At 37.8% G+C, this 72,089-nt stretch overlaps 2 protein-coding genes across 2 annotated transcripts; both read left to right on the top strand.

Annotated features, from left to right (window-relative positions):
- The first annotated feature begins 17,314 nt into the window (after positions 1-17,314).
- ALB (albumin) lies at positions 17,315-35,106 on the top strand. The gene is made up of 15 exons (XM_006094389.3): positions 17,315-17,413; positions 18,039-18,096; positions 18,952-19,084; positions 19,575-19,786; positions 20,537-20,669; positions 22,038-22,135; positions 24,327-24,456; positions 25,921-26,135; positions 27,264-27,396; positions 28,504-28,601; positions 30,283-30,421; positions 31,249-31,472; positions 32,877-33,009; positions 33,641-33,708; positions 34,943-35,106. Exons 1-14 carry the CDS (start codon positions 17,335-17,337, stop codon positions 33,680-33,682), a joined length of 1,827 nt encoding a protein of 608 aa, XP_006094451.1. The 5' UTR covers positions 17,315-17,334; the 3' UTR covers positions 33,683-33,708; positions 34,943-35,106.
- Positions 35,107-43,409: 8,303 nt separating this feature from the next.
- AFP (alpha fetoprotein) lies at positions 43,410-64,385 on the top strand. Its single transcript, XM_014460604.2, has 15 exons — positions 43,410-43,538; positions 44,354-44,405; positions 45,565-45,697; positions 47,469-47,680; positions 48,761-48,893; positions 49,994-50,091; positions 53,273-53,402; positions 55,623-55,837; positions 57,453-57,585; positions 58,133-58,230; positions 58,799-58,937; positions 61,209-61,432; positions 62,529-62,661; positions 63,833-63,887; positions 64,233-64,385. The coding sequence occupies exons 1-14, from the start codon at positions 43,454-43,456 to the stop codon at positions 63,875-63,877; spliced, it is 1,830 nt and encodes a 609-aa protein (XP_014316090.1). The 5' UTR covers positions 43,410-43,453; the 3' UTR covers positions 63,878-63,887; positions 64,233-64,385.
- The last annotated feature ends 7,704 nt before the right edge of the window (positions 64,386-72,089 follow it).

Genomic DNA, 72,089 nt, shown 5'->3' with positions numbered 1-72,089 from the left:
TCGGCAGGCAGAGGTGGTTAGGGGTGATCAGGCTGGCAGGGAGGGCAGTTAGGGATGACCAGGCCGGCAGGGAGGGGCAGTTATGGGCCATCAGGCTGGCAGGCAGAGGTGGTTAGGAGTGATCAGGCAGGCAGGCAGATGAGCGGTTAGGAGCCAGTCATCCAGGATTGTGAGAGGGATGTCCAAGGGGTCCTGAATTGGAGATGGTGCAGGCTGGGCTGAGGGGACCCCTCCTGTGCACGAATTTTGTGCAGTGGGCCTCTAGTGTACTGACAAACATTAAATTTGCTACAATTTATTTGAAAAACTCCTTAAATTTAGACCAGAACATCAAATATTACAATGATCTATGAATTTGATGCATATTCAGAATCAATAGGGTGTATGAGAAGGTATGTATAGTCTCTTGGGTAATAAAATAAGCTGATCTATTCTGATAGCAATTGTTAGCTTCAAATAGATTTTTTATTTGAAGCAGTGTAGCTTCCAGTGTTGCTAGATTTTTCTCTGACAAAAGGTGTCTATTGATTTTCAAGGAACAGGACCATTAAGATTTATGTTCTCTACATTCAATGTAATAGCACAAATGATCCTGCTGAATGGAAATGAAATACAAGCTTCAAAATATGGCCTTTAAAATACCATGCTTTCCTACTCTAAGATGAACATTTGTTTCATCACTGGAGCATTTCCAAAATTAGGAAGCGCTTTGCAATTGATATGTGTTTTTTAATGGTGTCTTTCTTTTTTCCTTCTTTTCTCCCTTCCCAAAGTTATAATTAAATTATTATTCAATAATTAAATTACTATATATAAAACTGAAAGCATATTAAAATGGAAGGATAATGTAAATCAAATGGAATATGAGATTATAAATTTTTGTTTCATTTAAATTTTATGGAAGACAAGGAATAAAAAAGAAACAAATCAAGCAGCTATGCCTATGGAGTTTTCAAATTAATGAAATTTCATTAGCATTTTTAATTTCCCAAGATTTTTGCAGATGACAGAATTCTAGTAGTATAATCACATGTCACTATAATCTCTACTCACACATTGGATTTTCTGAGAACATGTTAAAAAATACATGTTGAAAATATTTACTGTTTACTTATTCAACAATGGTGTATTGGAAAAGGAGATTTTACTTACACCTTTAGCATAATTCCTGGCACCCCACAGACACTCAGTAAACATTTGTGGGAGGATTGAATAAAACAATGATTGCTTCAAAGAGCATAATATATGTCAAGATGTTCTTAATATTTCTTTACATTTGCTAGCATATACAAGTAATTAAATTCTATGAATAAAGCAGTGAAATAAAAAGAGAGACATGGTTTAATCAGAAATAGTTTTCATTGTTTAAAGACAATCACTAGTAAAGTTATTGATAAAATGGTGATGGAAAAAATAAAATAAAAACAAAATAGAAATAAAATAAATGAAAGTTATTTATAAATTTCATATGTATTCATTAAATATGAGCACATATATAATATGTGGCTAGAAATTGAACAAATGTTCATTGTGAGATACTGAAATGAAATCAAAATGAGTGAACTTTGAAAATAGCACTTAGACCTTGTTTCTTCTGAAAACATTTAAATATGCATTATTCTCATAAAATTGCATAATCCTATCTAATAAAAAGGGAATATGCTAATTGACCTTCATGCCGTTGCAAAGATGGTGGAACCCACAGCCAATAAGGAGGGAATATGCTAATTGACTGCTCTTCTCTCAAAGATGGTGGTGCCCACAGCCACAAGATGGCGGCGCCCAGTCCCCTCAGCCCTGCTGGGGTGACAGGCACACAGTGCCTGCCTCTGGAGACCCCCAGGCCCCTCAGCCCCCCAGCCACCCAGGGCCGGCCAAGGCGTAGGCAAGTCTCAAATGGCAGCTGCCCAGCCTCCTAGGGCCAGCCCAAGGTGCAGGCAAGCCTCGGATGGCAGCTGCCCAGCCTCCCAGGGCCAGCCCAAGGTGCAGGCAAGCCTCGGATGGTGGCTGCCCAGCCTCCCAGGGCCAGCCCAAGGTGCAGGCAAGCCTCGGATGGTGGCTGCCCAGTCTCCCAGGGCTGCCCGAGGTTCAGGTAACCAGGGCCAGCCAAGGTTTGTGCTGCCGGCAGTGGCAGCAGCAGAGGTGTGATGGGGAATCACCATCCCCTGATCGCCAGGTTGCCTCCTGCTCCTGATGGCTCCTGGACTGTGAGAGGGGGCAGGCAGGGCTGAGGGACACCCCCTCCAGTGCATGAATTTTCATGTACTGGGCCTCTAGTTTATATATAATAGAGAAAATGAGCCTGAATAATTTATTTAAATTATTATTTTTTCATTTTCATATATGTGTTATTTTGGGTCCTGATATATATTAAGCATTTATGAAACCCTTGGGTTTGCCAAAAATTTGGTGGAATGTAGATAAATTTTCAAAGCAAAATTAGTTTTAATATACTTACATGTAGGTGTGTGTGTATCTGTATGTTTTGTAAATAAAGCAGTTATGTAACTGTCCTTAAATTTTGTAAATCAAATTCAGTTCAATTTTGAACCTGCTGAAGAGAAAGAATTTTCATCTTCATCAATTTGGGGTCTCCTTGCTCTCTCTGAGTTGGCTAAGACATGACATGGGTTGCCAACCCATGGGGTGAAGGGTCCATTGGCCTCTTAGTTTACACAGTTATCTGCCAAGATGTGAGTTACTGCCCAGCTGGCCCTCCGTTCTTTCTTCATGCAGCTTGCCTATGGGGTGCCTCTTCATCTTATTGGCAACCCTTTAGTCTGTTCAAGTTCCCTGTTTCTCCTATACCAATCTTGGGGATATTGGAATCGTGTGATTGCTTCTCCCTACCTCTGTAAACCTGCCCAGGTTGGAGCTGCTTAAGACATGCCACACAGTCATTTCTTTCCTGGGATCTCGTCCCCTCCCACAGCCCTTCCTAGACTAGAACATGAGGCCCACCCCTCTCTTAAGATAATTTTTTTCTTTACCTTTTCTATGCTATTCAAGAGAAAGAGAGTCTGTCAGACAAGCCTTTCTCTCTGACCTCCAGGAACCATATATTATTACTCTCCTCCACGTCCATCTCCTCTCAGACTCAGGGATTACTTCTAGTCTCTTCTCATGTCCTCTGCTCTCCCCCAAGTATTTCTCCCAAAAATTTTGTCTGCCTTAGGAATACTGTCAGCTCCTCTAAGAGCTTAAGTTTTAGAAGCCAACATCAAAAGGAGCCCTTTGCTCATGCTTTTCTTCATTTTGCATTTCTCCTCCAAAGCAGTTAGCACAGAACAGCCTAATTACTTGATGCAACATTTTCTGAAGAAAGAAAGATAATTTACTAGATCAAGAACTGTTATCCCACTACAAAGATACTGGTATTTTAGTTTGTGGGGACAGGTCATCTTCAGTTCATGAATATTTGGTAAATATCCAGCGACTGTACTGTCAATTCCAAAAAAATTTGGGAATCCTCATATAAAGAAGGAGGTCCTAAGGCATTCTTTATTGTTGAATTAAGATGGAAGGTAAGGATCTTTAGAGAAATTGTCTTTCCTGTGATGTTTTGGAAAGTGATAAAATGGGACCATTTAACTGTGAGCCTTAATTCATTTTTTTAAAATTTAAATAGTGCTTAACACCAGAGGAAACTTATGAATAATACATGGTGACTATTATTTCTTGCACTAGGAGCTATAAAACTGAGACAGAGATGGAATTCAACCCGAGGTCAGAGCACGTTAACAGCAGAATTCAGAACTGACTCCACCTCCTGTTAATAGTTATATCAGGATTCTGCTAGGTGCTCGCTACTATTCTAGGTGCTTAATGTGCAGGTATAAAATAAAATTAAAACTTCTAGAGTTTTTTGACATTTTTCCCCTTTAGGGATTCCAGATTAATTTTGGCGTCTTTTCACTGTATCATCAAAAGACTTTGAAACAGGGGAAATGTAAAGGTTCTTCACACAGAGTGTACAGGTTAGCCTTGCAAATACTTTTTAGAGTTACCAGTGCACATATCATGAAGAACTAGATATAAGTAAGTGGGCATGTGTATTCTCTCTTTACCTAAATATGTTCTGTTTTTAAAATTTCTTGGATGCTTCATTTTCATTTGTTTGCTTGTTGTTGTATTTTTAAAACATTTATATTTATTGTTGAAAGTATTACAGATGCTCCTGTTTTTTCCCCCCCATGACCCCCTCCCAGGACTTCACCAAACTATTATCCATGAGTTATGCATATTTGCATATAAGTTCTCTGGTTAATCTCTCCTCACCCACTCTCACCCCCACCTTCCACCATAATTGCCACATATACATTTACTTGTATTCTTACAATGTATAATAACAATAATAATAGATATAATAACCAACATTTATTTGATACTTGCTACGTGCCTGGTACTATCCAGTCATATGTATGAAATCACTGACTCCTTTAAAACAAACTCATGTTCCCAATTTATAATTGAGGAAATTGAGCCATACAGAAGTTAACTAACTTGTTCAATGGCAAAATCTGGCAAGTGGCAGGAGGTAAACCTGCGTGGAAGGAGGATCACATGCAGGCAGACTGTGAGCTTAGTGGCTTCTCTATCTGAATAGGAAAGTGGGCCTTATTTGTTGAATTTCTGCCCATGAGGTCTCCCAGACTGATAACGCAATTGCTGGATTCAGCATTTCTCTTTCTCCCCACATCTAGGGAGGTCATTTTGTGTGTGGACTTTCTGTAATTCATTTGCCCAAAGTATACTTTTCCATGGACATAGTTCACTCTTTGTTGATTAGAGTTGTAAAGTATTTGCTGTCTTCCTGGGTTTTGCAAAGTATCTGTGGTAAAGGATTAAAGTGTAAAACATTGAGTCAGTGGCCTTTCATGTAGTGGATGGTCTGATATTATAGTTTAAACATTTTTAGTGAATTCATTCTTTAATATGTTGAAGGATTTCTGTAAGATGCTTTTCTGTATGGAGAAAGAATTAACTATGGTTACATTTGGTTATAAAGTTTAAGAGGTTGGCTATCTCTACATATTAAAATTTAGAAGTACTATGAATGCATAAAAGTGCATATTGCTTGCACCTGTATTTAGCAAGTCATGGCCTAATGTCTTGTATTATAGATTTTTTTGGCCTGTCTTGGCTTTTTAATTTGTAAAATCATTGGGAGAAATTACTGTGCATATTCACAATTTTGTGCATTTGTAAAGGTCCAATAAATTTTAATTTTTTTCTGATACAAGAAAGATTTTGAATTAACTATTTGTCCAAATTAAACACAACTATAAATCTAGCTCATTCTTTGACAAGATTATTTAAATCTTAGGATCAAGATATATAGGTGTGGTCGACAGGATAGGTATTGAGTCACAAATTCAGAGCGTGTGATGTGACTAAGCAATTATTGCTCATGAGGATAGCCAAGTGACATCACACAGAAATATCCAGTTGCATGTCAGTGGGACCACAGATAAGTAAAAATAGAAATTTATTACCTTTCCTATCAAGGTAAACTTGATTTTCATGTGTCACATACATGTATAACTTATCAGCAATAATTACATAGTGAGTTCTGTCCATATACTTGCCCTATATTTAGCTCTACTAAGTACTGATGGCTATACAGAAATAAAATAACTAGAAACTTAAGGCCTCTGCTGTGTTTAAGACACATATACAGTTAGCAGTCCTACCTGCCACTAACCAGCAACATAGCTTTGTATTACTTCTTTTGTAGACTTCTACAACACAGACACTCCTGGTTGTCCTCTTGCTTCACAGCTTCTCCTTGCCAATAGGTTTCTGTGGCTCTTCCTCCACCCTCAAGACCCTCCCTACATGTTGCAGTTCTGTCCTTGGCACCCATTTCCTCTCTGTCTACAATCTCTTCCTAGGTGATCAGATGACCTTATTTAAATCTAGGGCTTTACACACACCAGTGTTTAAATACATCTACGTGATCTAGTTTTTCAATTTTTTATCCACAGCTAGAACCACTACCCTGAGTTCTAGATTCATGTATTGAGCAGCATGACATTTCTACCAGCTGTCTGACATATTTCAAACATAACAAGGCCAAACAGAACTACTAATTAATTATCTTCCTTAAATCTGGCATATCATCCCTTACCTTCCTCTCCTGTACCCCTACCCATAAATGGCTCCAGCATAGTCCAAAACCCGAGTCACTATTGCATCCTTTTTCCTCTCATACATCACATTTAATTTATCAGTAAGAGCTGACAACACTACTCCCAAAATATATTCAGAATCTGACCATTGGTCACTATTTCTTTTGTGATAAACTTAGTTTAAACTACCATCATCTCTTGCCAGGGCTGCTGCCACTGCCACAGTCTACTGGATTTCTTACCTCCACTCTTGCCTACTGTGGTCTGTGACATCAGACAGTGATCTTTCTAAAGTTTGAATCAGATCTTGTCATGCTGCTACTTAAGAATAAATTTCAATCTCCTTCCTGAGGTCCCAAGAGCTCAGTTTATGCCTCCCTCTGGATCTCATCTTTTTCTACTCTCCCCTGTTCACTGCACTATTGCCACCCTGGCCTTCTTCTCATCCCTTCTTAGAGCCCTTTGACTTATTTTTACTTTAATTGACTTTTCCCTCTGCCCCAATCTCACCATGCCTGTCTCCTTGTCATCATTCAGATCTCAACTGAAATGCCACTTTCTCAGACAGGCCTTCTTTGACACCCTTTTAGAAAGCTATAGCCCTTCACTAGTCGCATTCTCTCACAGTATCTGATTTTATTATCTTCAACTTATCAGTACATGAAATTAGGTATTTATTTACATTCACTTATTTATTTGTTGTCTTTTTCACTGGAATATCAGCTTCATAAGGTCAAGGGTTAGGTATATTTTGCTCAATGCTGAATCTTTGGTACCTACAGAATAGAGGCACATAGTAGGTTATCAAAAAAAAAATATGTGCTTATGGGCTGGCTAATTGGCCTTTATATTCTTGTCTCTAAACAAAGGGCATGGAACCAATTATCTCTAATAACTTTTCCAGTCCTAAAATTTAGTTCTAGTTTATTAACATTGAATTGGTCTGAATAATGAGGATAGCAGAATGTCCATGTCATACTGATATTCTAAGATACTGATTAAGTCGCACCTGTGACCACCCTGCCCAACAGAGATCTCTCTAGCCCTTCCTACGTGGACAACTTTAGAGTCTCTACAGGCCAGTCTGCAGTTAGCCATCTGCTATTTTGCCTTTTTGGTTCAGTGCTCTTGCATCTGTGCCTATTGGTGTAATTTCATTTGAACATTTTTGAGGTAAGAGCCTGTGCTGGTCCCAGCCTGCTTTTTCTCATGGTAATAATGATAATGCCAGCTAAAATTCATTAAGTGTCAGTATATGCCATCACTGTTCATATTTGACATGCATGAACTAATTTAATCCTCAGAGTGACCCCATGAAATAGCATTATTTCTAATATGGAGGAGAGAAAACCAAGGGACAAAGAATTGAAGTAACTTGTCCAATTCTATATAGCTGGTAGTGGGGCTGGTGTTTAAACTTGGGAAGTCTGTTCCTGAATCAGTGCTCTTAATGGATGATAATGCCTCATATGGTATCTACTATGGACACTATAAACATGAAAGACACTAAATATTCATTCAAAAAATGGAATGAATGAATAAAAAAGAAAAATATGCAGCAGCAGTTCTAAGGAGTGGCTGCATATCTCATCCAGAAAATTATTACGGAAAGGGTGCTCAGAACCATGAGTACCTTGTTTTTTCTGGTTGCTACCTTCACAAGGTTTGCATTTGTGTGTATCATTATAGTCCAGCTGCCTCTGCTTAACACAGCAGTTTTGTATCTGAGTGCCCATCTGTCTTCAAACAAATTCCATGGATATCTCTTCTAACTTACTTAGCTCAAAAGGGCAATTATCAGTACAACTAAACTGAAAACAAACTAAACCACATCTTCCGAGGAACAGCAGGTCTTTGTGTGCCTTAGAAGGACTTTGCTTTTAGAGTTATGAAAGAGTATGCTTGCTACATGTCTTCTAGATGTGACAAAGTAACCATTGAAAAGAATACTTTAAAGTTAAGATACTTTAAAACTTTGACTCTTTTAAATAGTAGAATAAAATAATGTAAATGAGTGGATTCTAATTTCACTTACTGTCAGATTATGTGAAATTTGAAATATTCATGGATGTTTTAGTGTCTTATTCCTAACTTGGCTGCCAGTGTTATTTTCCTCTTCAGCTTGCACTGCCACCTCTCCTGCTGCTGTAGACTCTGGATTGGTACAGGAAAGGGAAAAAGCAAGATCTCTATGACACTTGGAGATATTATTTCAGGAGAACAAAGAATACAGCATAAGACAAAGAGGGATCATCCTCATGTCATTAGGTGTTGTTTCTGTAGGAAATAGAGTAACACTTGGCTTTGCCTACAACTTAAGAAATAACAGTTCTGGCACAGGGTGTGCAGAGAGGAGGCACATAGAATTAAAACAGGGCCCTCGTGGTGGGCTTGGGACACATGAGAGAAGAATAGTGCTAGAGTGAGTCTAAGACATGTGTTGGAGGTATGCAGAGGGCAGTGGGATGAGAGGGATTACAACGAGCCCCAGTGAAAGGCTGGAGAGGAAGGTGAGTGCCACAGTTTTCTGACTTTTTAGTTCAGCCCATGGCAATGTCTCTGCTCAGTGCATGCCCTCACTTTTTAAATAAATATTTAATTTTTTTCCAGTTTCCTCAAATATTCAACTCCAAGCTCTTCATTCTTAGTATTCCCCCATATACTTTACTGAGAACATAGACGCCACCATTTGTGGAACCCTTCATATTCCTTCTAACTGCACAGAAGTAACAGTTTTCATTGATTCTAAACTCCCTTCAGCTGCCCCATTCTCATCCAAATTTCTTGGAAGAGATAATATTCCATTCTTTGGCTTTACCTCTGACCTCTAGATTGTATATCCATAACTATCTATATGACATTTCTTCTTAGATGTTTCAAAGGTATCAAAGATGCTTACAAGCAAACATGTCTAAATCATACTAATAATCTTCCTACAAAGCTCTGGTTTTTGTCATATCACAACCATTGATTTGTACAAGGCGGAAGGCTAGAAATCATCATCACATCTCTATCTTAGCACCCAGTTTTTATTCCATCAAGTACTGTTAATTTTATTTCCTGGGGAGATCCAGCCCTCCACCCCTGGCCCATCTCTTCTCTCTGTTTACCATGGGCTCCATCATGTACTATGAAAGGGCCTCATTTGGGTGGATGTGGAAACTACCTCTCCTGTCCTGGCTCCTCCAAACAGTTGCCTCTTGGTCTCTTCTCAGGCCTAGGGGTACATACATCAGTGACATGGCCTGCCCATGTAAAGGTGTACTTTTATGTAAGGGGCCTTCTCAGGCCCTAGGAGAGATTCAGGGCTATTTGAACAGGGACTTCCAGGGTCATGGTGCCTGAATCATGGTCTAGAAAAGGAGGAAGACAAGTTTTGGTGGGCATAGACCCTTGGTTTTGTAGACTTCTTGCCCTCTGGGTAGAGCACAGCTGGAAGATACCAGAAAGGGCCTTCTAAAGCATGATGTTAGAGAAGAAGCTCTCTTGTTTGGGTCTATGTGTAGTACCATTCCTAGTATCTCTCCAATCTGTCCATTTCTCTCCATTTCTATACCATCGATGTAGCTCAAGATTTCACCATCCCTTGCTAGGACTATTGCATTAGTCCTCTGACTAATCTTCCTATGTATACTCTTGCCTTCTAAAATCTCTTCACCACACTGGAGCCAGATAACTTTCTGAACCCCAAATCAGTTCAGAAAGTTATCTGAGCTAATAAAAGTCATTGAACTTCTCATTGTTTTTAGAATATAGACCAAAATATTTAATATAGCTAAGATGACATGCAATGCCATTTATTCTCATGTTTCATGTCATGCTCTGCTTCCCTTCATCTCTTTGTCTAGTATTTTTTATGCTCTTTCTTACTTTAAGCATTTGTACATGTTGTCCCCATGTGACTGGAAGGCTATTCTCTTCCCTCATTACTCATGCCCATCTAAAAAATTCTCAGTTTAAAAGTCATGTACCCAGGAAGCCCTCTCAGACTACTAGGACCATGGTATTATAAAGAAATGCAGCCTAAATTAGGAATATTGTTTCATCACTTATTACTCGGGTGGTCTACCAGCTTGGTCAATCATCTTAGATAAGCCCCATGGAAATTTCGTAGTTTTCTACAAGGGCAACTATCTTTCTTGGGGGCTTGTAATATTAAAATGACAATCCCCATTCTTAGCTTTGCCTGAAAATATAAATAACTGAAAATTCTGCTTTTCTTTTCTGCTTGCCAGCTTGTCTTTATTTCTTACTCCTACAGGAAGTTCCATTGTCTTTTAAATGAGGCCTCTTTACTTTCTGTTTTTGGTCTTTTATCAAATATTTAGAAATTACACATGTTCATATGTGTACTTCCCTCAGTCCTCTACCTATTCATACCACTTATCCAGGCAGCGCTCCTTCACAAGCAAAAATGAAACAAAGAATGCAAATTTGAAGTTTTATTTTTATTTTTTTAAAAAATATATTTTATTGATTTTTTACAGAGAAGAAGGGAAGGGGATAGAGAGTTAAAAACATTGATGAGAGAGATTGATCAGCTGCCTCCTGCACGCCCCCCACTGGGGATGTGCCCGCAACCAGGGTACATGCCCTTGACCGGAATCGAACCCGGGACCCTTGAGTCTGCAGGCTGACGCTCTATCCACTGAGCCAAACCGGTTCGGCAGCAAATTTGAAGTTTTACCATCTGTTGAATTGCATTGGTAGCTAGAGTTTAGAGTCCACACATCTTATTTATGCATTAGATTGCCCTTGGATTTATAGCTTCTCCACTGTTACTTCTTTACCACTCCAGGAAACCTTGCATTTTACATGCACGGTAATTTATGTTGTTGCATTGTAATTATCATTCTATATGTCCATTTCCCCTAATAGATTGTTGGCTCACTGAAGTCAGAGACTGTGTCTCATTAAACTTTTGTGCTCCTCATAGCCTAGCAAATGGTTAGCATTTAGTGGGAACTCAATAAACTTTGAGCATGAATGAAAACTACGTGGTGCTACTTAAAATAAATAGAAAACACTGGTTTCTGGATTGTGCCCTGTCAGCAAGAACACTGGTGTTCTTAAATAAATAGTGAGTTTGTTGATGCCAAGGCAATGTTTGCTTTTGGATATCATCATTCTTGATGTGTATTTTTGGCCATTTTCCCATGTAACAACCTAGAGACATTTGGACTCGTCAATAACCATTATTTACTTTTAAGTCATTAAATAGTGAAGGGAAATTTATATAATTTTAATAAATGAATAGCTGTCTAATGTAAATATTAAAATTGAAGTGAAATAACAATTGTGCATATTTAATCTAGTCATTTAAATTATTGGTGTTAAATACGCTGAATATCTCACAATTGTGAAGCATTTGGAAAGAGAGTGCCATTGTTAACATCATGTCATTGAAATTACTTCTTTATGTTGTTTGAATTCATTTTTTTTTAGCAACACATTATTAAATGAGCTATTTTTGCCAGCAAAACCTTCAAAGCTATAAATATTACTCAAATAGAATTTTGTTTATATATCCTATCTAATAATAGACAAACATGGTAATTGACCATACCTTCGCTATGCCTCCCATTGGCTAATCAGCACGATATGCAAATTAACCGCCAACAAAGATGGTGGCTAATTTGCATACTGCAGGCAGGGCGGGACAGCACCATCCCGCCTGCCCTGCTGCCATCCAGGCCCGCTATTTGCGACCTGGGGCAGTGGGGCGGGAAAGCGCCATCCCACCTGCCCTGCCACCATCCCGGCCTGCTATCTGTGACCTGGGGTGGCGGGCATCCGTGTGCGACCCGGCCAGGGTGGACGGGTGGTGCAGCAGCAATCGGCCAGCCCGCCCGGCCTCCATCCGGGCATACTGTGTTCAACCCAACCCGGGGCGGTTGGGCAGGGCAGCAGTGATCGGCCGGCCAGCCCAGGCATCCCATGTGCAACCTGTCCTGGGTGTCCTGCGTGTGACCTGACCCCGGGTGGCGCCCCAACCCCCAGATATGCCCTGCCGTGTGCGTGACCCAGGGAGGCGGGGCAGGCACCAAGGGATCGGGCCTGCCATCTGCCACCCGGGGAGCGGGCCTAAGCCAGCAGGTGGTTATCTCCTGAGGGGTCCCAGATTGTGAGAGGGCACAAGTGGGGCTGAGGGACACCCCCCCATTATCCCTCCCCTGCCAGTGCACAAATTTTTGTGCACCGGGCCTCTAGTATATATATAAAAGGCTAATATGCAAAATGTCTCCACGGGAGTTCTATTGCTCGCTATGATGTGTACTGACCACCAGAGGCGTGGAGTGAAGGACAGCCCCGGCTGGTAGCCGGTAGGCCCCGTTTGGCCCCGATTGTCCCTGATCGCTGGCCAGGCCTAGGGACCCTATCCATGCATGAATTTCATGCACTGGACCTCTAGTGTCTTTATAATGAAAAACTAATATAAAAAACCTCAATGCTCATCTATGAAGTATTAATATTTAAAAATTATTTTGAAAACATTTACATTATATAGTTCATCATAATTTTGCTAGAGATGAATTTTAAAAACAGAAAACAAGTTAATTATTTATTTGATATATTTCTTGATAATTTATTTCTTGATGTTAGCCCCTACATAGGTGCTTGAAAAACTGACAAGAATTTTAAGAACTACATTCCAAGGCTCAGCTGGGTGTCAGGACAGAGAATTTCCAGCTGACGACTGGCACTGGAAGATTACAAAATATCAAGTAAATTCTAATTTAGAAGACATCAGGAGAAAAAAAATTATCTTCTAATGAAAACTTTCTAAACTTGTTCTACTGAAGTTTGACAGGAATATTTTAGCCGCACAACTTTTATTGTTTTAAAATATATTTTTATTGATTTCAGAGAGGAAGGGAGAGGGAGAGAGAGATAGAAATATCAATGATGAGAGAGAATCATTTATTGGCTGCCTCCTGCATGTCTCCCAGACTGGGAATTAAACCGTGACCATAGGTCAATGCTCAACCACTGAGCCACACCGGCAGGCAACTTTTGTTGTTTGACAAGAGGTTTTTAAAAGTTGAATTTTGTAACTTTAAATTAAACTCATTTTAGGTAATAAGTCTCTTTAATTACATTTGGAAAAAAATATAGAATAAGAATAGACTAAGAACTATTAAACTCTCAGCAGTATATTTATCTTTGTTTGATCTGTAGTTATTATTATGGAAAGGAGTTACTAGAATTAATTTCAACTTATATGTTTATAGAAGATGCTGTTTTTTGTTAACTTATATGAAGAATGGGTAAGCATGGATTCTGGGCATTAGTCATATTTTTTTTTGGAAAAACAATGAAAGGATGTGGGAAAGTGTCATTTTATTTATGTAGTTTATACAAGTTTAAGTTACCTTTTTTATTAAAAAAAAATGCTAACCTGAACTAGGTAGAGAATAATGCCTAAGGATCCACTGGACAGCTCAGCAATGAACACATTCTCAAATTTGGTTACCAATTCCCTAACTTGATACAGGTTTCTCCTTGCTATTCAAATGTAGATCATGCCTATGAAATCTTTTGTAAGCCAAATGCTGTAAAGCAAAGAAGCAGTTACCATAATTTATATGGAAGAAATTTTTGGGTGATCCCAGACCCAAAATTCAACACATGCAGTCTTTACTTCGCTCACCAGGATTGAAATGCTTAATTACACTCAGTTTTACGCTAAACAAAACATCCCTGCCAGCTCTCTTAGGCTTTTCCGATACCTTAGGACACATCTTGCTAACAGATGCACAGAATAAATCTAGATAAAGCACAGATGCTCACAGACACAGTTCAAAGCTGTGGAGCTTGATGCTGAGGTGATGAGTATAGTTCCTGGGGAAGGAGCTGAAGGGCCCCTCTCTTTGCTGGGGGTATGTGTTACCTGTATAAGGGCTCTTTCAAAACAAATGCTGACCGCTGTTCTCAGTTTTAATCATTTTTGTCATAAAAGCAAAAATCCTATAAAGATTTCTTTTTTGTTATAAAAATCAGATACTGCCCTGCTCGGGTTGCTCAGTTGGTTGGAGCATCTTCCCATAAAGGTTGTGGGTTCAATTCCTGATTAAGGCACATACCTAAGTTGTGGTTCCATCCCTGATCAGGCGCATATAGGAGGCAACTGATTGTTTTCTCTCTCTCTTTTTCCCTCCCTCTCTTTCTAAAATCGGGTGAGAATTAAAAAATAATAATAATGGGGAACAAACAAACAAACCCAAACCAGGTACTAATGTAGTTTTTTTTGTTTTGTTTTTTTGTTTTTTATAAAAGCCAAGTGGGGAAATGCAAACTATTGAAAAGCAGGGGATACCTGTATAGTCATTCTATCAGTCAGGTCCTCTTCTCATTCTAAAAGACTGTAATATGGGAAATATGGAATCATAGGATGTTCAAGGTAGAAAGTCCTTACAAAAAATTAATTCAGTCCTAGCTGGTTAGGCTCAGTGGATAGAGTGTCGGTCTGCAGACTGAAGGGTCCCAGGTTTGATTCAAGTCAAGGGCACATGCCCAGGTTGCAGGATTGATCCCCAGTAGTGGGGCGTGCAGGAGGTAGCCGATCAATGATTCTCTTTCATCATTGATGTTTATATCTCTCTCTCCCCCTCCCTTCATCTCTGAAATAAATAAAAATATATTAAAAAATAATTTAATCCAGCATGACTCACATGGCGTGGAGGTATATACAGATCTGCATGTTTGAGTTTGGAGCTAGAAATTGACATGGAGTTGCATTAAACTGCAGAGTAAGGAGCTGAGAGAAATTTGGAGTAAATGGTTAGTGTATTTGAGAGGAGTTCAATGTCAATCCCAGAGGCCCAGTGAACACAAGGAAAGGCAGAAAATGGGACCTTCCTGCCAGGGGCAGTTTGGAATCTTCAGCAAATTCTATATTTCTTCCTAATGCAAGAAATATTGGGAGGCGGGATGATTTATGGAGGGAGATGAGAGAAAAATTGATATTTAGATTACATTATAATTTTTAATTTGCATTAAAAATGCCTATGCACATTCCATAGATTTTGAACAATTCATTTTTAAACTTTTTTTAAATGAGAAATGTATTTTCACAAGTAAATAAATTGAATCTCTTGCCATGTTCAATTGGTTAGTCTGATGCTTAATAGTCTCGTTTTTCTGCCTTCTATATTTTTTTGAAAACAGCCCAGGCCCTTCATGGATAGGTAAGATCTGCATATGTCCATAGTACAGTAGGGAGAATGTAAAGGAAAGATTTTCCTGTTTTTATTTTTCTCTCCAAATGAAATCAAATTTCCCCTATTTTCTAAAGACTTTGGGTTAAGTGGTTGTCTGTTAAAATACCGTAGCTATTACTAGATATTGTTGTCACATATTTATGCATATGTTTCACTTCATTTCGAAGAGGAGGCGACTCAGAAGTAGCAGTCTATCATAGAAGGGGACCCCATAAAGGCTGGACCAAGAAGATGGCTAGATGGAGAGGAACCTGGTTTGAATGACTTGGTGAGAAGCTTCAGGAATCCCCAGGGTAGTAAAAGAATGCAGGTTTAAGGTTATGATTCAGAATACAAAGAAGTGGGGGATTGGTCCAAAGAGATATTTCACCTGCTTCAATACTATGCCATTTCTATCCCGTCAAAATGAATGGAAAAACAAAGGGCAAAGGGTTAAAAACTCAGGTTTAATTCCCAATTATATTTATATTTCAATTAGGCATTTTTTTCTCTTCTAAATGATCAGTGAACTACTATTCTTTCCATAAGAAGCAATTTTCTTAACTTCTCTCCTGTAAAATGGAAAACATTTAAACATCACTGGAGCTCATTTCTTACTTAAAAACTAGATTCTGTAAGCCATGTTTATAACTCTTGGTTTAAATGTATGCATTTATTATCATGCCAGAGTCCTTTGATAACATAAAAATTTAAAAGCTTGAAGAACAGAGTATCTAGAAATAACTAACATTTATGTGGTTTATTCTTCTCAGTATAGAATACATTTGCATAGTAGAAAAAATGTTGGAATTCTTTGGGAATCCACAAAATGCAAATGCTAAAGCATTGCTTATCAATTGAGATAGATTTTAAGCATGAAGATAGTATTAAGAATAAAATATTTTAACTTTATAACCATTTATTAATCTTTAATAAGGATATGCACAAGGAATACACCTTATTGGTACTGTGGGGAAAGATTCAAGAGTTTTCATTTTTATATTTGAGAACTATGGGATCTTCATGGAATATAGGAAAATGTGTGATCAGCTTCTAAAATCATGATGAATGACTTTTTTTGTTTTCCCTCTTTACTATTGTATTACAATATGATATTTAAGTGCAAAGTAGATGGAGAAACAAATATTATTCTTTTTATTTATTAAATGAAAAATATGCACAAAGTATAGGTGTGCATGATGAAGGCTAATTTTGAGAATTAGTAATAAAATTATATTGAATTATAAGGATTTCCTGTTTGATCAAGTCTTTCCTGGAAACTCATTAAAAAAAGGCTAGGGCTAGTCACCAACTTCAAATAAAAGGTACCTACTCTTTCTCAGAAGCTAAAGAAAGGCTGGCATAATTTATCCAAAGGGAATTATTTTCTATATTTAGAAAATTAGAATGGTTTTCTGTTTTCTATTTTAATTTAAGATTTCAGGTTTTAAAAATAGTTTTCTTCAATGGAAATAATTCCATAAGCAGACATTCTTTTATTTCTATTCATCTGTGACCTAAAGGACAAGTCTGGTTCCAATATTCATTATAAAATCATACTTGAATTAGTAATATATATGGTTCAGAGCTTAGCTCTTTTAGTATGTCTTGTTCCCATACTGAGTCATTGGTTTAACTAAATTTTTGCAAATATTAAAAACTAAAATGTTCAAATGGTAAATCACAGACAAAGAACATGGTAATGAATGTTAGGAACAGATTGTTTAAACTCTTAGATAAAATTTGGTAAGATGTTTTACATAACTTGAATGAACTGACAAGGTCTTGTGGAGAAAACAGGTGCAGATGGCAAACATACGCAAGGGAATTAGTCAAACAATTTTTTGGCAAGAACATTATGAATTTTGTAATCAGTTGAGAGCCAATGAAATACAAAGATGAGTCTAGTTAATAATCTACAATGATTGGTTAAAGAAGTATATTAGAGCTAATTTCTCCCCATTCATCCTACCTTCCCTTCAAACCCACAAGCCTTTGGCAAGATGAAGTGGGTAACCTTTACTTGTGTTCTCTTTCTTTTCAGCTCTGCTTACTCCAGGGGTGTGTTTCGTCGAGATGCACGTAAGAATTCTATTTTTCTATTGTTCAAATTTATTTCATTTTACCAGTAAAAGAAAGTTTCAGTAAACCCCGCATCTTTAAAGAAGTAAGTTTTCCTTTAGCATTGATGTCTACACTGTGACGATATTTTGTATTTGTGAACCTTTAGGAAGTTATAACTCTAACATCCTAAGTGAAAAAGAAGGTGGGGCTTGTTTAGTGACTATCATTTCCCTTTGCATATGATGGGACATAGAGTGACTTAAACTTCACAGAATTAGTTGAAGATAGAATTCATAACTTGAAATTGCCAAAGCCCTATCCACTGCACCTTGGTGCATTAAAACAACACAACTGTGTTGTTAGTCTTATAAATAAAATTTGTATTAATATTTTTCCTTCGTACTGTCCTCTCAGTAGCATTATATCTTATCCAAGTTTGAATCTAAAGCTATAAATATTTAATGATTTTTCAAATAGTATCGTTGGTGATGGAACATCTCTTGTTTAAAAGCAGAAGAAATAGTTCATTGTCATCCTGATATTTTTGAGCAAATGAATACTAAGTCAAATGGAGAGAAACATAAAAAGTACTATCATAGCCAGTTGCTTTCTTCAGTATTTAAACAAATCTTTTCCCCCACAGACAAGAGTGAGATCGCTCATCGGTTTAAGGATTTAGGAGAAGAATACTTCAGAGGCCTGTAAGTTAAAATATTGGAGAGTCAAATGTAATGTTCCTAACAGCATTGGTTATTATTCTGAAGTTCTTACATTCCCCTGTCATCAGAGTCCAGACTCTAGAACAGTATTTTCCAGTAGAATTTTCTGCATTCGTGAAAATATTCCATATCAGTGTTAACCAATGTGCTAGCCACTGGCCACACATGGTTGTTGAGTACTTTGAACTTGGCAAATGCAACTGAGAATCAAAAGTTTAAATTGTATTTAATTTTAATTAATTTAACTACATAGTCACACGTGGCTGATGGCTACTGTATGGGGAAGTGTAGTAGCTCTGGAACTCTTACATAAGGGGAAAGACTTTAAAGTATGGTTCCTTTCCCAGCACACTCTCAGATTCCTTTACCTGGCAAATAGATCTGTCATTTCTATTGAGCATTTTAATCTGTTTTTAATTTAGAAAAGAATGAGAAAATAGTTTATTTTTTAAAGGTCAATTTCATTCTATAGCCTGATTAAAGGAGATGTATGTATGATTTTTGTTCTTTGTTTTAAATAGTACAAGGGCCTATGTAAGCCCCTCATCTTAACAATTATATCTATTTAGAATGTATGTTGCTTGCTTCCTTGGTATGTGTTCATCTACTCACATATGTATTTGATTATGGTGGAAACACATATCCTCTTTGCTTAAAAAGCCACACATACCTGTTTAGGCATCAGATGATTGCTGATGTGAATAGTCTTTCAGGATAATAGTAAGATGCAAAAATACTATAGGACCTATACTGATAACACAATTTGTTCTCTAGCATAGCAACCTATTTTGTATTCAAGTTTTATTATACCAAATCTGTTCATGTCCTGTGTTTCAGGGTGCTGGTTACCTTTGCCCAGTTTCTCCAGCAATGCCCATTTGAAGACCAAGTGAAGTTAGCCAAAGAAGTAACTGAATTCGCAAAAACATGTGCTGCTGACGAGTCAGCTGAAAATTGTGACAAGTCACTTGTAAGTACATTGTGATTTTGAATGTTATTTCTTCTTATTTTAAGTAACCCTGAGCACTACACAGGGCAAACACCCCATTTTGGCTTTCTCTGTTATCACTAAAGGACCATATTTGTAAGCAACACTCACAAATTGGCAGTGTTTCTATCGTTTCTTCTATGATAGAGGCATTGCAGCTATGCCTACAGTTCTAAAGCTTTTCTTTATTGAGACCACACACAATGGCCATAGTGTATTTAAATACACCTTCTTCTCTAATGTGCCCTTCTATTGTATCCACTGTAACTAACAGTGTGGTAGTTACTTCTTAAAAAATTACACATAGATTATCAAGTCAGGGGGAACTCTCTAAACCAGAGAAAAAAGTGGGTTGCTATATCATTTCCTCGCCAAGATTTACCAGTATGTAACACTTTTAATACTGTTCTTTGGGTGTAAAAAAAAAAATAAAACACTGCCTAGCAATTTGAAGCCTCTGTCTTCCATTTAGCACACCCTTTTCGGAGATAAATTGTGTGCGGTCGCATCTCTTCGTGACACCTATGGTGACATGGCTGACTGCTGTACAAAAAAGGAACCCGAGAGACACGAATGCTTCCTGAAACACAAAGATGATAACCCAAACCTGCCTGCATTGGTGAGACCAGAGCCCGAAGCATTGTGCACTGCCTTTAAAGAAAGTGACCAGAAGTTGTTGGGAACGTAAGTAAATCAGATTTTTTTAATCCTCACCAGAGGATATATTTTTATTGATTATATATAGAGAGAGAAAGGGAGAGAAAAAGAGAGAGACATTGATTGGTTGCCCGCAGAACCAAGGCCCCCCCTCCCCAACTTTGGTGTAGGAGAGGATACTCCAACCAACTGAGCCACCCTCCCAGGGCAGGAATCAGATATCTGTACTTCAACATTAAAAATTATAAAATAGGTCAAGACTCATTATAACAACTACCATAAAAATATTTTCAACATTAAGACTTAGAAGCTTTTGTTCTGATGACAAATTCAAAGAAATACTATTTAATGCTATAAAATTTTACACAATAAAAAATTTGATCAGTCATCTGTTGGAATTCATTGAAATAAGATATGATCTGTATGGAAAATATTAACAGTTCCCTTTTCCCTGGCAATACCCGCATGCTAGTTGTTCACTACTTAGGACGTCCACATTAAAATATTATGAATTAACTTCATTTGGTTATTGCCAGAATTAACTTTGGTTATTGTCAGAATTAACTTCATTTTACTGTATATATGTACATATAAGTTTAACCTTTTTATTGACTTAAAAATGACAAAGGCAAGGTCATCATGTGCAAATTGGTTTAATTGGTAAGTTAGATGTCTTTGAGTTTTGGAGTTTCTAGGGAAATTGTTGATAATAATTGTCCCTGTAATCTTGTCTGCTACAGAAAAAATGACTGCCTGTTCTTCTTTTTAAAATTTTAGATACTTATATGAAGTTGCCAGGAGACATCCTTTCTTTTATGGCCCAGAGCTTCTGTACTTTGCTCAAGAATATAAAGGAGTTTTGACAGAATGCTGCGAAGCTGCTGACAAAGCCGCCTGCCTGGGCCCGAAGGTATGCCCAGCAGAACAGAAGAGCCAGTTCAGACTCAAACCTCAGATTTGGGGCATCTTATGCAGAGCACCTAAGTCTCTGATATAAACTTCTTTACCTTCAAAAAAGCCTTCCTTACTCTTACCCACCCCAAAGATTCTTCACCCTCTTTGAAGGCCTGTGACATCCTCATTCCTCCTTCTAAGTTTTACCCCCGTGAATCTCATAGAGAACCACTGTGTATGTGTCTAAATACCCTCTTCTTTTTATAGTGAAACTAGAGGCCCAGTGCACAAAATTCCTGCACTCAGGGGGGGTGGGGTCCTTGAGACTGGCCTGTGCCCTCTCACAGTACAGGAGCCTTTGGGGGATGTCCAACTTCCAGCTTACATCCTGTCAGTCAAACATCCTTACCGCTGCTGCAGAGGCAGGAGAGGCTCCCGCCACCACCACTGCTCTCACCAGCTGTGAGCCCAGCTTCTGGCTGAGCAGTGCTTCCCCTGTGGGAGCGCACTGATCACCATGGGACAGCTCTTGAATTGAGCATCTGTCCCCTGGTGGTCAGTGTGGGTGATAGCGACTGGTTGTTCTGCTGTTCAGTCAATTTGCATATTAGCCTTTTATTATATAGGATAAAGAAACTAATTTGTAAAATTGTACAGCGAAGAGCCACAGTTTTTGTTTATCTTTTTTTTTATATTTTATTGATTTTTTTACAGAGAGGAAGGGAGAGGGATAGAGAGTTAGAAACATCGATGAGAGAGAAACATCGATCAGTTGCCTCCTGCACACCCCGCACTGGGGATGTGCCCACAACCAAGGTACATGCCCTTGACCGGGATCAAACCTGGGACCTTTCAGTCCGCAGGCCAACGCTCTATTCACTGAGCCAATTTTTGTTTATCTTTTCATGAATCTTTCCTATGGTGGAGGAATTCAAAATGGAGAATTTCACTGCTTCTAGAAGCCTGGGTTTTTTCATTCATTCCATAAATATTTATTATGTACTCATCATCTTTTCTAGGGAGTTTATTAATGTGAGAGTTGGTGAAGGAGAGATTGAAATGAATTTATGCAAAATTAAGAAATCAGTAAAATTATATTCCCTGGATGTTAGTGTACTCTGTTCTTCTACCTTTCCTGTCGGTTCCCTTTTCCCTGGCAATGCCCCCACGCTGGGTGTTCACCACCTAGGGGCATCCACTATGACCAGACCGATTTTCCCTCTCACTACATAGAAAATTAATTATTTGCCAATGGTGAATACTTGGGGATTTAGGTGTATAATATGTCTTTAAAATTTAATTTATCATAGTCTTATCTGAACTTACGAAGGGGTGTTTCATATAGAGCTTTAAAATATATTTTCAAAATTATTTATTTTTGCAGCTGGATGCCTTGAAGGAAAAAGTATTGGTTTCAGGTGCCAGACAGAGACTGAAGTGTTCCAGTCTCCAGAAATTCGGAGAAAGAGCTTTCAAAGCATGGTATTTAAAATTTAGTCTTGTGTGTCATAATGATGTAAACGATGATGGTTCAGTTGATGAAATTGTACTTTCATATGAGTTATTTTCCTTAATCTTCACATGAGGATATGTTTTTATTGATTTTTTTTAGCAAGAGATGGAGAGAAAGAGAGAGGGAGAGAGAGGGAGAGAGAGAGGGAGAGAGGGAGGGAGGGAGAGAGAGAGGGAGAGAGGGAGGGAGGGAGAGAGAGAGACATCGATGTGAGAGAGAAACATGGATCAGTGCTTTCCCAGTCAGGGCAGAAACCAACCTGCTACCTAGGAGTATGACCTGATCAGGAATCAAGCTGAAACCCTTTGGGGCACGGGATGATGCTCCAACTAACTGAGCCATCCAGCCAGGGAACATTAATATGAGTTTTTACACAGTGCTTTCATGTATATCCTTCTTGTTATCTAAAAGGCAGAAATTTAACAGAAGTGAAAAATCAGAGCATAATTGACAATTCATCATTATTTTTATTATGTTTTCAAAGTAGTAAAAAAATTAGAGGATATATTTTTTTTGGTAATTCTATGACAGTTATTTAATCTCCCATTTATTTATAAAGACTAGAGATCTTATTCTTTTTTAAAAATAATTTTTATTTTTCAATTATAGTTCACATATTGGTTTCATATGTACTCCAGTGATTAGACATTATAACTTACTAAGTGATCATCCCGATAAACCTTGTACCCATCTTTAGTTATTAGAATATTGTTGACTATATTCCCTAGGCCAGTGGTCGGCAAACTGCAGCTCGCGAGCCACATGCGTCTCTTTGGCCCCTTGAGTGTGGCTCAGTGCGATTGAAACTGTGGCCCATGTGCAGAAGTCGGTATTTTGTGGAAGAGCCACACTCAGGGGGGCAAAGAGCCACATGTGGCTCGTGAGCCGCAGTTTGCCGACCACTGCCCTAGGCTGTGCTTTATGTCCCCATGATTATTCTGTTACTACCATTTTGTACTTAATCCCTTCACCTTTTTAATAGGGATTTTATTCTAATGGTCCATGATTTTTATACTGTTGTAGTCAGGGTCTGTTATTTAATTTTGTCTCCCCCAGCCCCCTGCAATTATCTGAAACAATCTGCTTGTTTCTAAAGTTGTGATAATTAAATTCAGCTATCAAGATCACGTCTCATTTTCTCATAGTTCCAGCTCTGTTCTTAATTTATTGTTTTTGCCTGGACTTCTATTTTTATATTACTTAGCTGGTTCTAGGAATATCCTTCAACAGCTGAGCCAAGAACCCACTTCCTACCCTCATTCCAATTTCTCATTTGCTAGTCAACAGTTAATGAACATGAACAGAAGATAGAATAACAGACATTTTGCAAGGTTACTAGAAACCATTATTTGTACTATCTTTGCCTGTCATGTCTATCATCTACACATTAAAATCTAATGAATAATTAAATAAAATCATCCAATGTGAAACAATGCACAATTCAACAGGCTGTGACTGGTTTTGGCGAAGAAGTATCTTTTATCAGATTTAGGCAAGTCTGAAATGATTTGTGAAAGCTCCTTTCACATCTTTTCATCAGGCTTAGAGACCGTGCTGGATCAATTTCTTGGTAAAAATATGTTAGACTCTATAATCTTGAAAATATATGAAATTTATTTTCTCAGTGTGCTTTGGAACTCCGGAAGAAGATAACGAGTTTGTGTGGCCCTTTCCAGTTTATAAAGTGCTTTCCTATGCATCATCTAATTTAATTCTCACCACAATCCTTTGATGCAGCATGCTGTGTGTCTCTCCAGGGCGAAAAGTCAGAGATTCTAAGTAACTATCCTAGGACCACACTGATAATAAACAATAAAGTCAGATCTGCAAGTCAGATATGGGCTCCAAACTGGGTGCTTCTCAGATGTCACCTCTTTCAGCATGCCTCTTTGATTTCTGATTTAATGAATTGCTGACTTTTTTTCTACCCCCCCCCCCACACACACACTTAGAATAGAGAATTCTGCCCTAAAGAAACATTTTGCCTTAAGATAACAATTTCATTTAGAAATAGCACTAAAATAAGAATGAATGAATTTTACAAATTATTTCTATATTTCATTTTGTCCTGAATTTTCTTGTTAAAAGTAGTATTTTTCTAGTGCTTTCACATAAAATATTGGATGTTAATAAATTGTGATGGGTGAATTTTCTTTTTAGGTCCATTGCTCGTTTGAGTCAGAAATTTCCCGCTGCTGAGTTTATAGAGGTTTCCAAGCTGGTGACAGATCTTACCAAAGTCCACAAGGAATGCTGCTCAGGTGACATGCTTGAATGTGCAGATGACAGGGTAAGGAATCCTCAGTATTCTCTTTGGTGACTTTGCTTTGATAACATGCGCAGTGGGTACAATGAAGTTGCTTAGTGTAATTGGTGACAGCTGACAGTGGATTGAAATTGTCTTCTATGTCTAATATGCTCAATTCTTTCCCTGCCTTATGGCATGCTAGCTAGTTATTTATTTATTTATTTATTTATTTATTTATTTATTTATTTTTGTAAACCCGGCTATCCCACTCACAAAATGATCTGATAAACACATCCACTAATTTCTAATTCCTTTCAGTCGTATTCTGAGAACAAAAGCTTAAACTGAAGTAGGACAGCAGCAAAGGTAGTTTACTAAGAAAAATTTTTGGGACTTGGGTAGAATTGGAGAAGTGCTTGTACCTGAAGAGACCTTTGCATATCATGTAACTTTTCTCTACATATCCTCTCTTAATATACAAATATTTAGCACAATATCTATGTCCCCAAAATGTAAATACATGACCAAATATCAGAATCCTAATCTCTCAGAACACTTTCTGGAAAATTTAAGGCAGATTACACAAAATTTACATGTGTAAGTAGGGCCTGTGGCTATGCTTTTGACTAATATTCCAAAAATCCTTCACACTTTATTTAGTTATTTGCTTTCAAAATGCCTGCATTTAATGTTTGGGAATATTAATACTGGGAGATATATATATATATATATATATATATATATATATATATATATATATATAATTTATTATTCACATTTAGAATTATTATGTATTAGTTTCAGATGTACAGCACAGTGGTTAGAAAATCATATACTTTATAGTACAGACGAGCCCCCGCCCCCCCCCGATGTTCCACACATAGTCATTAGGATACTATTGACCATATTCCCTGTGCTGTAATGTACATCTCTGTGACTATTCTATAACTATAAATTTGTATTTATTAATCCCCACATCTTTTTCATCTAGCCCTCTACTATTGTTTTTTTTAAAACATATTTTATTGATTTTTTACAGAGAGGAAGGGAGAGGGATAGAGAGTTAGAAACATCGATGAGAGAGAAACATCGATCAGCTACCTCCTGCACAGCCCCTACTGGGGATGTGCCCGCAACCAAGGTACATGCCCTTGACCTGAATCGAACCTGGGACCCTTCAGTCTGCAGGCCAACACTCCATCCACTGAGCCAAACCGGCAGGGCATCTACTATTGGGTTTTAATTTTGAAACTTAAGTGTCTTAACAATAGAAATATAAATTTAATAAATAACTGTTACTGACTAGGTTTTAAGCAAGTGGAAATATTTTAGTAGTTCTGAGTCTCCAGATTTCTGAGCATAGACTGAAAATGTTCATAGAAGGCAGGTTGGTATGTACATGGTCTTAGAATACAGTGGACATGTTCTGCCAACATAATAAAAGTCTGGAGAAAACGTATAGGGATGTCAGTTTACTTTGAACTATTTTCATCAACTTGCTTTCAGGCGGATCTTGCCAAGTATATTTGTGATAATCAAGAAACAATCTCCAGCAAATTGAAGGAATGTTGTGCTAAACCTCTGTTGGAGAAATCCCAGTGCCTTACTGAGGTGGAAAATGATGATTTGCCTAGTGACTTGTCCCCAATAAATGCTGATTATGTTGATGATAAGGATGTTTGCAAAAACTATAAGGAGGCAAAAGATGTCTTCCTGGGCACGTAAGTGGATAAAGAATGATCCTTTCATAAATTTCAATGGCTCTGTGGATTTAGAAAACAGTTCTAGGCTTTCCTTTGGAGTTGTTACAATTGTTGCCTGCAGTGCTACTTTATCCTTCCCTTTCTGAGCCTTTAAAATTTTTTTTGGAAAAAATCAATTAGTTTTTAAAATAGTCATAAAATAATATCTTCTCATAGCAAAATTTCCATCAATAGAGGAGTACAAAGTAGTTAAGTAGAATTTTCTATCATTCCTCCCCCTTATTCTTTGCTCCTTAGGAATATTTCTGGAAATACCTCTAGAAACATTTTGTATATATATAAATTATATACATATTATTAGCTTATTTATTTAAAGAGTATTTCTTGAACTTACCATGACATACACGGATGAATATAAGCCATGCATCTTTATATCTCTGTATTTATCTGACAGCAGAATAGATGTATAAAGAGAAGTATGGAGTCTGCTACCAGGTACTTTAATTTGTTTGTAAAGACCAGATGTTCGGTAGCATGACAAGGCAGCATACAATTAAATGATAAAATAAATGATTATATGTAATCAGTAAGTGGTGATAAACTTTTGAATTTTATTATTGGATTATAATAGTATTCTGTGCACTAAATAATATTTTACAAAATTATGTACCCTTCAAGATTTCACTCATACAGAGAGGAAACTAAAAACTTAAGAATATCTATCTATCTATCTATCTATCTATCTATCTATCTATCATCTATCTATCTATCCCTTTCTGAGATGTAGTCCAAATTAAACAAAATAAACATAATAACAGGTGTCATTGATCAAACATTTTATATATGCCAGTGTGTGCTATGCACGCATTATGACATGTATTTCTCACAATTCACCTTCTAAAAAAGGAGGGAACTAAGGTTCTGATAGTTTTAATCAGTTGCCTAAGGTGATATAGTAAAGTAAGTATTAGAGCAAGAATTTGAATGAAGGTAGCTTTACTCTGAACCCTAGCCCTTAGCCACCAAGGTTTATTGCATGTGTTTGGTCAAATCGAACCTTTGGGTATGAGTCATGCTTGTGGTTAGTTAGGTGATTTTTCTTGCTTCTTTGTTCAACTAAGTCTATTTTATTTTCATCTTGATTAGGTTTTTGTATGAGTACTCAAGAAGGCATCCTGACTACGCTGTCTCATTGCTCCTGAGACTTGCCAAGGGATATGAAGCTACACTGGAGAAGTGCTGTGCCTCCGATGATGCTCATGCATGTGTTTCCAAAGTGGTAGGTTTCTCAAAGTTCTTTGACTGGTGATTCCAATAATAAGAGGAGAAAAATAATGCCAGAAAGCAATATGTTATATAATGCAATTGAGATATTCTCTTGAGATAATTTCAATTTTGTGCTCTTAAACATTTTAGGGAAAATGGCCTCAATAGACTAGTTAATAAAAACTAGAGTAGTCTATTAAAAAAAAGGCTCAGGAAAGAGCAAGCTCTAATTTCAAAAATATTGACCACATCTTTCCTCTTTTTCACAGTCCTGAGAACAAAATAAGATAAAGTAAATGTAAATTTAAAGTGATATAACTCAGATATGAAGAAAATTAACCTGATTTCAAGATTTATCTAGTATCAAAAATTAGTATCGTAAGGAAGGTTGTGAAATCTATTCATTTAGAATATTTTAAAATCTTTTTGAGAAGGTTTAAGAATGGTTTTATAAGAAATTTAGTAAGTTGAGAAAATCAGTTCTGGAGGATTTTTAATACATTTTGCTATGCTAAAATGGGATTATTTTTTTTAAGCAGGTTTAGGATATTTAACACTTTCAATATTTGGAGTGGTTTCCAATTTTTTTTTCTTTATCAAGAACCTGCTATATGCCAGGCACTATGCTGGATCCTATGCCCAAAATATAATAATCTCTTATTTCAGAGAGCTTAGGATCCAACTGGAGAGATGGATAAAAAATAATAGTGCTTATAGCCATAGCTATAATTTATTGAGCTTTTACTGTGTTCCAAGAACTGTTGTAAGTCATTAGCTCAGGTGGTTTTCACAGAGCATTCTCTGGGATGGTACCATTTTCATCCCCACTTTAGAGGTGAGGTTTCTAAAACTTGGTGATCAGAAGTAAAGTTCCACAACTAGGAAAGGAGTCGGATGACCTCGCTTAAAAACCAGCAGTCACACTCCAGAGCTTGAATATTCTTAATCACTTATACTATGCAGTGTGGATGTATTGTAACAGGTTTGGCATCAAAGGTTTATTTACATGACTTTGGGCAGAAGGGTTGAAGAAGGCTCTCATTCTGCCTATAGGGGCAAAAAACATCCTGCATCTGGTCCCTGGGTGGAACCCTGTAAACACAATCCTTTTATTTTTCAGTTTGATGAACTTAAGCCTCTTGTGGACGAGCCACAGGCATTAGTCACAAAAAATTGTGAAACCTTTGACAAACTTGGAGAGTATGGCTTCCAAAATGCGTACGTATTTTTGTTTTTGACTAATGTCATTCTTAATCAATTTGTAGGTTTTTTAAATTTTATTTTTATTTATTTTATAAAAATTTATCTTTATTGTTGAGTCTTACAGTTGTCCCCTCTTTCTCCCCCATTTTACCCATTCTACCCACTCCCCTCTCCCAAGGCCTTCACCACACTGTTTTCTTTGTTTATGAGTTATGCATATATGAGTATATGTTTGGTTAATCACCAAACATATACTCATATATGCCTCAGAGGGCAGGTTAATCCCCTGCCCTCTGAGATTCGTCAGTCTATTCCATGTTTCCATGTCTCTGGATCTTTTTTAGTTATCAGCTTATTTTGTTTACTAGATTCTATATATAAGTGAGATCAATTATACACACACACACACACACATACACTAGGGGCCCAATGTATGGAATTCATGCAAAAGGCTCGGCCCCCGCATGCCACAGTGGCCACCTCAGCCCTCACAGCCCCAGCTACATCTGGAAGGATGTCCAGTCGATATATATATATATATATATATATATATATATATATATCTCCTTGATTATAACTTTTGATTATCACCTGTCATAGAACTTTTAATCATAAAAATATAGTATATATTTCTAATCCCTCTCCATCAAGAAAGACTGGAGAATGAGAAATAAAATAGTTGATGGGTTAAAGAGACCTATATTTGAGTTCAGTTTTAAAAATTAGCCTCTTGAGACTGGGAAGGAAAATACTAAATATTTTGCTATCAGAACTGAAGATGCCCTCTGAAGGTTAAGTAATAGTTTATGGACAAAAAAAAAAGAGACAGCAATGCTTTCCAGAATAGCAAATAGTTGGACTTGAATAGCAGTGACTCAAGAAGTAATGTAATATATGAGTTGATGAATAATATCCTGATCTAATAGAGCCTTACCTGTGTAGGTAAAGACAATAGGGACACATCATTAGGTAGATATTTACTGATCAATGTCAACACTCTTGTAACTGTGGGTGCTAGAGATAGCAATAATTAACAAGTCTCTTCCCTTGAGTAGATTACAGCCATACATTGCCTTTCAATGGTGGTTGGAATTCCTAATAAAGGATTGTTACATGCTAAATCTCATGCCAGGTTGATGGCATACTTTTTCTTTTAATCCCTGAACCATTCCTATTGAGTCAGGTACATATCCTCTCATTTTATAGATGAAAAAACTCATCCATATCTTTCTAATTTAGCACAGTGCTACTAAACAGAGGTGGGCAAGATTAGCATTACAGTTGTAAATAAGCTAAACACAGAGTTAATAAAGCTGTAGTAATAATCCTAACCTGCATATCTTTTTCCATATGAACAACTGTAAACCTACTTCAGCCCACCCCTGCATATTAAACTCTCAGTAGGTTTTATTGAAAGAAAGAAGCAATAAATAAATGCATCAATGTCACTGAATTATAGTAAGCTAAGTCACTTTCCTAAAATTATACAGCACAGCTGGGATTCAAAGTTAGGCTTACCTAGTTGCTTAGGAAAAGGTCTTCCCCCATTCTACCCCACCAACCAAAAGATGGAGAAAATTTTATGAATGGAAAATAATTGTAATTGATTTTGTATAATGGTTCTTTGCTTCACCTACTATGTTAGAAAAAAATAGTTTCTTGCCTGGTTGAAAATACAAAGAGTCTTCTGTTACAGGCTCTTAATTCGTTACACGAAGAAAATACCCCAAGTGTCAACTCCAACTCTTGTGGATGTCTCAAGAAAACTAGGCAGAGTGGGCAGTTACTGCTGTAAGCTTCCAGAAGTAAAAAGAATGGGCTGTGCTGAAGACTATGTAAGTCCTTTAAAATATAATAAGTCAATAATGATGAATTTTGCCTTTAGATATTTATAAAGTTAACTTTCAGAAGCAGGAGTGAACTAATGTGTGTGTGTGTGTGTGTGTGTGTGTGTATGTGTAGGACTTGGTTGCCTACATTATCCTGACCATCAGAATGAGGATTGAGACAAGACCCTGAAGATGATAAATTATTCTGAAAAAATTCCATGAATAAATATTTAATGCTTCATCCTGGCATTTAAGAAATTTTACTTTTGGTCAGGGAGGGGGGTCTTCCCTTTAATGTATCAGTATAAGACTGCTTTCTCCCATTCCTACACATGTCTTAGGTATCACCTCAAATTATTTTAATGAATTATTTTCTCAAATGTAGACATGGATTATTCTGCAAATGCAGACACCTAAAAGACAAATGACTTTTTTTAAAAAAATTATCTTTATGTCTGAAATTATTACAGATGTTTCCCTGTTTCCTCCCATTGACCCCCTCCTTCCCACTTCTGCCCCCGCCCCAGGCCTTCACCTCACTATTCTCTGTGTCCATCCATTATGCATATATATATGCATACAAGTTCTTTAGTTAATCTCTTCCTGCCCCCCCCCACCTTGCCTCTGAGATTCATCAGTCTGTTCCATGGAAGATCTATTTTGATCATCAGTTTATTTTATTCATTAGATTCCACATATAAGTGAGATCAATCTTGCATTCAGTGTTGCTAGTTAAAATACAACACTTCTTTTGGTCCATTGAAAAGTAGGAGTTCATGGAAAACCTTTCATTATGCTTCTTTTGAATTTCTGCTCTACTCCCTGCTCTTCAGCTGTCCGTGGTCTTGAACTGGTTGTGCGTGTCCCACGAGAAGGCACCAGTGAGCGACAGAGTTACCAAATGCTGCTCAGAGTCATTGGTGAACAGACGGCCATGCTTTTCTGCTCTGGAGGCTGATGAAACCTATGTTCCCAAAGAATTTAACGCTGATACATTCACCTTCCATGCAGATGTATGCGCACTTCCTGTGTCTGAGCAACAAGTCAAGAAACAAACGTGAGGAGAATTTCATTCCTGCATATGTTTGTAATCTTGATAGGGAGAACTGTCAATTGAATGGGCAAAATTTTCTTAAGTAGTGATTAAATTCCTTAGAAAAAAGGACTTAAATATTGGCGTTTTTTAAGGTGATAAAAGTGTCAAAATTAAAATGGATAGGTTTTTGTTCTCTTACCAAAACAAACAATAACAACAAAACCATATTATAATTTTCTATAGAAATCATTCCGAATAATCATGTGGATAAAGGCTCCGTAAGTAATAAGAATAATATCTTAGGACAGACCCAGTAGAAAAAGCTTAACAATTAACTGATTCATTTGTGAAGATAGCAAATTAGTTAGTAGAAGTCTTAGAAGAATTATTTCTAGGCATATGTGATTATTTTAAATTTGTATATGGCAACCCACAGGCAAGGCAAACCTCCAAGATGTAACTTTTGAGAATGAAATTTGGATGAAAAACATCTAGAAATGCGAGTTCTGAAGCATGACTCTCTGCTGCTGTCACTAGGGGTTAGATAGGCAACGTAAAGTTGCTGTCGTTTCTGGTGGGTTCTGATCATGGCCATAGGCTTAAGAGGAATATTGCAAAACTTGTGCTCACACGACTCTCTAGCACTATTATCTGTGCAGACGTCAATGAAAGAGAACCACCAGCTTACATGAGTTTGGATAGTCTTGTTTCCCATGGCCTCTACATATTCATTTTGAATGGGCCAATTAAAGACCAAAATATAGATTCTTGGATTAAAAAATTTTAAAAAATTTTAAATTGATTTCAGAGAGGAAAGGAGAGGGAGACAGAAACAGCAATAATGAGAGAGTCATTGATCGGCTGCCTCCTGCCCACCCCACATGGGGATCAAGCCCGCAACCAGGCATGGGCCCTGACCAGGAATCAAACTGTGACTTCCTGGTTCATAGGTTGATGCTCAACCACTGAGCCACGCTGGCTGGGTTTTGATTAAAAACTTTTAAATGGAGTCCAAGATAATTAAGCTTTTAAAGGTCATTTTTCAATGATTTTTTATAGCTCTTAAATTGCTATAAACTTCAACATGGCACACATTTAAAAATCTGAATACTTTCTAAATGCAATAACATAATCATTTCTAGAGATTTAACTGAAAAGAGATTTATTGATACTACAGATGTTAAACAATTTGCATTGATGATTTTATTTGAACCTTCCACCAACCCCATGAAAGTAGATTTTATTCTCTTCCTTATGGAAATGAGAATATTGAATTTTATAGTGGTAAGCCTGGGCCTCAAGCTCAGAGTTGCCTGGCTCTAAGACTTAAGATCTCAAACAACAGTACTACTGTCTTTAGCATCTTCATTTTTCTCTATGTGAGTAACCATTTCCCTGTTTTGTTTTCATTTCATTTAAATGCAGTGCCCTTGTGGAGCTGTTGAAACACAAGCCCAAAGCCACTGAGGAACAACTGAAAACTGTTATGGGAGATTTCACAACTTTCTTCCAGAAGTGCTGCGCAGCTGCTGACAAAGAAGCCTGCTTTGCAGAGGAGGTGCTGGAGTCTTCATTTTAATATGCATAGTGCCCTTTGCTGCTGCTGGCTCAGGCTAGGGCTCAGGGGACTCTGTATCTGAAGGACACTTGTACATGGGGCCCAGGAATTTTATTCTGCATACAGTGGTCTGAAAAAAATGACTTAAATCAATTCTTTTTAAAAATCCCCTGCTAAATTGAAGCATATTATTAGATATTTGTAGTATGTGTTCTGTTTCCAAAGTTGGGTCACTTATGAATTCAAACAGAAATATTGAGAAGTTCTGAAACCTTTTTGGTAAAGACATCGTTAAACCAAAACCTTAATTTATTTAAGTATTTTCTTTCCAAGTATTGGTTTGCAACTTGGTTGAATCTGAGTGCTTGATTTCACAGGCGGGTGGGAAGTTTATATTTAAATGTCTGGGTCATTTACTATTTTTTCTGTACAACTTGAGAGTAATGTTTTTATTGCTTTGGGTGCAATGGGTGTTCATAAGTTTCCTTCTAGAGATTCTAGTACTAAACTGGTATTGAAGGATGTGAAACATGGAAAGTTATTTTGTAATCATCAATGGCTGTATAAATGTTCATTTATCCTAATAGTGATGCTAATACTTCTCCCAAATCTCTCATTTCTTTGTATTCAGGGTCCAAAACTTGTTGCTTCAAGTCAAGCTGCTTTAGCCTAAAAACAACATACTCACAAGCATCTCAGGTAATATTCTCTGGATTTTCTTTAAAAAATTAACTATAATAGTTAATATTAAAATAGCTAAGAGCCGTATGGACTAGTGGCAATCACTGTTTTAAGGTCTTTGTATATATTAGCTTATTTAATTCTCACAATAGTTTTCTGAATTGAGTTTCATTATATTTCCCATATTACAGATGGGAAAATGAAAGCACAGATCAAAGCATAGACGAAGTAGTTTACTCAAGGATCACCCAGCTTCTGAGGGGGAACTACAATTAAAAATTGAAACCAGAACGTGATAGTTAATTACTGTCCTGTTCTGACCTAGTGTGACACAGTAGACAGCCATTCAACTAAGCAATGATTCAGAGCAGATTACTTCAGGTATTAGGCAAGATGATATGCATTTTTGAAGGTTAGAAAAAGTTGAATGATGATGATTTCACAAGGTTCAACTTAATAGCTCAATAACAAATCCATGTCATTGGAGAGTATGAGAAATCTGCTATGTGAATTCCTCCTTAATAGTAAGTAATCCGCTACTAGGTTTCCATTGTGTCAACATGTTGAGTTTTAATAGACTTTCTCTTCTTAGGATAAAAAGGCCCACTTTAAAATTTAGATGTTTGACCATAAACATGTTTTATCCATTTTGGTTGTAATATTTTGAGGGAAATTAGAATATATAAAATTTCTTTTTTCATGAAAAATCAGTTGTGCAACATTTTTCTGAGCATTAATTCCTTCTATATTTTCTAAACTGACCGTGATGCTTATTCCACTAACTGGACTTTAACTTACTCTTTGCCACATGATAATACCTACATATTGTGCATTCAGACAAGGAAGAACTTCCTGTCTCTGCAAATTGGTTGTTTTAAAATGTGGTCTGTTTCAGTCCTAAATGGCAATTAACTTGGAGAAGACACCTCGTATGTTTGTAATTAGTGTAGGTAAGAAACAGCTCTTACGTAAATGACTCTGAGGAGTGATTATGAAAGCTTGTGACTTTGAATAAGTATGAAGTCATCAGTGATGAAGAGAGGACTTTACAATACCTAGTGGGGTGTCTGCTCCCCTAGCTCAGCAGAAGAATTCAGCTGCCATGGGTTGAGGGCAAGCTTGACTTATTTTCATTGGTGAAAATTGGAAATTGCAGAAAGACAGGCTAAGCTATTTGACATTTATTTAAATTGATTTGAAAAACACATGCCATTTTACACATAGTATTTATCTTTGTCTTTTTATTTTTCAGCTTACCCTGAGAGAAAGAAAGAGAAATGAAGACCCAAAGCTTATTCATCTGTTTTTCCTTTCCTTTGGTATAAAACCACAGCCTCTCTAAAGTACATACATTTCTTTAAATATTTTGACTCCTTTCTCTGTGATGCAATTAATAAAAATATTTAAAAAAATTAATATAATGGCTCAGGACTGTTATTTTTCTTTTTTTCCAATCTTTAATTTCAGGACTGTTATTTTTCGAAGAATAGTTGCCATCTTGAAAATTTTGTAGGTTCTGTGAAAGTCTCTGTTTTCCCCCACTTCATAGGAGGACTTCTCATTCCTAATGAGTTAATTAGTTAAAAGAAACATTAATACTCTTCTGAATTGTGGATTATGAACATTGAAAGTAATATTTCAGCATTATTGTACCAGTAGGGTATATGAAACATGCCATTCCTTTACTATTAGAACACTCTAAGAAATGTGAGACAATAAAGCTCGAGATCATTGTAAAGATAGTTAATTTATTTGGGAAATAAACCCTGACCCTAGAAGAAATGTAACAGTCTAGGATGACAGTACATGAAGAGTGCAAGAAACTTAACAAGTTTGTAGAAGCATTAGTGGAAGAGGGAATTGGGAGATCTGGACAAAAGTACAGCATATATATATATATATATATATATATATATATATATATATATATTTAAAATCAAATATATATCCTATCTAATAAAAGAGTAATATGCAAATGTGGACACAAGATGGCCTGCAAGGGGAGGACAGTTGTGGGCAATCAGGCCAGCAGGGGAGGGCAGTTGGGAGGGACCAGGCCAGCAGGGGAGGGCAGTTGGGAGGGACCAGGCCTGCAGGGGAAGACAGTTGGGGGGGGACCCAGGCCTGCAGAGGAGGACAATTGGGGGGGACCAGGCCTTCAGGGGAGGGCAGTTAGGGGCAGTTGGGTTGGCAGGGGAGGGCAGTTGGGAGCGACCATGCCTGCAGGGGAGGGCAGTTAGGGGCAATTGGGCCATCAGGGGAGCAGTCAGGCGTTGATCAGGCTGGCAGCGGAGTGGTTAGGGGGTGATCAGGCTAGCAGGCAGAAGTGATTAGGGGCAATTAGGCAGGCAGGCAGGCAAGCAATTGGAAGTCAGCAGTCCTGGATTGTGAGAGGGATGTCCGACTGTCCATTTAGGCCTGATCCCACCGGGCAGTCAGACATCCCTTGAGGGGTCCCAGATTGGAGAGGGTGCAGGCTGCGCTGAGGGACACACACACACACACACACACGCACGAATTTCGTGCACTGGGACTCTAGTATATATATATATATATCAAGATGTCATATTCAATATTGGGCCTCTTTTCCTGGGTCCCAGAAATAGTCAAGAATATCAGACCATTGTCTACAAATTTATGTACTTAAAAGTCCTTTATAGCCTTGTTACTTTGTATAGTTTTTATTTTTATATAATTGATTTCATACTGTATATGCTATTCCACAGCTTGTTTATTTTGTCCTTAATAATAATGCCTTGTAGTTTCATTTTAAGTATGATTCTTGCAAATGATTTTGGTACCAAGTTAAAATGAAAAGCTCCTTTTGTATATGGACTGTTACAATCCACGCCCTCCCCATCCACACCCAACCCCACTTTGGCCTCAAGCTGATTGTGTCAAATACTTTCCCCATTTGTTGCCATCTTCACAAAGGGGAAAGAGGGCCTGGGAGGGGAGGAATGGAGATGGAGGGCTTGTTCAGGGCCTCAGAGGCTGACATAGAAGATTTTGAGTAAGGTGTTTCCACATAATTGGACCCACTAGATCTGAGCACCCTTGCCTGGATTTTTTGCAGTCCAATCACCAAATGGGAACTTAACACTCTTGGAAAAAACATTCCAAAATGTGGGACTCCTGGAGCCCAGCTTCCCCCAATTATTCATGGTCAGGTAAATTCCCAAAATGTCCTGAACACTGGAGCCTAAGAGTGGTCCAGGAGACCAGTGCCCTCCCTGGTTCTGAGACAGCAGCTTGGAAAGAGCGTTGTTCTGTCTGTCTGGCTCTCACTGTATGTCTTTTGCTGCACAATGTGGGAGATTGGGCAACTAGAAACATGCAGATACACTGATGTGACTCTCTCTCTCTCTCTCTCTCTCTCTCTCGCTCTCTCTCGTGTGTGTGTGTGTGTGTGTGTGTGTGTGTGTGTGTGTGTGTATGAACTGTTCTCATTTCTCACCAGGAGGTACATAATATCCACATGATTTATCACCAGAGATTTTAAGATTGAGCACTTGGTTAAAGTAGAGATTGCCAGGTTTCTTCACTGTACAATTACTACTTTTCCCTTTTCATATCTATTTTTGGAAGCAAGTCACTAAATTTAGTCACAGTCAAAGAGTGAGAGAGAAGATAAAGGTCTTGGAAGGATGAGTATCAACATATATATTCAAAATTATTTTGTAAAAAAGATTTATCATTTCTTATATTTACTTACTCACTTATTTATAATACCATGAACTCATGTGTATTTAGTTTATACTTTAGGTTATAATACAATACTACATTATTGATTTTTGTGACCTAAATTATTCCAGCTTTGGCTTTTGGGGTTCTCAGATAGGTTCCTTGTGTCTCTTTGATGCGCCCCTGAACTTTGTATTTTGAACACATCTTAACTTTCTGGCACTTCTTTCTGGCAATGCCATTTCTTCAGGGAGCTTTGGTTCTGTTTATTACAGAGTAGTATTAGGAGCAAAGTTTTGAGCACTGGGTGTACTCATTGTTAATGGGGTATCACTGCTTCTAGACTGTTTCAGGGAACAGCTAAAAAATGTGGGTGTGAACACTAACCCATGCAAGTACAGACACGTATAATTTTTTTAATGTATACATCTATCTGTCTATCAATCTGGCTAAATATGAACTCATACTGATGTCTTTGACTCTGCTCCAGAACCACAGAGTTTATGCGCCTTCCCTTCTTGCTTATTTGTAATTTCTCTCCAACAGTGAAAAACTTGGTTCCCACTATCTACCATCCACTTACTTATTGTTCAACCCCAAGATACACATGAAGGAGTTTCAGAATTGTTGACTCATACCTCCATGAGAAACACATTTATAACTAGAGTACAGTATTTATGTACACTTCCTTTTATCTTTGGCATTATAGTTTCCAGTCAAAACCTCATTTTTCAAAGTTTTGCAGCCCGCTTTTTCCTCTTCTTCAGTGAGATTTAGACTGGTGAGTTTTGGGTGAATCATTTACATTGGACACAAGGTGAGCTTGGGGTCTGGGCTGTTTGGGATGATCTAAGTGTGTAGGCAGCTCTTTCCTGTCTCTGTACCAGTAGTATAGTCTCTGTCCACAGTACACAAAGGTGGCAGGTATCTTTACCCAGTGTCCTCCCTGGGTGTACACTGCTTACTGGCAACCAGGGAAGATACTGCAAGTCCTTCACAAACTTCACATCAAGTGTCATGGAGTTTTCATGGGTGGGCATGTCTATCACTTTTGAGGGCTTTGAAGGTCATTGCTCTGTAATGTCCCTGGGGCCTTCCAGTTTTCCAGTTGAAGTCCTCTCTTGCCTCTGTCAGTGTGGTTGTTTTATGCTCCCCTGAGTTGGTTTTGAGCTCTTCCAAACATGCCTCATAGAAATGGGTCACTCTTCTTGCTTCATCACAGGCCGCTCACCTATCCTCTCTGTATGTGGAAGTCTGGGGTGCAGATAACATGGACAGAGATCACATTCTAAAAATGAAGTCATTATGGTCTAAGAGTTCAGGAAGAAAAAAGTGTTGGAAGATGTATTTGTGCTAAGAAAGGCATAATAGTAAATTTAAGGTGACCTTGTATTTGTGGTTATCATCAATGAAACACAGTGATAATTAAGGGAGTCATTGGGAGCTAGAATTCACGGTGATATGATGGAGGGTGCATCATTATGAATAATGATAAGACAAATATTAAATATATAATAAAAGAGAACGATCCAGGCAAGAATATTTATTTGTTTTAATACAAACAATCTTCAAGGAATCACAGCACTGCTACCTTTTTCTTGAGATAGCATATTCAAAATTAGCCAGGAATGAGATGCACTTGACAATAAAGAAGGAAGTACCAACAAGAGATAGTGCCTGCACCTGAATGGAAAGATATGGTGCCTGGACATTAGGAAGAATCATCATGTGCACATATTGGACAATAAACAAGTATGTAATTGTTGCTTTTCTACTCATTATTCAAAATCTTAATTGCCAAATTAATATAATTCACATTGGCCCATGCTGGTGTTGAATAAATCCAGAGGACATCATTAACGTAGAAAGGGAATGTAGAAGCCAAGGCTAGATGAGAAAAGTTAAGAAAGAAGGAGGGGGAGAGACCAAGAAAGGAGGTTGGTCAGGGCTCAACATGAGAAGAAAAGTCAGGTGGTGTTGATACAAGATGAAAGGCTCTTTCAAGTTTGATTTCAAGTTCCAAACTAGTGTTGGGGTTCTTTGAAAAAGTGATTACGAGGTAACCAATGTAGGGTTGAGGACAAAGAAGGAGTATGTATAGGAGAGAATATAAAGCATAGGTAAAGATAGACTTTAGCAGTACCAGCAAGTAAGAGCCAGAGTTATCAAGGATAAAGGCAAGCAGTCCTCCATGACTCCTGAACTCTTAGAAATCTGGGGAGGATGGTGGTGATAATTCTGGTTGCTCTCCATTCATGGGATCAGCATGGAGGAAAAGGGACTAAATCTAAAGGGACAAGAAGACCCTATTGGGCTGGAGGACTCTGGGTACTTTCATCCTGCTAGAATGTGAATTATATCTAATTGATGGAGTTTGTTTTAAGCTCTACAACTTGTGACAAGACTCATCAGCTCCTCCTGCCCCCCCGCCCCACCACCAGGCCCTGTCCTCTTCTCAGATCTGTCCCAGGGCCTCTAGACCCTGAATGTCAGAGAAAATTATAAATGCAGAGGGGAAAAAAGATTTCAGTAATGCTCTGTGGTAAGTAGGGTATTTGTATAATATGAATTAGTGGGGCAATTAGTGATCCTGACCACAACAATCTGATTCAGGGCTATTCATTTTCTACTATAAAGGTTCTGCTTTGTGCCAGACATTGTGCTAGGTACCATGGGACTCACAAAGATGAATCCTTTAATCCAACAAGTCACTGATCTTGGAAGAATTGCATAAGCTTATAAGTGACTGCTATAAGGCCAAATGAGAAGTACCATGGAAAAACAACCAACTCTTCAAGCCAACAAACAAATAACAAAATGGATCCCAGGAAGAATACGTAGTCCAGTATTGTTTGAAGAGAAGTCATTTTCTAGCAATCACATGCATAGCTTACCTGCTGCGAAGAAGATACCTTACATGAATACAATGTTAACCATGAAAGCAAGTGTTATCTTTTTAAATTGTCTCCTAGGTAGCAGATACTTTAAAGGCATTACTCCATCTATACATAAAAAAAACACTTCAGGCGAAATATCGTTTTCATTATATATATGAGAAAACTAAGAATCAGAGAGATTAAATTATTTGCCTAATGTTATATGGCTAATAATTGACAAAGCCAGGATTAGAATCTGCCTGATACCAAAGTCCAGTTTACTGTGCTTTGCTGCTTCTGAGCAGTTTCACATATTGATGAAAAAGTAAACAGAATCAGAATTCAGGAAATGGAAAAGCATTTGATGTGCACTATGTACTTAGACCAAACTTTGAGCAATGACATATAGATCAAAGTATGTTTGCAGTTCGTAGAAAAAACTCTGGTTCGAAGCTCTTCTTTATTGCTGTCTCTTAAAATTCGGTGTTCCTTCAGGTGCCTATGTTCTCTACAATCTCTCTTTCTTCTTAATCACATGGCTGCAATAACCTTCTACAAGATGACGATCCCTGAATCTCTATTTCCAGCCTCAGTCTTGTGTGAGAGGTTAAGAATTGCTACTCAACTGCCGGTCAACTTCTCAACTTCAAGGTCTTAAAGATGCTTCAACACACAAACCAGGGTGTTTTGCTTAATAATTACTCTAAGTCAACAGACACAAACCAGTTCTGTTTGAGTAAACTGGCCACTCTGTCTTGAGCTCAATACATATATCCAAAACAGCACGTATTCATTAAGTTCTTCTGGTTTTATCTCATTCATACCACTTAACTTCATCCATAGCTCTCATTTCCCATTAGCACTAGTCTCATCCAGGCCACTTACTGGATCATTATTGCAAAAACTTCCTAACTTATATCCTTATCACAATCTTGTACCCCTCTATACCAAGAGAGATGGCCACAAAACACACACGTGATTTTTTATTGGCTTTCTTTTGTATTATCTTAGGATGAGGTGTAAATTTGATTTAAAAGGTCTTTGAGATGTGACCCCTGCCAGCTTTGCAGAAAATGTCCTTCATGGAATAAATTTTCTCATCTTTAAACTTTGTACTTTATTGAAAATACGTGTCTTCCAGTTCTTTATATACACCATGCTTGCCCTCGCCAGGGGATGTTTCCACAATTTTCTACATTTGCCTGGACATGTTTCCCTCCCTCTTTATTTGGCTCACCTCCAGTCTTTCTTCAGATGTCCGGTACAATGTTACTTATTCCAGGAAGACTTACCTGACACCCTCTAAAGATGTCAGGTGTTTCTTTTTTCACTCTTCTTATCATTGCATCCATCACACTGTTCTGTGATTGCTGACATAACTGTCTGTTTCTCCCATGAGATGCTCAGTGTAGCAAGAGTGGGATGGTGCCTGCTTCTTGTTACTGATTATTCTAATCCAATTTCAGTGCTGGGTATGCAGACTTCATGTTCTTCTTAAGTGAATAAATAAAACTCCCATCTACGATGCGCTACTCTGCGCGAGGCCCTCTTCTGAGCCTCTTATGCTCATTAATTTAGTTAATCCCCAGTCATTCATGAAAGAGGTCCATCACCATCCTTACTTTATGGATGATAAAAAAAGCCCAGAGAAATTTAAATAACTCATCCAAAGTCATGCAGCAATAAGTGATGGGGCAACAATTCAGACCTGGTCCTGAGCCCACATGTTTAACCATGAAACTGCACTGCCATTCTGATCATATGGTGAAAAATGGCAGAAGTCGGCTTGGTGAGGGGGAACATGGAAGGAGATTAAAGGAAGACACAAAACCAGCACAGCATCAGAGGAAAGATCCCAAACAAAACAAAACAAAACAAAACAAAATCCCGCACTGACAGTGAAGCTGTTACTCCTAGTTTAGTCTTATCAGGGTCCTGATGAATGAGACTGGTGACTGTCACAGCACACCTCTAGCTTAATGTGCACATACTATTTATAACTATGTGTCTATTTATATCTATATCTGTAATATTGAAATAATCAAAATTTTATAAAGTCCTATTATTTGCCAGGCTTTTTACATATGTCCCCTCAAATCTTTTGATGAATGATGAGACTGGATTGTCCAGCCTTCAGCATATTTCCATATCATCAAATATTATTTCACAAAATTATTTTAGGCTGCATATTATTCCACCTTATGAATGTATCCTACTTATTTCCTACCAGAGCTGATTTGATTTTTAAATATTAACTGTAGAATAGCGAATCATCTGTGAAGCTTTAGAAAAAACTATTGTGTGGGTCCCAACTCCAAAAGATTCTGATTTAATTTGTCTGGGGTACAGTCTAGGCACTGATAATTTTAGAAGTTACTCTAGTGATTTTAATGTGCAGCCCTCATAGACAAGGAAGATATGAGATGAACTCTTAGAATCAGGTGGCATTTGTAAGTGCACTTTATTGAGTACTAACATAATTATCTTGAGTTGCTAAGTGAACCCACTTCAAAGTTTGACACACATACAAAATTATTTTGTAACAAATAAGATGATGATAGGACTTGGTTTGCGAGGGTTTGCTCTCTAAGCTTTCTATGTCAAGCCATACACAGTATGCCAAATACTTTAAAAATGGACCTTATTGGCATATGAATCAGGTGAAATGGAATTTTGAGCTAAACAGCAACATAATAATTAATCAATGGTTCTTCAGAGAAAGCCTGAGTTGGTCATTGTGTCCAGAGCATGGCATGTGATAGACATTCAATTAATATTTTTTAATGAATTGATGGATTTAGTTGAATTTTATACAAAGTTTGGTTTCTTTTCTTTATAGTTTCATTCATTTTTTAATTTGAAAGGAAGTAATTATTGTACAATTTAGGGAAGAATAATCTCTTTGAATATTATGTAGTTTGAAAAGAATATTTGTTATATTTTCAACATGGAATGAATTTTCAAGTTGCTTTTTTCTTTTTCCACCCAAAAGAGGCCTGTGTCCTTGAACATTAAATACAAATAATCCCTGTGCTGTTAATTATTGGCAAGTGGTCCATTTCAACCTAAGGAAATAAAGTAACAGATACACCAATAAAAGATTACTAGTTAACAGGCATTGCTTGAGAAGGGTATAAAAGAATTTCAGCATGATTTTCAATATTCTTGCCTGACCTTTGCCAACAACGAAATAACTAATAACCATGAAGTGGGTGGTATCAATTCTTTTAATTTTCCTACTAAATACTACTGAATCCAGAACAACGCATAACAATGCATATGGAATAGGTAAGATATTTTGTTTTACTTTTATGTCTTTTCTCTATATTAAAATTCTTAAATTTGAATTTATTCATTTGTCTTAATTTATTCATCACCCTTACTGTTCTACACAGGGGAAATATTTAATTGGTGAGTATTATTAAAAGCATGATAAATTTGTAACTTTACAAGAGGTTTACAAAATTATGGCAGTGCTTAATATCTGTGAATGCTTTGTATTCTTCATGGTGAATTCATTTTTGTACAGTTTTTATTCAATTGATGTACCTATTTACTTTTTATATATATATATATATATATATATATATATATATATATATATATATATATCAGACCACAATCCTGGTTCCATTACATGCAAAACCCCCTCAGACTGGTAAAATAAGTAATATAAGTAACACCTTTATTCTTTATTTTAGAGAAAAATGGGTTATTTAACTGAAGAAGAAACAATGTGACTGGGATAAAAATGGGCAAGCAAACTATGGTGTAAATATGTTCAAAAGGATGGTGAAAATTAATAATTATAATCACTTTATTTCCAAGCCTGTTAGAGCATCACAGTACAGGGGAGAAACAAACAATTAGAAGATATAAAATATGGATTTTTAGTGTCAAGTCTACTATAAATTATTCTTAACTTTGTTTCTTAGTTTTCTTAAGTACAAAATTAAGATGTTTGGATAGATGATCCTTAATGTCTTCTTATTTCTAAAATTGTTTACCTTTAACTTAAATACAAACATTTACATGTGATAATGATTACTTTTCTGGTTGCAAATGAAAGCACCATTTTTCATGAAGTTTATTTTGCTTTCCAGCTTCCATACTGGATTCTTCCCAATGCTCTGCAGAGGTGAATTTAGCTGATCTGTAAGTTTTGCTTGTGTAGATCCACTTTAAACGTGCAAAGCAATGATAATTTTAGTTAAGTAATTAAATAAAATTGGGTAGTCCTATGATTTTTTTAAAATATAAAAGCATAGCCCAGCCTGGTGTAGCTCAGCGGTTGAGCATCGACCCAGGAACCAAGAGGTCACCGGTTCGATTCCTGGTCAGGGCATATGCCCAGGTTGCGGGCTTGATCCCCAGTGGGGGTGTGCAGGAGGCAGCCAATTAATAATTTTCTCTAATCATTGATGTTTCTATCTCTCTCTCCGTCTCTGAAATCAATATATATATCAATATATATATAAAATAAAAGCATATTGGTCAATGTCAAGAAAAGTTATTTATATTTAATATCAGGTTGATACTGAAGAGGTTGAGCGTTGGCCTACATCTTAGATGTCAACTTCTAGATTTCTTGTAATCTCATGGGACAAATCAAATCAGATTTTAGAAACTGAAGATTAGTATCTGATCAGTGGCAACCAAAAAGAATTCAGGAATTTTTCTCATCAATACCAATAAAATGATATTGCAATATTCTCTATTCTGAATACTATTTAAATCCTAGTAATAAAAAAGAAGAGATAAAATATTAGATTTTCTGTTATTTTAAAAAGGGTGTGATGTTCTTTTGAATGCTATCTTTGTGTACCACACTTCTGAAGTATCTAATAAGGATTTTAAAGAAATGTGTTACTACTACTGTTTGCACACAGAGACCTGCTAATGCAACACTCTGGGTCAACCCACGAGCACTTCAGTCTTGCATCAGACCTTGATCATGCTGGGAGTAGACAGGCAGACATCTGATGACCAATTCTTTGCTTAACTTTAAAAGAAACTATGAAGAATATAGATACCCATGATTACAGTTGCATTGCAAAAAGGAGGAACTACTCTTATAGAAAACTCACTTATTTTGATTTTAACAGATATGTGTATATTTATGGGGAATGAGGACAAGAAGAATGATTATATTTTTCCTGGATGGCTAGAACTTAATTTCACATGAATGTTTAACAAAGGTTACCCCCTAAATAGGTCATAACATAAGAGAAACAAAAACAAGTAAAAACTGAACTTGAGAGAAAAAGCTTGATATAATGTGCTTCTTAAGCATTCATGTGTATTTTTGTTTCAGAGCTACCATATTTTTTGCCCAGTTTGTTCAAGAAGCCACTTATCAGGAAGTAAACAAAATGGTAAAAGATGTATTGCCTGTAATTGGGAAACCCACTGGCAGTGAACAACCTGCAGGGTGTCTAGAAAACCAGGTGAGTGAATAATAATAATAATAATAATAGCAACAGCAGCAATAATAATAATAATAATTTGACCAAATTAAATTTGACCCAAATTTAACATGCAGAAGAGAAGATACAGGGATAGCATAAAAAACACATTTAAATATTTGAAGAATTATTGTGTGAAAGAGGCATTAGATTAATTCTGAATTGCTAAAGAGGGTAGAAGAGAAAACAATGAGTGACTATTGTAAAGAGATAATATAAGCCTGGTTAGGAACTAATGTTCTGAAATAAGAGTATCTGGGTGACCATAGGCATATTTCTTAACTTCTTTACCCTTTAGTTTTCTTATCTATAAAATAAAGAATATTAATAGCTTCCATTTCAGGATTATCATGGAAATTGATATAATATTAGTAATATAATTAATTTTTATTAAGCACAGAGTTACATACATATTGATAATCAAAATATTTTATGACATAGAACATAGCACTGATGAATCTAAATGGCTGTCCAGTGAGCCAAGAGACCCTGGCTGGAGCTTATTGGCAGAATATCAGCTTTGCTTGCAAATATAAATTGATTAAATCTTTATGATAATCCAAAGGATAGATGCTAGTCTTCCAGTTGAGGAAGCCGGTGATAGAGCGGTGCAGTAACTTGCTTAAGGGAGCCCAGATCCAACCAGGATTTCAACTAGGCCATGTGGCTGCAGCACTGATACCCCTGGAAGCTTCACTACACTGTACCCTGCACTGTAGTGAATGCGAGATGCACAGCTCATAGGGTTACCTACAAACAGCAATAACAAAACTTGAAGCCCACTTACATTTGAATTTCAGGTAAATAATGAATGCTCTTTCTAGTATAAGGACATTCTAACGTGGAAGATCAATAAATAATAGTTATTGTTACTTTATTTCAATATAGAAAAGAACTTGATAGTGATTAGAGCAACCCTAATTATGGAGCAAAATGCCCAGAGAATCCTCTGTCATGGTGGGTTGGTGAAGTGACCAGAAGACAATGCGCTTGGAATATTTAGAGGAGATGCCCTTTTAAAGATATAAAGCACTTTTTAATATGAATTTGATGATTTAATAAAGACCCCTGTTTTGCATCTCTATTTCTGGCTTGTCCTGATAATCTTTTAAGGATGTGTGTAAATTCAACATCATACATTTCATATTGCAACTATCTCAGAGGAGAGATTCAGCGTAATTTCACAGATTGGTGATTTATCTTAATAAAGTTAAAGGCATGATTTTTATGTAGGTTAGGTACTGGAAGACATACTTAAGATATCCCAAATTCTCTAAATGTTAGCAGCTCTGAAAGCTAAATTAAAAGTTCCCTGAAATGAATGAAACACAGGATTCCTCAGTGTCATTCTTCAGAATATTGGTGACATCATCTGACCCTGGTAAAGTAAAGGCAACACAAAAGGATTTTAAATACTTAAAATGTACATTTTAAAATATTTTGGGTAAATCTGTAATTATGCTCCATGAAAATGTTCGAAGTTATTTTTGTTCCATTTCAGATTTTTTTTTTGGCCTAAAAATAATATCCAGTGTGGTGATTGCGGGGGAGAAGGGAGTGGTTAGAGGTGGAAGAGGGGATAAATGGTGATAGAAAAAATAAACACAAAAAACTACATATGTTGGAATTTGCATGGGGAATTATTTCCTTAATCTATAGTCCTGATTTTGGATATTGGAAAAATTTTAATGTGTTTTCCAGATTTTAAAAGTAAAGTCAGTTGTCTTTTATTAAAAAGAAATCTTTCTTCTAGCTCTCTGCCTTTCTGGAAGAAATTTGCCATGAGAAGGAAATTTCTGAAAAGTATGGACTTTCAGACTGCTGCAGCCAACATGAAGAAGAAAGACATAACTGTTTTCTCGCACATAAAAAGGCCTCTCCAGCATCCATCCCTCCTTTCCAGCTTCCAGAACCTGTCACGGGTTGTAAAGAATATAAAGAAAACAGGGAGGCGTTCATGAACCGGTAAGGATCCAATGCAGAGGTAGATGAAAACCCCAGAAAGGGAGCAGTCCCAAGCAGAATCTAAAATTTCTGCAAATTACAGTTGTACTCTAAAACACGGAGAAGTAGAAGTACTGGGTCCTGCACTGGGAAGTTAGGTGAGCAGCTTTCAGTGTTCCTTTCTTTCCACCGCATGCCAGAGGGATGCAGCAGGGGCCACACAGCAGACCCTCCAGTGCTCCTGTGGCCTCTTGGGATACATCTTGGCTTTTCCCTTCTACTCTCTCCATTTTAGTTTGCCCAAGGATGTATTAGTACCTCACAAAAGGACTTCTTCCGAGTCAAATATTTGGTGTTTTGAACAAATTTCCTTTAAATAAAAAAATGTGATCCAGGAATATATAAGATACACAAATATGGCTAACATTTGTTGTGCACAAATGTTACCAGAACATGTGTTCTTGCCGCATATGATCAGATTTATGCTCACAGCAGCCCGTGATGTCTCTTTGTCCTTTTTTCTCTTCATTTTCCTTTCTCTTTCCATTTTGCAGATGAGGAGATTGAAATGTAGAAGATTAAAGAAATTGGGTGAGGGCACATTGCTAGTATATCCCCAAGCTGGGGTTTGAACCCAGGTTCTCTGTTAGGAAAGCCTGTATCTAACCCGTAATCACTGGTATCTCCTATGTTGCTACCTAAACCAGAAAACTAGGGTTGACTGCCCTTAGAATAAATCTGCTCTGGAGACTGACAAGATAGATAATTCAATTCTGCACTGATGAGCAAAAACAAATCTACCATTCTGTTTTACTTGGTGGTTGTCTGGCCTTGCTGCCCCTTGAGTAGACTTGCTGAAAAGGACACCTTAATAAGAAGTATAGTCAGCATCTCTGCCCATTTTGTTCTCATATTAGAATATTGTATCTGTTGTCCAATTTTTTCCCCCGGGGATTTTTAGTGAGAAAAATTTTTCATAGCACATGGACAAAAAGTATGATGGTTTTCTGTATTTTTAAACATATTCCAGAGTCCACTTCCAAGCAGTAGTGGCCTTATTTTATGTGCTTGTAAATCTTACAGTTCTCTTTCATTTCACAGATACATCTATGAGATAGCAAGGAGGCATCCCTTCCTGTATGCACCTATACTTCTTTCTTTGGCTGCTCATTATGACAAAATCATTCCACTTTGTTGCAAAGCTGAAAATGCAATAGAATGCTTCCAAACACAGGTATTATATTTGTGTGAATATCTGAACCAATACTTTCATCTGGCTATGACTCATTAAAACCAAAGTTAAAAATGGAAATATGCTCTGTATAGAATATCATTTTCAGAATAGAACATATTTTAGCCGTCTGATACTCTTTGGGCTATAAAACCTGAATTTGCTTTGTTTTTATTCATTCACTTATTCTTTCATCCAGCCAAAATTATTTTATTATTAAAGAAGTAAGTCTGGTGGGAATAAAGAAAGACAAATGTAGAGATGATAAATTAAAGAGAGGTAAAAGAAAAAAGTAAAAGAGGATAGAATAGGAGTAGAGGAACAGAAGAAGAGACAAAATAGTGAAAAGAAAACTATGATAAATGCTTTACATTCATTATTTCTTTTAATCCTTAGAACAAATTTGAGGTGTAAGTGCAGTTGACCCAGTTGACCCTTGACCAATGTAAGGGTTAGGCGTTCCTTATGTAAAATGGCATAGATCAATGCATACCATCAGCACGCCACATTCATGGACTCCTAACCACAGATAACAAATAGTACGGGTCTTTATTGACAAAATCCACATTTAAGTGGACCTGCACAGTTCAAACTCATGTTGTGATTGTTATTTAACAATCAAGACAACTTAGGTTGAGAGAAGCAAATAGCTTTCTTCAGTTTAGAGAGCTAGAATAATACCCACAATTAATTACTTGCCACCAGAAGCCCTACAACAAAAATTTGCAAAGAATGAGGACTATTTCCAGAATGTCAGGCTGTGATACAATCTTATTTTTTTTGTGACTGAGCAGACATTTAATAAATTATCAGGTTTCAATCTGTATTACAGTTGTTTATTCATTATCCCAAATATGAAAGTCATAAGATTTTTATTTTAAGGTATTTTTAAAAAATCTATGTGGCATAGATGCACATAAACAAAATTAAAATTATGAATAAATGAATACAGTTCTACAAAAATGTACTGTATTTATAATTTTTAGTGAAAAATTTATTTTAAAGAATTTCACAGTTTACCTATATCTGTTGTTTTGGAAATTATTAGAGGCTGTAATAGAAAATACATGCTTTCTTGATGCTTTGTTTCTTTGAATTTTTAGGCAGCATCAATTACAAAAGAATTAAGAGAAAGCAGCTTGTTAAATCAACATGTATGTGCGGTAATGAGAAATTTTGGACCCCGAACCTTCGGAGCCATGTAAGTTAAAGTTCTGTCTAGCGAACAAGGTGAGGTCTGCAGAACTACCATTTTGTAATTTAAGTTCATTTTCTCTTTGTCACTGTTGTAGTGAGCAGTTTCTTTTGATGAGAGCTCATGTGATTAAGAAGCACAAAATCTTAGGATTGGAAGGAAGCTAATAGATCAATTTGCTGTTTCACATTTATTAATCTAGATGAGAAAATACTTAAAGAGGGCATCTAAGACTTATACTGCTGATCTATTCTAGATACTCTTACATTCCTGGGCTGTAATCAAATTATACCTCATAGGCTGTTTTTCTAGATTTTCTTCAAAATAGATTAGTCTTCACTGATGTGTCATTTAATATTGTTGGCTTAAGTACAAGTTTTTTATATTAATTTTGCTTCCTAGTCTGCTTTAAATTCCATTATGTCAATTGCTGCTTCCCATGAAAACATTCACTTGAGTCAATAATATTAGAATCTAATCACAGGAGAAAAACGAATTATCATGTGTGAAGAACTAGGGTGTATTCTAGCTGATGAAAGCAATGTTACTCACTGAAGTTTGTGTTCTTGTCTTAGCTGCTAAAAAGCTCAAAGGTAAATTTGGAATTTTTCAATTGGCCATATTAACTCTTATACTTACCATATTTGCCTTCTCCCTTTTTAAATTGTCTTTATCTGTCTATCAGTCTATTATATCTATCTATCTTTATCTATCTACTAGAGGTTTGGTGCACGAATTCGTGCACCCTCACCTGGCCTGCGGGATTGGGTTGAAACCGGCTCTCCGACATCCCCCAAGGGGTCCCAGAGTGTGATAGGGCATAGGCCAGGCCGAGGGACCCCACCAGCACACGATGAGGGCCGGGGAGAGACGTGGAAGTTGGCCAGCCAGGGAGGGACTGTGACAGGGCTCCAGGGTTGTGTCCGGCCCATCTCACTCAGTCCTGATTGGCCAGACAACAGCAGCAAGCTAACCTACCGGTCGGAGCTTCTGCCCCCTGGTAGTCAGTGCACGTCATAGCAGCTGGTCAACTGTCTGCTCCCTGGTGGTCAGTGTATGTCATAGCAAGTGGTTGAGTGGCCTTAGCATATCATTAGCATATGATGCTTTAATTGGTTGAATGGGCGACCAGACGACTGGCCACTTAGCATATTAAGCTTTTATTATATAGGATATTCTATTTACTATCTATCTATCTATCTATCTATCTATCTATCTATCTATCCATCTATCATCTATCATCTATCTAATCTTTTCACCCACCCATCCTACTTCTATTTCATTTCTTTTATCTTTGTTGCTACAATGAAGAGGAATATAATATAAATCCAGTTAAATCATCTAGTCCAACCTCTTCATTTTACACATGAGTAACTTGAAGGCCACAGGAATTAAAGCACTTTATCCAAGAGCATACTGCTGAACATCAGAAGCCAGTTTTCTATGTCCTGTCATGATTTATTTTATTTAATTATACCTATTTGTCTACTATGTCAGTGATCTTTAATTTTCTATATTCTGACAATGAGACCTTGAAGTCAGATATAAAGATCAGAACTACCAATGGTTTAGAGCTTGCTATCAAATATGGCAGCTACAGGAGGCTACTGAGCATTTGAAAGGTCACTAGTGAGAATGGGAAACTGGCTCTAAGTGTAAAACATACACCAGATTCCAAAGGCTTGGTATGAAGAAGAGGATGTACAATGTATCGTTAGTAGGTTTTAATGTTGATTACACATTAAGATAATGTATATTTTAAAACCTTTACATTCAATATTATTTTGTATTAGTTTCAGGTGTACAGCATAGTGGTTAGACAATCATATATTTTACAAAGTGATTCCCTGGCTATTTCCAGTACCCACCTGGCACCATAGATAGTTAATACAATATTATTGCCTATAATCTTTATGCTGTACTTCATGTCCATGTAACTATGTTGTAACTATTAATTTGTACTTCTTAATCCCTTCATCTTTTTTATCCCATCCCCCAACACCTCCTCCCCTCTGGCAACCATCAACCTGTTCTCTGTATTAAAATAATATTTTTGATGTGTGGTGTTAAAATATATTATTAAAGTGAATTTAACCTGTTTTATTTTACTTTTCAATACAACTGCTAAAAGTTTTTAAATTACACACTGGTTAAAATATTCTTTAAATTTTATGATGAAATATTTCTAGTATAGGAAACATCTGAGCTGCTAATCAAAAAGTATTAATTATATGCATTCACATTATATATTTTTTCTTATTTGCTTATAAATTACACATTTGAGAATATTGCACACAATAGAAGCCTAGATTAAAGTGTTTAGTCATGGAGTTAGGTCCAAGATTGACTGAAATTTTTTCTTGGGAGAGGTCAAATTTACATTTTACCCTCTCATTCTATTAGAAATTTAAAGATTGATTCATTAACTGGTTTACTTAAATTTATCTTAGTAATAACTATAAATTACATATTTTTATAATGACTTTATTATTTGATACTCATAGTGATTAAACTTAAATGTTGTGAATTTATGAAGAAAAATTATCTTCATCAGTAGTAGCATCACCAGCTGCTCTAGGGAGTAGGGGTTCCACCTAGTTATCTCTTAAATTTAATGAAATGCAGGAGGAAAAATATTGTTATGTCTCACCTCCCTTTTGGGCCACACTACATGTCTTGGTATGATGACACATCTGAATGCTTATTCTTCTCCATTTTCTTGTTCCATTTTATTTATTTACACATACAGACCCCTACCTGTATTCTCAGAATTATTATTTTTTCCTCCCAAGTAAAAACTGATTGTCATAATCATGGCATTTTCCATTTCTTACTTGTTTATCCTTTTTTATTTTTTTCATCCCACTCACTACACTGTTCCTAAGTGCTCAGCATCAAGGATGAACAGCAAAAAGATAGGTTTCATCGCAATTCCCAGGAAGCGTTTTAGGTAAAGACAAGTCACTTCTAAACCCTTTGTGGGACCAGGGCATAATTACAGAGCCACTCCCTTGAGAAACTGCTGCAACCAACAAGACTTGTCACACTTTTCTGTCCCTCTTGAAATAACAAGGACATTTCAGTTCTTTGTCTTTGGAAATGAAATTATATTTCCACTTGATAAATGTTATTTAATTTTGATAAATAACCAAGATTTATTTCAAATTCTTTTTCTCTCTCTCTTTAGAACCATTACAAAATTGAGTCAAAAGTTCCCCCAAACTAATTTTACTGAAATTCATAAACTGGTCCTAGATGTGGCTCACACACACGAGGAATGCTGCAGGGGAAACGTGCTGGAGTGTCTGCAGGATGCGGTGAGGAGTCTTGCTTCCTAAAAAAAAAAAAAGACATATTTCCACTCCCTTTTCTTTCTTTTTGCTCTCATTCTAAATGGGAGAAGGCTGTCTGACTTGAGCTGGTCACAGGCGATGGTAGCTAGACTCAGTGAAGTTACACTTGGTGCTAGTGAAGCAAAGGTCTTTTGTTGATCCTGCCTTTCACTTAAGGGATGTTCTCCTCTTGTGAGTTCACCACCCATTCATTCTTACTCCTGAAGGAGATGGAACCATCTCAGAAGGCCTCCACATCAGATTTGGGGAGGGGGGGGCAGACTCTTTACTTTTAATGTATTTGGTTTTCAACCATTTGTTTTTTTCATTTGACAAAGACATATTAAATAATTCCTATGCAATAGCCACTGCAAAGGACATTTGTCATCAATGCACATGCTGACCTCAAGGCATTTATAGGCTGATAGGAGAGCTAAGACAGATGACCTCCTAGGGGTGGGCATTGTCTTTTGTTTATTGTTATCTCCATAGGCTGCCAGCACAATGCCTGGCACCTGGGAGACACTCTATTATATATTAACTAGAGGCCCGGTGCACAAAAATTCATGCACTGTGGTGGGGGGCAGGGGATCCCTCAGCCCAGTCTGCACCCTCTCGCAGTCTGGGACCCCCCAGGGGATATGCGACTGGGGAGTGGGCCTAAGCCATTAGTCAGACATCCTTAGTGCTGCTGCAGAGGTAGGAGAGGCTCTCGCCGCCACCGCTGTGCTGACCAGCCATGAGTTGGCTTCTGGCTCCCCCTGTGGAAGCACACTGACCACCAGGGGGCAGCTCCTGTGTTGAGCATCTGCCCCCTGGTGGTCAGTGCGCATCATGGCGACCAGTCGTTCCACCGTTAGAGTCAATTTGCATATTTCCCTTTTATTATATAGGATATAGTTAGCATATGAGTACAACAAGTAACACAGAAACTATTCTATAAGGTAAAGCTATAGCCATTCCAAAGAGAGGTGCAAATGAAGGGTTCTAGGAAAATTAAAAACCAAGACCAAACCACCCCAACAACAGAATCCGTGGAGAATGCCATATCAGTCACAATTTGAGCAGTGTGGCATTGGTCTATTTTGGCCAACCCTAGGCTTCCTAGATATTGTATGAGAGGCCTGTCTATTTCCAAATCACTCCCTCTCTGGTCCCTATGATATACCTTCTTTTCCAAGGGGGCTTAAACATGGTTTCCAGAAGGTGGAAAGTGAGGGTAAAATGTTCATTTCACTGGCGATTTGGCTGAGCTAGTCTTGGAAGTCAGCAAGGAGTCACAACTGCAGGGAGAGTAACAGTCTTTGAGCACAGGCAGAGACCCTGGTGTAAGGAGTGGGGGAAGGTGAACTGAGAGGGGGCTGCCACCAAGACAGATTTTCTTATTTTATTGACTTTTCCTTTTAGAAGTATTTACATGCAGATAAGGGACAGTAAATGAGAACAATTTTGTCTTTCTTTGAGGTCAGTTTTAATTGACAATTTTATTACTTTGTATAGTCATTTAAAAATTAGTTTTTAAATTTTTTGGAACTCATAATCACTTTTTTTTTAAGTGGAAACATTAAGTTCAGTATGGCATGTAATTTGGATTTTACTGACTGAATAATGGGTTCTAATCGTCCCTTCTGAGAATGCACAGAAAGTTCAGTCCTGTCAGGTGAATGTGTACATTCTATTGCTTTCTGGCCACTTAGGTGAACTATTTCATTATTGATATACTGCCCTCTGGAGGTCATTATGGGTCACTGCAGATTGTTTTGTTAAAGATAGAGCAGAATGTTTGCTCTCCATGTTATATCAACAGCAAATGTATTTAGCAGCAAATTTCACCATTAATAGAAAGATATACATAAATGTGCACTTCATTTGGTTTGAGGAGTACATTTATATTTTGTTTTTAAAAGATTCACATTAAAATAAATGAGTAGGTTTTAGGGGACCACTATCAAAAAAATTGAATAAACGGGCAGAAAGGAGTGAGGAAAGGCAACATTGGGAGAAAGCACTAAAATAGGAAACAAGGTAAAATGTCTTCTTCTTTCCTTACTTTTATTATCCTTTCTTTCCTCTTTTCCTTCCTTCCTTCCTTCCTTCCTTCCTTCCTTCCTTCCTTCCTTCCTTCCTTCCTCCCTCCCTCCCTGAAACTGGCCCTGAGGTTATGCATTAAACCTTAAAATGTATACTTTATTTTTCCTATCACAGGAAAAAATTATGTTCTACATATGTTCTCAACAAGATACCCTGTCAAGCAAAATAGCAGAATGCTGCAAATTGCCCACACTTGAACTTGGTCAATGCATAATTCATGCAGAAAATGATGACAAACCTGAAGGTTTATCTCCAACTCTAAATAGGTTTTTAGGAGAGAGAGATTTCAACCAATTTTCTTCAAGGGAAAAAGACCTCTTTATGGCAAGGTAAACACACTCTATCAATGTACATTCACACAAGTAAAGATTATGTAGCTGACAGCTTTGTGTTGTTGAAATGGGGAGTGAAGGCCATGAATTTTTAGCTTGGTATGTGAGAATAATGCTAGAATGTCCTTAGCCAAAATATATATCTGAGCAGATAACTAAGGAATAAGGAATGAAATCTATCTTATATTGATGGGACTTTCGCCATTACTATTATTAAATGCTTGCTTTTTAGGCTGTATTTTATTTTGTATGAATTTCTCTGGAATCTGAAGCATTGTCATCCCTGTATGGATTACTCATAGGAAGATCACCTTTGAACTTCCACATAAGATGTGAATATTTTTTTTTAAAAAGGGCTCATGATTCAGAATGTGCTTTTTCACTGTGCATATTTTACGCCCCCCGCCAATGTAATGCAATAGTTAATGCTAGATAAAAGGACTTTTATTGGGACAGTTTATTTGCTATTTATTGAATTCATGTTTTATTTTTGTAAGAAAATAGAAAGGTTTTTAGAGACATTTGCAGTCTAGTAATTTGTTATAATTGATGGGGCATATTCTCATTCTGTTTGCCTTAAGGGAACAAGCAGTCTATGCATTTTCCTTTATTGTACAGTGTATATCTATGGACACTATTAGAGGAGGAATTTGTGCAGCTCTTAGGACATTATACATAATGATCTCCAAAGTTCTTTCTAAATTTAAGAGTCTGTTTCTAATGTAGTAATGAAAATAATGGCCCAATTGTTTCTCTTTAATATTCCCCGAGGATATTACTCTATTTTTACATTAAAATTAGACATTCACACATTGTTTGCACAGCTAAATAAAATTATGCAAAATAAGAACAAAGCCGAGATTTAAGAACCCATATTGACAATTTATTGGTAGCAGAACTAACATAACCCATTTCTATAATCTGGGAATGCAATTAGTAAACTCAAGAGTTATCTTTAAATTTACACATCCATACATGGCCACAGCTTGTTGTTTATATAATTGGAGCAGTTCTTCAATTGGAAAGGTTCTTTGTAGTAGAAATTTTCTCAGCCAAGAATGATCTTCCCCCAGATACTTGTGTGGCTCCCTTCACCCAGGTTTCTGGTCTGAAAGAGCTACCAGAGGGAGTTTTCTTGACCACACACTTTAACTTAGGTGTTACCTCTTTTTCTCTCTTCTAACTCCCTTTATTTCTCTTCATTGATTTATCACCACTGGAAATTAGATGACACATTTCTTGTTTATTTTTTTCTGCCCCTTATAATGTATGCTTTTGAGAGGTCAGGTATTTTATCTTATACATTATTGAAAATTTGCTACTTAAAGAAATGCTTGCATAGAGTCAGCGCTGGAAAAATATTTGTTGAATAAATGAATGTAAAGTCCACAATTAAAAAGCCAAAATTAAGGTTGCAAAAGAAGACCAAACACAGCATTTTAAAACAAATGGGGGTATTATAATTTGTGCTAATAGTTTTGTCATGCAGATAGTTTAAATTATATATGATCTCCAGGTTTATTTATTTGAATTTTAATTTCTGCTTGCCATATAACAAAGGAAGAATTTAATCTCTTAATTCTAATGACATGTTTTTTCACACATATTTCAGATTTACTTATGAATATTCAAGAAGACATACTAAGTTTGCTGTCCCAGTAATTCTAAGAGTTGCTAAAGGATATCAGGAGTTGTTGGAGAAGTGTTCCCAGTCCCAAAACCCTCTTGAATGCCAGGATAAAGGGGTAAATTGCTCTGGTTTTGTAGGGAGAATATGAAATACTGGATTGATATCATCCATTAAAAATGCTGTTAGTTTGAAATTATTTAGTTATTAACTAATGGTTAGCTAGTTATATCTATTAATTAGTCATCTAGATATTAAGTAGTTATTAACTAGTTGTCAACAACTAGTGGCTTACTTTGGAAATAAAAATGTTACCCATAAGTTCTTTGATGCACAGAATAAAAATAATATTCATTTTTAATAGCTCCAGAAAGGCAAGAATTTGTATAGAAACAACTGCAATCCTTTATCCAAAGATTGAATTCTGTCATCAAATAACTTGGTGATTCACAAAGTTTTAAACTTACTCTTCTCAAAGTCCATTTTCTTTAATTCTCACAATTCAAACTTTGCCATCTTTAATATTTTTTTTAAAATCCCTCTAAAATTGCTTTCTCTAAGATTGGTATCATCATAGAATAAAATATTATTGGTCAATTTTTACATACAAAGTTGTGTGTCCAGGAAGAGAAAAAAAATGTATGAAATAATGTTTGTATTTTCAGGAAGAAGAATTAGAGAAATATATCCAGGAGAACCAAGCATTGGCAAAGCGAAGCTGTGGCCTCTTCCAGAAACTAGGAGAATATTACTTACAAAATGCGTATGTTTTTTTTTAAAGCAGTATTTTTGGTGATTTAAAATTACGAACTGGTGAGGGAATATACATCTACATTAGTCTCTCATCTGACTCTAATTTCAGCTCCTATTTCAGATTGGGAGTCAGTATAATGTGAGCACCCAATTTCCCCTGGGAGAAGGCAGCCCTCCCCATTCCCTAGCTCAGAAGCAACATGCATGGCCTGTGAAGTCTGATCCGTGGCACTCACTTTGGTTTCCCCCAAATCAAGCTGTAAAGCTATTTATTCTGTCAAAGTCTGTCTTGGTAAAAGCACCAAAAAATCAAAGTTAAAATCAATGAAACTTCTGAGGTTGGGAATAGGAGTCCACCTTCTGCCCAGGGGTTGCTTGCCCATTGAGATAGTTGGTATAACAGGAGTATAAGGGGTGGTTGTTAGAATAATCAAATCTCAAAAGTTAGTCCAAATACCACGTGGATGATAAAATGAGCTGAGTTCATGTCTTCTGACACCAAAAGAGGGTCTTGGAGAAGAAGTAAGTCCAAAGACTCGTGAATGACTCAGCAGGATCTGGTGACGAATGTCTTTCAGGTTTCTTGTTGCTTATACAAAGAAAGCTCCTCAGCTGACCCCTCCTGAGCTGATGACCTACACCAGAAAAATGGCAAGTGCAGCAGCCACCTGTTGCAGGCTCAGTGAGGAGAAACAACTGGCCTGTGGTGAGGGAGCGGTGAGTGTTTTGTCTGGTCTCATCTGGTGTCTGCCCTGTTTGATTGAAAGGGCCTCCAAATTCCCATGCAGGGGAAATGGTAGAAACCAATGCGGAGGGGACTTTAGTAGACTTACTCATTTACTCGAAAGGGGGGTGAGAACTCAGCTCTGATCAGTTAGCATGTGGCTAGGCTTCCTGTTCTAGAATGGCCGGTGGAAATGCAACCAGTTTATTCAACAATGTCTGAGCAAGCTTTACATAAAGGGAGGAGAGAATGGCCAACACATCATTCACTCCATGACTTCCTTGTTTTGTTCACTAAATATTTACTTTAATGTTGAAAAGAAAGAAAAAAAAGCTTCATTTTTGATGGATTATAATTAGTCATGTTATTTTTAGCCATACTTATACTTTTATCCTTTGTAGTTAATCGTATTGTGATTTTAGGAATAAGTTGTTCTCTTTTGGGTGTAAGGTACAGAACAGGGTAAGTCCCATGTTCTCAGTAGTAAAATGGCTGATGTCACCAGTGTCCTACATATGATTACAGGTTTTTTAAAAAATCTTTTTCTTTAAAGTCACAATTATGACCAAAATTGTTTACAAATTTTTCCCCCTTTCTCTTTTTAATGATGGGGAGTGATTTGCCAATTAGTCTTCATATCTTGGGACTTTTCACCAGAGACTAGAAGGAAAAGGAGAATTTCTTGTGATTAAGCATTATCTTAGTTTTTTATTGAATTCCACTAGGGGCCCAGTGCACAAATTCATGTACCTTGAAAACAACTATGGGCTGCGAGGCTGCAGTAGGCACAGGGGCAGGTCTCGGCCCGTCCTCTGCACCCCCACCCAGCCCCTCCCACCATGGCCCCTGTCCCCCTGTCTGCTGGCAGCCTCACTCCCACCACCGCTTCCACCGCCGCTGCCACTGCTGATGGTGCTAACCCCGCTCGCACCCGCTGAAGGCGTGGAGCGATTGGGGCCGGTGCCAGCAGTAGATGTGAGTGGGGCTGGGGCTGTCAGTGGATGTAAACAGTGGCTGCTGCCCTGATCACCCCTCAGGAGCAGGGGGAGGTGTAGAAGCCCTCAGGGGCGATTAGGGCCAGCAGCCACCGCTCGTACCCACTGATGGCACCGAGTGATCAGGACCAGCGCCAGCTGTGGGTGCGAGTGGGGTTGGCACTGGCAGTGGGTGCGAGCGGCAGCTCTGGCGTCAGCAGCAGGTGCAAGCACTCGGTGAGACTGCAGTACATGAGAGCAAAGAATTTTCAGTAACCACCAGAGGCTTGCCCCAATAACAGCAACTGATGCCCCACCTTGGTCTGGCATTTCTGCTCACCTGCTCCACCATCCTGCTGCAGCTAAAGCCCACCATGTTCTGCACACACCCCTTGGTAATCAGCGCACATCATAGTGACTGGTTGTTCTGCCGTTCAGTCTATTTGCATATTAGCCTTTTATTATATAGGATATGTTGGGTGGATGCAGGAATGTAGGATAGTGCAATGGTTCAAGAGTGTGTTCTGGGGGGCTCCTAACTACAGTCCTTTCCCACTTTCAACACTTGTTAGTCATTTCACACGGGGGAAGCTAGTTCCCTCACTATGCTTGAGCTTTTTCATCTGGCATTGGAGAATAAAAATCGTGCCATCCTCATAAGACAGCTGTCAGGAGGTAATGTGCCTAACCCACTTGTATTAGGACTAGCCTAAGACATAGTGCGCACAAAAAGTATGTTGGCCCTTAATACAAGTTATTAGTAGGTGCTTCAAAATAGCTCCAAAGTATGGAAGGTAGGAGGATTCCACATTAGGAAAGCCTTACACACACACGCACACGCACACGCACACACACACACACACACATGCAGTGACTAAGTTTGTGCTATTCTTATCTTCAGAAGGTGATTCTTTGGTCCCAAAAGTAAAATAGAGATCTCAACCACATAACAAGGAAAATGTAAGCCATGTATTGATTTCTTAGGTCAGGGAAGATACATTTTCCCCTTTGGAAGCATCTTTCAAAGAACTAAAATAGAGTTGAAGAGACTATCTTCAACATCACCTTTAGAACATTTGTCACTAAATGCTGAGGCTCATCCCAAATAAATGGGTAAACAAGAATCTACAATGTAGCACTACATGATCCTACACAGACAGCACATTTTCTTATAATATTAATTAAGCTATAATACATTAAAATTATTGCAATGATTTTCTGGAAACCTGAATCAATTTTATGGCTAATGCTCAATCCCCTTGCTTTCTCTTTTCCCATTCTCCTAACTAGGCGGACGTTATTATTGGCCAGTTATGCATCAGGCATGGAGAGACGCCTATAAACGCTGCTGTTGGCCAGTGCTGCACTTCTTCGTATGCCAACAGGAGGCCATGCTTCAGCAGCTTGGTGGTGGATGAAACATATGTCCCTCCACCGTTCTCTGATGACAAGTTCATCTTCCATAAGGATCTGTGCCAAGCTCAGGGTGTAGCACTGCAAACAATGAAGCAACAGTAAGAAATCGTTATTTGATAACATGGAGAAGGCTGACAACACCAAGTAGCAGTTGATATTTCTATGCTACACACCCAACACTCTTGGGCTCCTCAGGAGAACAGTATTGCTCCAAAGCACTGAAGGTGGCTTTCAAAATAGTCTTCTCTCAGTGACTTCCCAGCCTCACTGGGATGTAGAGCTGGAAAAACTCAGTAAGGCAGACAATTCCCTGTTTGTCAAAGCAGTCTCTACTGGCACTATTGTGGTAATGTTGTTTTGGGACTGAGGAAAATGGGCAATTTATTTTGTGGAATTAGGATATATCTTTACAATAAGTCTGGGTACTTTCATTCCAAAACACCACTGAATCTTTTTTCACATAATTTACTCTTTGAAAAGAATAACTATATTTAATTCAGCCATGAAGTGTGGGTGTTTAGAAATGGAGTGCACATTTCAATTAATTGTGGGAGGCATTCTGTAATGGTAATGCAAGTCAATGAAACACATGGTCTCCAAATCCCCATGCATTTTAATACTCGCCTATTTTGTAAATGGTCTTCCTTCATTTTGGAAAACCTGGTCTTCCCTTTTTTCTCTGTTAAAATCTGGGGCATGTTGCAAGGTATAGTAAGAATGCTATCTCTTCTGGCAGGCCTTTCCTCTTGCTCCATCCAACATTAATTCCAACACGAAAGCACTGCTCAATGAGTAGAGCAGGCATTTAGTATTTCTAGTGCACAGGTAAGGGTCTCATAATTATGAATGGCAGGAGTTGGGAAATCTGGGCCTTTGAGAAGAGAGAATCGGAAACAATATTCTGGATAATTAAGAAATAGACTGTATTTCACTACATGTAAGTGTGGTGGAACTATTAAATAATGTTTCCTCTATCATCTGCACAAATGCAGACCAGTGGAACACTTGGCATGTTTCTAGATGTCTTTCTAATGAAAGTATTAGACAAGTGAGTTAAGTCTGGTTACGGGCTGATGGAAAGAGGGTTTATGGTGAGGGTTGCCAAGACTCTGAATATTCTCTACGAGGAAGGCTTTAGAAAAATATCATTGCATAACAGACTTTTCTCGTATTTTGTTTTGTTTTAAATCATAGGTTTCTCATTAATCTTGTGAAGCAAAAGCCACAAATATCAGAGGAACAACTTGAAGCTGTCATTGCAGATTTCTCTGGCCTACTGGAAAAGTGCTGCCAAGGTCAAGAACAGGAAGTCTGCTTTGCAGAAGAGGTATGTGCAGCTCATTTTCACACTCAGAACACTTGGTACAGAATTTTCTGCAATGAATAGTGAAAAGAACACCCCACTGATCTATAACTTTAAAATAATACCAGAGAGATGTAAATTTCATCTAGAAATAGACTGAAGAATTATGTGACATTTAAAAAATAATCACAGTTTTCTCACCAAATATTAGGAAGTAGTATGACTTTAAATATATTAAGAAAATTACTAATTTTGATTTATTTCCTAGTAGATAAAATAATAAATTGAATATATAATTGATTGATGATAATTTAAATAGTTTCTGACCTAAAATTTATCTGTTCAGCTAAATATATTAAATGGATTATTAGCAAATGAAATGTGCAAACAGGATCCTGAGGGAATATTTACAGAAAATATATTTGAACTCCTTAGGAAGCATAGCTTTGAATATCAACAGTAGTAGTTAGGAATTATCTTAATCTAATTATTTAGCAATTTTAGCTGTATTTGTAACTGGCTACATTTTGTAAGTCTTTAGTTTATATTATTAAACATTTAAGTATAGCATCACTAAATTTAAAAAATATATTGTATAATTTAGCCTTTTTGTCAATTTTGTTTATTTCCTAGTGTAAAAGTTTAGATTTTTTAATATAAATTCCAAAGATGTATAATACTTAGAAATCTTGAGCTTTTCAATAGATAATATAATTAAATGTGCTTGAGTGTGTACAGAGATTAGTGTAGGAAAAACAAAATCTACTATTGATCTGAATGGATTTTTTCTCTCTCTGGCTGCCATTGTCCCAGCTTGTTGACATCAGAAATGTATATCTTTATTTTTAACTTGGTTCATCTATAAACTTGCGAAATCACCCTTGGATAGTGGGGAATTAACTGTATGACTAGAACAGTAACTAATTTCTTTATCTAATGCAGTGGTTCTCAACCTTCCTAATGCCACGACCCTTTAATACAGTTCCTCATGTTGTGGTGACCCCCAATTTCATTGTTACAAATTGAACATAATTAAAGCATAGTGATTAATCACAAAAACAATATGTAATTATATATGTGTTTTCCAATGGTCTTAGGCGACCCCTGTGAAAGGGTCGTTCGACCCCCAAAGGGGTCGCGACCCACAGGTTGAGAACCGCTGATCTAATGATTCTTATTTGTTCTTAATTTGCAGGGTCCAAAACTGATTTCAAAAACTCGTGCTGCTTTGGGAGTTTAAATGATCTCAGGTAACAAAACGTTCAGACAAAGCTAAATACTGTTGCTATTCCCCAAATATCACACTATAGTGAAATACAGCCTAACAACTACCATTAAATGCTCTTCCTACCAAAGAAATGCAATTTAATAAAAAAAAATCTTTATTTTAAAGATACTGAAACAAAATTATGCCTAAAATGTTAATTAGCGACTCAACTAACTCAAAATTTGTTGAGGTTGATTCAGAGGCCTCAGGGTCTGCCATCAGAACTTCCTATTTATCTAATATTTCTCTGATATCAAATAATAGAACCAGTTACCTTCTGCACTTACTCATTTAATTAATACTTAATATATTTTTGTTCACATTACAGGGTGAAGAGAAGACAAAATATGTCTTTATGGTTTGGTGTGAACTTTTTAATTCTAAATGACTTTAGTATTTTTTTTGAATTAATAAAATAATGAAGACTTTTATGTGAGATTTCCTTATCATCAAAATAAAGTATCTTCAAATGCCTCCTTTTTCCTACTTGCTTATTTATGAAAACCTAAAGATGATTTCTTTAAATAGTACTTTACATTTTTCTTTCATTTCTGTTGCAACATCTCTGGACTTCATTTGATTTTGTTGTAATTCTGAAAGGTATTAATTTAGAGATCACAACAAGATAAAGTAGGATTCAATTTGAAAGCATTAAATAAAAAAATACATTTTTTTTGTTAAGAAGGAAGTTCAGTGATAATAAAAATACTGGAAAAATTTATGAGCCAAACTATGTTTCAGGGAAATATATAAAGAAAAGAAAAAAAGGAAACACAAGGACAAATTGACATCAATGCAATAGTAAATTGGAGATTTTAAATAGTTTTTACTTCTTTGAAAAAACAAGTCAGGCAAACAAATAAAGATTCAAGATAACATCTAATCAAGGTTACCAATGACCTTCATGCTGTAAAGTCCAGTAGTTACTGCTCAGTCTCTAGCTTACTTGAGTTCTCTCAGTACAACCTGACAGAATTGATCATTCCCTTTCCCTTGAAACATTTTTCTACTTGGCTTTGCATTTCCCTCCAATCTTATGGCTGCCCCTCCTGAGTCTTCTTCACTGCAATTTCTGCAACTCTTTGACCTCTAAGTATTGGAGTGTCTCAGAGCAGCCTTTCCTGAATCAAAACTCACTCTCTGGATGATCTCATCTAGACAGTGCAGTAACACCAACACATTAATATGTGTTTACAACACACATTTATATCTCCAGCCTGGATTTTTTTCTTAATTTCCAGGTTCATGTGCCAGCTTCCTTCCTCACAGCTCCATGGTGACCATGCAGAAAGAACACAAACTTAGCACATTCCAAACTGAACTCTTCTCTATCCCAAACTTATGTTTCCCTCAATCTTGTCAATTCTTCTCCTTTCCCAAGCCACAAGCCTTAGAGTCATCTCTGGTTCTCTTCCATCTCGCCCCTACCTTTAATCTATGAGCAAAGTTTGTTAGCTCTACCTTCAAAATAGATCTAGAATTTGACTCTTTCTCAATACCTACAATACAAGCCACAAGCATACCACACATGGATTATTGCAATAGTTTCTTAATTGGTCTCCTCTCAAGTATCCTTGCCCCCTCCACCCCCCTGCCCCAGCTCTAGTTACAATATACTAATTAAAATGATTCTTTACATCATTATGCCTGGATACAAAAATTCATGAGAAGATTGAGACTCAGAGGAACAACAGTGGAGGAATTAGGAAAGATCATCAAGAGTAAATATGTTTCATTACAGACCAAGGATAAGATCATCCACATCCTCAAATTCCCAATTACTACCTGTGGATGCGGAAGTTGGGCTAGTATAAAGGGATGATAAAAAAAAATTGATTCACTTGAAAGGTGGTGTTGGAGGAGAGATTTATGGATACCCTGGTCCACCAAAAAGATAAACAAGTGGGTTTTAGAGCAAATTAAACCAGAAACATCCCTGGAGGCAAAAAATGACAAAACTAAAGCTGTCTCACTTTGAGCACATCATGAGAAAACAGGGTTCTTGGGAAAGTAACGTTGGAAAAAATAGAAGGCATCAGGAAAAGAGAAACACCTAATATGAGATGGATGATTCCATAAAAGAAGCCATAAGCATGAATCGGCAGGAGCTGATCAGGGCTGTTGAGGACAGAACATTGTGGAATCACCCATTCATAGGGTCGCCAGGGCTTGGACCTGATTCAGTAGCATGTAACACACGCATTATGCCAGTTTTTTAAATTAAAAATCACTAGTGTCTTCCCATCTCACTCAGAGAAAAATGTAAAGTCTGTGCACTGTCCCTACATGGTGGTCCCTCTCTGCCCTCTTCTTTTTTGCCTTTCCCATTGGGTCCCTTTGCTCAGGCCGGTGGCCTCCTTGCTGTTTTTCAAGTCACCAATTAATTTCCTGCTCAGAGTGTTGCTTTTGTGATTCTTCTTGCTTGGAAAACTGCCCTCAGATATTTGTGGGCCTCACTCCATCACCTCCTCACACTTCTACTCATTATCATCTACTGAATGTTAATGTCTTCCTTTAGTGTCCTATTTTAAGTTATACCATTATCACTATCACCCACATCACTTATCACCATCAGATATGCACTAGATTTTACTTGTTTTGTTTTCTGTCTACCTCCACTAGTGGAAGCCCCAGGAGGAAAGGAATTTCAGTCTGTTTTGTTCACTTCTGTTATCCTCAGCATAGAGCGCAGTGCCTGGAACATAATAGGCATTCTATAGATATTTATTGAATATATGGATGAATGGCTGTATATTCTTATAAGGTGGTGAACTAGAGAGGTTTCTAGCTTCATCCTCTAAAAGGCACACTAAGGAGAGGAAGAAGCATGGTTCTAAAAATTAACATAAAAAACATGAGAGGGGACCCTTTTCCCCCTCCCCACGTGGGGGTCCATTCTGTGGGACTCTTTCCCTCTCCCCATGTGGGGGTCTGTAGTTGTTCTTCAATAAATCTCCACCTTTGCTATACTACTCTCTGTCTGTGGATTCATTCTTTGACTCTGGCGGACAAAGAATCCGGGTTCCAGTCCAAAAATTCCATTTCAAAACGATGCATCAGCCAGGAATTTCTCCGTAATTCAAACCTCTTCACGTTGAATGATGGGAAGTGTGTTCTCTACGCTACCTAAAGATAGTCCACTAAAATGTATTCTCAAGAATGAGTTTGACCCACAAACCTTAAAGAAAAAGCGCCTGATTTCTTTCTGCACTCAGGTTTGGCCCCAATACAAACTAGCTAACTGGGAGAGTTGGCCCTCAGAGGGAAGCCTCAAGTATAACATCATCCTACAATTAGGTCTTTTCTGTAGGAAGGAAGAAAAACGGTCAGAAGTTCCATATGTCCGAACTTTCTTTGCCCTAAGAGACAAGCCAGACTGACACAAGAACTGCAAACTTGATCCCTCCCTCCTGGCAATAGAAGCCCAAAACCTGCCGGAGGAAAAGGCTCCAATGCCACCAAAGCCCTCTTGCCCTCCATCTGAACCCCCAGGTGAAGTGTTTTGCCACCCCCATCCTGGGCGTCCAGGGAGAATACCTCTGCCAGCAGAAAGGCGGACGTCCAGGGCCCTCCCTCCATGTGGGTGCCCGGACGGTCTCTTCCCCCTGATAGAGCAGGTGGGCGAATTTGGGAACATCAGAGTTCAGGTCCCTTTCAGCCTTAAAGACCTGAGCCAGATAAAGAAAGACCTGGGGAGATTCTCCGATAATCCTGATAATTATATTGAGGCCTTTCAGAAAATCAGTCAAGTATTTGATGTATCTTACGGGGACTTAATGAACCTTCTAAAGCAAACCTTGTCCCACACAGAGAAAGAGAAAGTTTTAGCAGAAGCTCGAGACTTTGGCAATAGTTATTACATCTCCTGTGTACGAGACATTACAAACCCCAATGAGAAAGAAAGATATTTGACAGGGTCTGAGGCAGTTCTTAGTACAGACCCAGGGTGGGACCCTGATGTCGAGATGTGGAAAATAAGACACTGTCAGGCTTGCATAGTAGAAGGCCTCAAAAGAAGCAAGTCTAGGCTTATTAATTACTCCAAACTAACTACCATCAGCCAAGAGGCTAATGAGAATCTCTCCTCATTTTTAGAGAGACTTAGAGAGGCATTGGTGAAGCACACCAATATCACCCAGGTGCAGTAGAGGTACAGTTGATTTTAAAGGACAAATTCATTATTCAATCAGCCTCAGACATCAGGAGGAAATGGCAGAAATTTGGCCATTGGCCCTGAGAGCACTTTAGACGATCTCTTGAAAGTCGCCACCTCTGTGTTGTATAATAGAGACCAGGAGGAAGAAGATAGAAAAGACAGGAGAAGCCAGGCCAAGATGGAGGCTCTTTATGCCACGCTTAGGGAAAGCAGACGCCCCCAGTCAGAGCCCGGAGGCAAATGGTCAGTCCTGTTCACTTGTCATAAGTTCCGCCAACTTGGACTTATGCACTGGAATTGCCCCAAGAGGCATAGTAGACCCCCGAAGCCCTGTCCTGTCTGTCAAGGAAAACAATGGAAGCTGGACTGTCCCCGGAGACGGAGGTCTCTTGGGTCAGAGCTGGTGACCTAGCTGGCCCAACAGGACTGACAGGGCCCAGGGTCTCCCAACCCAGCCCCTTACAAGATTTTCATTATTTACATCTAGGAGCCCAGGGTAAGTCTGACAGTGGGGGGGCAAGGAAATTAATTTCCTCCTCGACACGGGAGCCACTTTCTCTGTACTTCTCTCTAAGCCTGGTCAGTTAATCATCAGAGGCGATAACCATTTTAGGTGTGTCCGGAAGGCCAATAAAGAGATATTTTTCTCAACCTCTAGGGTATAACTGGGGTGAGCTGTTCTTCTCCCATGCCTTCCTAATCATATCAGAGAGCCCTACAGCTCTTTTCGGAAGAGACAGCCTCGCCCCAGAAGTCTGGGCACCAATTAAAGATATAATGCCATCCCTATTAGCTAGCCCCCCTTCTCAGACCTTAGTTTATACTGTTTTTTATTACTCATCTTTAACCATTGCTTGTTTAACCTTTGGGATGTTTCATATCCTCCCATTTAGAAGCCCTAAAGATACAACTGGTCCTCCACATGGAACAGCAAATGGAGGCCGCTACACCTGTCTTCCGTGGATCCTTAGACCACCCACTTCTGATGGGACCTGACTGCTGCTCTGAACTACAACACCTTTGCCAGCAGGAAGCGGGAAGCAGTCAGAAAGATGTGGCGTCCCCTGTCCCCAATGGCAGTTGGGGTTTCCTAATAGGAGGGGGGACTGAAACAGGAATTTTAGGGGAATATAATGTTGTAATGTACCCAGTGAATCACAGAAGGACACCTCAAGAAGTCGAATTAAAGAGTCACATTTATTGCAATCCAGGACTATGAGGGGGCATTTCGCTCTCCCAAATCTTGCAGTGTCCTCCCCAGCCCTAACACCAGATTTATATAGGCAAAGATCACAAAGGTATTGATTACATCCCAGGGTTTGGAATGAGGACCTGGTTTGCACAAAGCAGTTACAGAAGCGAGATTGAGCCAATTAGTTATCTACAAAGATTAATTATAGTTTTGGGTCTTGGGACCACTGAGTTGACAGGGACACATTATCTGGAGTCACTGAGGCAATTTAGGATAATTGTGCTGTCCTAGTTCCCAGGTACAGAAGAATGTGCTTGGATAACCAGTAAGATCACAATCAATGAAATAGCATACATAAGTTCAGAAAATCAAAATAACTTTTCTATTGTTAAACAAAGCAAATAAGTACAGAAGCCAAACAGCAGGGTTAAAATTAAATTATAGTTTCTACCTGAGATGATTGCTACCATTCTTCAATAGGAAGGCTTAGGGAATTTATAGAATTGGGGTCCAGGGAACAAAACAGGGCTACTGTTTGGGAGAAGGTACATCTCCATAACACAAGGAAGCCAGGTGCAGGGAGCAGCAACAGTGGCATTTTACATAAGACAAGGAGCTGGAAGTAGCCAAAAAGGTCTATATTTACAAAATAAAGAAGGAAGAGAGCCAGAAAGAAAAGAAGAACAATGAGGGAGGAGGGCATCACATGTCCCATGTGGTGTTTGACCTTTGAGTTCAGGAGTTGCTATAGTGACCAAATGCTTGTTCTTTGAGATCAATAATGATAAACCTCTAGCCAGATTTATCAATGATTAAAAAAAGAAAAGCCCTAGCCAGTTTGGCTCAGTGGATAGAGTGTTGGCCTGAGGACTGAAGGCTCCTAGGTTTGATTCTGGCCAAGAGCACATCCCTGGGTTATGGGCTCGATCCCCAGTGTGGGGCATGCAGGAGGCAGCTGATTGATGATTCTCTCTCATCATTGATGTTTCTATCTCTCTCTCTCTACCTTCCTCTCTGAAATCAATAAAGAAATATTTTTTTAAAAAGAGAAAAGACAAATTATCAATATCAGGAGTGAGAGAGGTGATATCACTATAGATATGAAATTAATAATCTCTCTATATAAAACCCTAATATGCAAATAGACCAAACAGTGGAACAACTGAACAACCAGGTCGCTATGATGTGCACTGACCACCAGGGGGCACACACGGAACATGGCGGGTGTTGGCAGCAGGTGGGAGGGCACAGAACATGGCAGGCATCGGCCATGACGGGACGGTGGAGCAAGTGAGTGGGGGCACCAGACTAAGGTGGGGCACTGGTCGCTGTCATTGGAGCAGGCCTCTGGTGGTTACTGAAAATTCTTTGCTCCTGCATGCTGCGGTCCCACCGGGGATTGCACCTGCTGCCAGTGCCAGACCCACTCACACCCACTGCTGGCACTGGCCCCAATCACTCTGCACTCTCAGCGGGTATGAGCAGTGCTGGTGCCGTCAGCACATGGGAGCAGCAGTGGTGGGAACGGGCTGCTGGCAGACAGAGGACCAAGGGCCGCAGTGGGAGGGGCCAGGTGGAGACACAGAGGATGGGCCGAGACCCACCCCTGTGCCCACAGCAGCCTCGCGGCCCACAGTTCCTTTCAAGGTGCACAAATTCATGCACTAAGCCCCTAGTAATAATAAAAATAAGGAAATATTTTGAAAAATATTTTTCTAATAAATTTGATAACTTAGATGAAATGGATAAATTACCAAAACTCACTCCAGAAAAAATAGATAACCTGATTAATTCTGTATCTATTAAAGAAATGAAAAATTTCATTAAGGTCATTTAGACAAAGAAACCTGCTAGCTTAACTGGTAAATTCTACTAAACATTTGAAGAAGAAATAATACTAATTATACAAAAACTCTTCCCAAAAAACTGAAGAGAAAGAAATATTTTTCAACTCATGAAGCCTGATACCCTTTTTTTTTTTGAGGATACAACCAGAAGTCAGCCATCTACCTACAACCCAGAAGAGAGCTCTCCCTAGAATTTGACCATGTTGGAGGGGTGATCTCAGATTTTCAGCTTCCAGACTGTAAGAAATACATTTCTGTGGTTTAAAAGCCACCAAGTGTATGGCATTTTGTTAGAGAAGTCTGAACTGATTAAGACTCTATCCCTTCTCTCCTATTCTCCCTTTCTCCTATAGATAATAGCTTTTCTTAGTTCTATTTTATCCATGTGTTCTTTATTTTTTATATCTAAGCAAAACCTATATAATAAAAGGCTAATATGCAAATCGACCCAACGCGGAACGACCAAGTGAACAACCAGTCGCTATGACGTGCACTGACCACCAGGGGGTAGACGCTCAACTCAGGAGCTGCTCCCAGCCTGCAGGCCCCAGGCCAGCCAAGGTGGGTATCAGCATGGGCCCCCCCGGTTGCCCCGCCAGTCACCCCACAAATCAGCCCTGATTGCTAGCCAGGCCTAGGGACCCTACCTGTGCACAAATTTTGTGCACTGGGTCTCTAGTAGGTATATAAATGTGTTGCTATTACACCATTCTATATTTATTATACAGGGGTTACATATTAAAAATATTGTTCTAGACTTTGCTTTTTTCACTTAAAAAATGTAATCCTGGCAATCACTCAATAATATGCATAATTTTTTCCTTAAAATTTTAAAAACAGCTTCATAGAATTTCTTTTTGTGTATATCTATATTTTCTTAACCACCCTTCTATTGATGGACATTTGGATTATTTCCATTCTTCTATTACTGCAAACAATGTCACAATGTACTAGTATAACCTAGTACTTTAGTCATCCTATATAATAAGG

The sequence above is a fragment of the Myotis lucifugus genome, unplaced genomic scaffold (genome assembly GCF_000147115.1).
Source record: "Myotis lucifugus unplaced genomic scaffold, Myoluc2.0 scaffold_136, whole genome shotgun sequence".
In the NCBI taxonomy this organism is placed as follows: domain Eukaryota; kingdom Metazoa; phylum Chordata; class Mammalia; order Chiroptera; family Vespertilionidae; genus Myotis; species Myotis lucifugus.
The sequence above is the reverse complement of the archived record's forward strand: the minus strand, read 5'-3'. Positions and strand labels throughout refer to the sequence as shown.

What these genes read in the sequence shown, in the direction of transcription:
- ALB (XM_006094389.3), top strand. Translation starts at nt 17,335, where the DNA reads ATGAAGTGGGTAACCTTTACTTGTGTTCTCTTTCTTTTCAGCTCTGCT. An exon ending in TGTGTTTCGTCGAGATGCAC is followed by an intron (nt 17,414 to 18,038) that starts GTAAGAATTCTA and finishes TTTCCCCCACAG; the next exon opens with ACAAGAGTGAGATCGCTCAT. An exon ending in TGGGCTGTGCTGAAGACTAT is followed by an intron (nt 30,422 to 31,248) that starts GTAAGTCCTTTA and finishes CCTGCTCTTCAG; the next exon opens with CTGTCCGTGGTCTTGAACTG.
- AFP (XM_014460604.2), top strand. Translation starts at nt 43,454, where the DNA reads ATGAAGTGGGTGGTATCAATTCTTTTAATTTTCCTACTAAATACTACT. An exon ending in CAGGGTGTCTAGAAAACCAG is followed by an intron (nt 45,698 to 47,468) that starts GTGAGTGAATAA and finishes TCTTTCTTCTAG; the next exon opens with CTCTCTGCCTTTCTGGAAGA. An exon ending in TAGAATGCTTCCAAACACAG is followed by an intron (nt 48,894 to 49,993) that starts GTATTATATTTG and finishes TTGAATTTTTAG; the next exon opens with GCAGCATCAATTACAAAAGA.